This window comes from Salvia splendens, chromosome 7 (genome assembly GCF_004379255.2).
Source record: "Salvia splendens isolate huo1 chromosome 7, SspV2, whole genome shotgun sequence".
Taxonomy (NCBI): domain Eukaryota; kingdom Viridiplantae; phylum Streptophyta; class Magnoliopsida; order Lamiales; family Lamiaceae; genus Salvia; species Salvia splendens.
In genome coordinates, this window is record NC_056038.1 from 32482311 (window position 1) to 32553279 (window position 70969).

Consider the following 70969-nt stretch of genomic DNA (forward strand, 5'->3'; position numbering starts at 1 on the left):
ATCTTCACCAAGTCGATGTGAGACAGAATTTAGAGGATTTAACACGCCCCCTCACGTGTGGGCCGGAAAGGACATCGGTCTTCCATCACGTGGATAGGCAATGCAAGAGAAACCATCATCGATGTGGGCCGGAAAGGACATCGGTCTTCCACTCGTGAGGTAGATAAGAGATAAAGAGAAAACCATCATCGACTTGGACCCGCTCTGATACCATATTAGAAATGAGTCATTCACTCCTTAAAAGACCTCATAAGGGGGAGGGTTATCCACACTTATATATATTAGAAGGGATCTTCACCAAGTCGATGTGGGACAGAATTTAGAGGATTTAACAAACATGGTATTTATTTGTATTCTAAAATATGGAGGTCTTTATAAATAAGTCCACAATTTAATGAAAATTGAGGGACAAGAAAATTCTTATACTTTAAAATTCAATCTCTATTTTTTCACTCTTTATTATTCTTCTTTAAGAAGAGATAATATTATAATCAGAGTGAAAACTATAATTTAGAAAGGGGAATTCTAAAATTTGGTGTGCACACATGGACGGAGCCACATAGGGACCTAGAGAATCTACGAACCCGAGCTGATCAATTATTCAGTATATATTGTATAATAAGGAGTATATTGATTTATTGAGCATACTAGGGCATACTATTTGTTTTCTTTACTGTTTAACACAGATAAACTATTGTTTTTCCAATTACACACACGTCTAATGATGTTAGGCCTTATTAAGTTGAATCGTTATTAGATTAACCCGATAACGATCTAATCTGCGTGATTTGTCACCCCTAGCTCTAAAACTAGATTTACATTGTTATCAGTCAATACATTATATCTTTGCATCGAATAACATGCCAAATTCGTGTGATCCAATCCCTTCTTCCATAATAAATTGCGATGATTTTTGTCTTAGATTTATGGTAAAGCAAAAATAGGTATTTTTCTCACTTTTCGTACAAGAACATTTATAATTTAAAAGCTTGATTAAAGCCAGTTAGAGATATCCTATAATACTAATGATAAATTATTCAATAGTTTGAGATGATCTTCTTGATTCATATCACTTAAAGAAGTAAAATTAGATAAATTATAGCATTCAAGATATACTATTTACGTCCCTTGAAAATAGCAATTATTTCCAATTTGGTATGCCTCTTAACAATAAAATTTTCTAAATATTTTATTAGGAAGTGAATCTCACAATCCCCAATACTTTTTTTACTACTTTTCTCTTCTCTCTTAAATTACTCATTTTGTTAGCCGACACCATGTTCAGTTTCTTTCAATTTAAGGGTGTTCAATTGATGTTACAGCATGTGGTAAATTTGATATAGTGGATTCAAAGTAACTACTTGTAATCTCTAGCTCAACGCAATCAAACTCAGATCTCGAGCACAGCCAAGATCAAACTCGGAACGAACAAGAATACAATACACAATTGATTGAAATGATTAGTCAAGAACACTAAGAACTCAAGAAGAAATGATGGAGAACCTTTTATTCAAATGTGTGGAAGAATTCTCACTAACACAAGATGAACAACTCTTATTTCTCTCGGTTAGCTACAGCTGGATTTCAGAAGTGAAAAATTCTAACTAACTCCCTCTCTTTTCATACTCAATATTTGGGAGGGAAATTCAAACAGAAAATTACAAGAATTTGCATATTAGTCCCTGAGCTATTGCATATCAGTCCCTCAACTTCATTAGTTGTTCAGTTGTGCCCAACTCCATAACAAATCTCCACCTTGGGACATAACTGGACAATCATCAGAGGACTTTCATTCACTTCAGCTGGATTAGATTCACCAAATCCATACAATATTTCAGTTTTGAACTGGGCAGCACTTTTGTGAGCATATCAGATGCATTGTGCTCAGTTGCCACCTTTTCAATGTTCACCGAGCCTTTATCAACCTCATCTCTCACAAAATGTAATTTGACATCCACATGCTTGCTCCTCTCATGGAAAGTTTGATGTTTTGATAGACATATGGCACTATTTGAATCACATAACACTGCCACAGCTTTCTGATTAACTCCAAATTCAGAGCAGATCCCTCTCAGCCACATGCTCTCTTTTACAGCTTCAGCCATGGAAATGTACTCAGCTTCAGTCGTTGAGAGAGCCACCACAGATTGCAAACTTGACCTCCAACTGACTGCAGCACCATATAGACAGAATACATAACCAGATTGGGACTTCCTTGTATCTATATTGGTTGCAAAATCAAAATCACAATATCCTATCAGAGGCTGCTCTACAGTTTCCTTACTCCCATCAAATAATATTCCATATTCCTGAGTTCCATTGAGGTATCTTAGTATCCATTTCAGAGTATGCCAATGCTCCAGACCTGGATCAACCATGTATCTGCTCACAACACTTATTGCTTGGCTGATATCTGGCCTTGTACACACCATGGTGTACATGATACTTCCCACTATGCTTGCATATGGTATCTTATCCATTTCTCTTCTCTCTTCATCATTCTTAGGGCTCTGGTTCACACTTAGCTTGAATTGTTGACTCAAAGGCATAGCCACTGGTCTGCTATGACTCATTTGAAATCTCTGAATGACATCCTTGATGTAATCTTTCTGAGTCAGCCATATCCTTTTCTTATTTCTATCCCTTATGATTTCCATCCCAAGGATTTTCTTTGCTTCCCCAAGATCTTTCATGTCAAACTCAGCTTTCAATTCTGCTTTCACCAGCTCCACCTCTTCCTTATGCTCGGCTGAGACTAGCATATCATCCACATACAATAACAGATATGCCACAGCAAACTCCATCCCTTCTCCTAATGTAAACACAATGATCATATAGGGATTTCTCAAAGCCAATTTTCTGCATAAAAGCATTGAATCTCAGATACCATTGTCTAGAGCTTTGCTTAAGACCATACAAGCTTCTCTTCAACAAACACACCATTCCTTCATTTCCTGGTTGAATAAAACCAGGAGGTTGTTCCATGAAAATCTTCTCTTCAAGCTCTCCATGAAGAAATGTTGTTTTAACATCGAGTTGCTCTAACTCCTAATTTCTCTGGGCAACAATGGCAAGAAGGAGTCTGATGGAGCTATGTTTTACCACGGGGGAAAATATCTCATTATAATCCACTCCCTCCTTTTGTGTGAAGCCTTTGGCCACTAATCTAGCCTTAAATCTGACTTGATTGTTGTTGAAGGCCTCGATTTTCTTCTTGAAAATCCATTTACATCCAACCGTTTGCTGATCAGTTGGCCTTAACACCAAAATCCATGTGTGGTTCTTGTATAAGCTATCAATCTCCTCTTGCATAGCTAATAGCCACTGATCCTTTTCTGGGCTTCTTATTGCTTCCTTGTAAGTTGAAGGCTCATGATAGTCTATCTCCTCAGCTATAGCCAATGCATAGTGCATCATATCAAAATCGTGAAATCTGGAGGGAAGCTTGATTCTTCTTCTGGTTCTGTCTTTTGCAATCAGTCTCTGTGGAGTCTTGTTGTTACTCTCATGTTCAAAAGGTCCACTAACATTGGTTTCTGGTGAACTTCTCATAGCATCTGATGAACTTCTTACAGCATCTGATGGAGACTCCTTCTGACCCTCCACCTCAAACTCAACTGTCTGAACTTGCTTATTGAGGAAGGGCATCTCAGATTCCCTGAAGATAACATCTCTACTTATCACCACTTTCTTATTTCCTTCCTCACAGCACCATAATCTGTAACCTTTAACTCCAACCTGATAGCCTATCATCACACATCTGAGAGCCCTTGGCTCCAACTTTCCTTGTTTGATATGAGCATATGCTCTACACCCAAATGACCTCAATCTGGAGTAGTCTCCACAAGATCCATAGTATCTACTGTCTGGAGTCTGATTTTCAATAGCAGCAGAGGGACATTTGTTGATTAAAGCAACAGCAGTGGAGGCTGCTTCAGCCCAGAAAGGCTTTGACATTCCAGAGGCTATCAACATGCATCTGACTCTTTCAAGAATGGTCCTATTGATCCTCTCTGCAACCCCATTTTGTTGGGGGTTGTGTGGGACTGTCCTGCGCCTCTTAATCCCTTTCTCTTACAAAATTCATCAAACTCATGGGACAAGAATTCCAGCCCATTGTCAGTTCTAAGGCACCTCAAAGGCTTTCCCTTTTCTAACTCAACTGCAGTGCACCATTCTTGAAATCTCTGGAATGTCTCTGACTTTTCTTTCATGATCATTATCCAAACCTTTCTTGAGAAATCATCAACAAAAGATAAGAAATACCTGCCTCCTCCAATGCTATTTACTGGTGCAGGGCCCCATATGTCACTGTGAACATATTGGAGAGGCTCTGTTGAGTTGTGTTTGCCTACTCCATATGGTAGCTTTTTGCTTTTTCCAAGAATGCACTCTTCACATGATGCAATGGCTCTCTGTGTCTCTGATTCAGCCATCTGAATAATGCCTTGCTTTACCAGCTGCATCAGCCCAGTGTCTCCCACATGGCCCAGCCTAGCATGCCAATTGATGGTCTGTTGAGTGGAGTTAGCCGATCCAGCAACTGCCTCAGCCTGTAGATAATAGAGCACATTGTTTCTTACAGCCTTCATGATCACCTGGCCATCCTTTGTGACAAGCATCTCTCCACCAAAGAGAGTCAATTTATAGCCATTCTTCTCAAGAAGGCCCAAGGATATCGGATTCCTTTTGATGGATGGAATGTATCTCACATCAGTGAGAGTTCTCAAAGATCCATCATACATCCTCAAACATATCTTCCCCACACCCTTCACATCACAAACGTGATCATCTCCTAGCAATACTGAGCCATCTGACTTTTTCATGTCCATAAACCACTCAAGATTTGAGGACATGTGGAAGCTGCAGCCCGAATCCATGATCCACAACTTGGACATTGGACTGCTTTGGACCACATTCAATGCTCTTGCTTCTTCTATTTCTTCAGTGAGAGCTGTTGTGCCTTCTTCTTTATGACTTTCAGCTTGCTTTTTCTTCCAAGCAAAGCAGTTTTGTTTGATGTGTCCTGGCTTTTTACACCAGAAGCAGCTCCTTGATTCTTTCTGATCTCCATCCTTTGATGATCTTGGTTTCCACTTATCATGCGATGGTTTCTTGAACTTGAAGGGTTTCTTTGATGCTGCTGTCACATTCAAGCTCTCAGCGGCTTGATCAATTGGCTTGCTGACTGATTTCTGCATTCTCTTCAATTTTAGTGCAGAATACACCTCCTCCAAGGTCACCTTGGAATCTCTCCCCAGAAGTATGGAATCCTTGAATTGTTCAAAATTCTGAGGCAGGGCATTCAACAGCATCAAAGCTTTATCTTCATCCTTCATAGGATCATCCACACCTTCAAGATCATCTATACACTTTCGAAAATCTTCCAGCTGATCCGCCAGATTCTTGGAATTAGAAAATCTAAAGTTGAACAATCTTTGCTTGAGATGCAACCTATTTGAAATCTACTTCTCCATATAGATCTTTTCTAATTTCTCCCACATTCCTGCGGCATTATCTTCTTTTTGGACTTCCCTCAAAACCCTATCACTGAGGCATAAGATGATCGAGCTATACGCCTTATATTCCATCTCTTGCGATTTCGCCGCATCCACCCCTTGAAGTTCCGTCTTATCCGTCTTGGATTTCACATAATCCCAGACACCTTGCTGCATTAGAACAACTCTCATTTTCAATCTCCACAGGCCGAAATCATTTTCGCCGGTGAACCGCTCAACGTCAAATTTCGCGGTAGACATTGTCGTATGCGTCGTCTTCTCTCGTTCCCACAGACGGCGCCAATTTGTAATCTCTAGCTCAACGCAATCAAACTCAGATCTCGAGCACATCCAAGATCAACACTCGGAACGAATAATAAGAATAGCAACAACACAATTGATCGAAAAATGAATAGTCAAGAACACTAAGAACTCAAGAAGAAATGATGGAGAACCTTTTATTCAAATGTGTGGAAGAATTCTCACTAACACAAGATGAACAACTCTTATTTCTCTCGGTTAGCTACAGCTGGATTTCAGAAGTGAAAAATTCTAACTAACTCCCTCTCTTTTCATACTCAATATTTGGGAGGGAAATTCAAACAGAAAATTACAAGAATTTGCATATTAGTCCCTGAGCTATTGCATATCAGTCCCTCAACTTCATTAGTTGTTCAGTTGTGCCCAACTCCATAACACTACTTATTATAACTAGCTACTACCTCGAACCTCCCGTTAATAAAAAGTAATTTAGTTATTGAGGGTATGAGTTTTAATGCAAATTTGATAAGTAAAAACTAAGAAATACATAAAAAAAATAGTTGAAGTGTTGAAAAATATAGAGAGAAAAGGTTAACTATAATTAGATAGATATTAATTTTTTTGAATAGTCAATATTTTTTAAAGAAAAAAGCATGATTATTTTTTATGGACGAAAGTATTGAATATGTTAAGGTGAGCATTCAATGTTTTGCGTCTCACAATGAATTACCTATAAGAATATTACTAAATTATATGCATAGCTATTGTTAACTATGAATAGCCTACGAAATACTGTATATTTAAAAAATTTAATTGTAATGTATCGTGATCGGTAGAAGTAATTTAGAAGGCCAGAAGCCCACAATGATGAAACGAAGGTGTCGGTCAGTCGTTATATGATCCATCCTCACTTTAATATGCTTACACATTTTGATTACCAAAGCATTTAACATTCTATCAATAATTTGACATGGAAAACACATTTTGATTTTTTTTTAATGTCTGGTATCAACAATGCTGCGGTGCTGATTGATCTCAGAATTCAGTCACTATTAGATTGACTTAGTGGAATTTATAGCAAGATTCCGTTGTAGTCTAGTTGGTTAGGATACTCGGCTCTCACCCGAGAGACCCGGGTTCAAGTCCCGGCAACGGAACTTACTTTTTGGCACTCCTTTTATTGTTTGATTCTTCATAATTTGAAAGTAATGCTGAAATAGGATAAAACTATGGAATTTTATAAGTATATATTGAAGAGAATGAATTAAATAGACAAAACTTGATTTCTGAAAGCAGAGGCTAGTATATGGTAAAAACTTATTGTCACAGTGGCAGAGCCAAAAATTTTGCAGTGAGGGCCCAAGAAGAAAAAATATTTTAGCTCTGCCATTGTTAATAGTTGGAGGTATCTCTCAATGTTTTTGTCATCGAAATTAGTCGTAGGAAGACCTTTTTATGTTTTGCCTTTTTTCATCATTTAAAATTAGAAGATCTTAATAATAAAGAAATGTTTTCAGATAATTTAGTACTCAAGAAATAAATGCATATCAAGCAAATTTAATATAATCGAGAATAATTGATATATTCATTGTGTAACGACCTTAAAAAGAATTTCACCTACTAATAATATTAATAATAGGAGTATTAAGTTTTTCACAAGTAAAACAAATTGTTTAATTGTTCATATTAGAATATTTTGACAAAACTATTAATTAAGTATATTACAATACTAGTAAGAAAAAGTAGTACAATATTATATGATGTACTATATTACAGTACAAATAACATCTTTCAAACTTTAACCTTTAAAAGTCATGAATTAGAATATAGCATTGGGTAAAATTTTAAAATAATCTTAAAAGTCATTGGTAAATATAGCACGTCTAGAAAATATGGCCGATGCTTAACTTCTCTGCTTGATTTTGGGAGACTTCTATTGTTCCAATCGTAGCTACAATTTTACCTTCTTTAGATTTGTTCGTCGATCAAATCTAAGTGATTATAAATTTAATTAGTCGAAATTAACAACTAGTAGATTTCGCATATCCTAATTAATCATCAATTTATAAACATAATCATTTTACTATCAATTCATAAATTATTTGGCTAATATATTGAATACCGAACTTGTGTACGCAATTTTTTATACTACCATATATTTGCAATAAGGACATTTTTATCATTTCATGCCCTATCTATAATATAATCTCGATAACTATTATTACTATTTTATTAATAATACTTAAAAGTCCTATCTTACACGTTGATTACTGATCGTAAATCCTAGCTTAAGCTATGCTGCTATATTCATTCCAAAAAATCAATTGTCCCCCCAACTACCTTATTTATTTATCTATCAGGAATACGTAAGAGTATATCGAATGATTGATTCAAGCCTAAATAAGAGTGTGTATTATTATTGGCAGAATTTATTTAGGCAGGGCTATATATATATATATATATATGCATTTCCTGAATTCGGTAAAAGCTGTTCAGTTTCCTTTTCCAAGCATGTCTCCCTCCGGTTTGTTCCAAACAGTTTCCATGCTGTTCCTTGCTCATTTTGTGGTCCTACTCGTTTTCACACTGCAAACTGCAGAGACGCGGAGGTTGGCTGCAATTAACTCTTCAATCTCTGCATTTTTTGTGTTCGGTGACTCTACAGCTGATTCTGGCAACAACAACTATATTCCCACTATTAGTCGGAGCAACTTCCCGCCCTATGGCAAGGATCTTCCTGACCACATCTCCACCGGAAGGTTTACTAACGGCAAGCTCGTCCCTGACTATTTGTGTAAGTGTTTTCCTATTTTTCATTCATAATTTTGCAAGCAAATATAACTTACATGACAACAAAGTTCTAACTTAGTTGGTAAGATTCTGCGACCAGTATGTCCAGAATTGAGATGTACTGACTGTATCTTGTGATGTAAAACATTCTAACAAGATTACTTAATTTGTATATGGATAACAAAAAAGTATACTAAATCAAGAAAGTCTTGAGTTATCCATCAACTAGTTTGTAAAGTACATGAAGAAGTCCCTTTAATGTTATATTTGTGAAAGTGCAGCTTCTTATGCCGGGATCAAAGACATGATACCGCCATACTTAGACCCCACGCTCACCGTTGATGACCTCAAGACCGGAGTTTGTTTTGCTTCTGCCGGCACTGGCTTCGACCCCCTTACCGCCCAAATCAATGTCTCTCTTTCACCCTCTATCTCTCTCACACACAACACAAATGTGACACGTATTTTGACTATGGTGGATTTGTGGAAATGCAGGGGGTGATTCCTATACAAAAGCAACTGAAATATTTCAAAGAGTACAAATCAAGAATGGAAGTGGAGATTGGAAAGAAGAACACGAGAAGGCTGATAAGTAGTGCTTTTTTTCTAATAAGCGCGGGGACTAACGATTTTATGGTTAATTATTATGGGCCCACCAAAATTCGAAGCAAAACCTACAATATTTCTGCATATCAAGATTTCATACTGCAGCAAGGCCATCAACTCATTCAGGTACTACTATAATCTCTCCTTCACTATTGCATAAACAAATTACTGATTCATTCCAATTTCTTATACAACTATATTATTCTACGTGAGTTAGTTACTACCTCCATAAATGTTTGTCTCATTTCACTTTTTACCATTTTTGGTAGTGGATCTCATATTCCACTAACTCATTCGTACTCACATTTTATTATAAAACGAATATGTAAAAGTAAGAACCACAATCCACTAACTTTTTCAACTCGTTTTCCATTACATTTTTTAAAATCTGTGTCGGGTCAAAGTGGGACAATACTTGAGGGACGGAGGTAGTATATTATTCTAGGTGCTGCCGACAGCTTTACTCGAGTAAAGAGTGTGTACTATCTGTTCTGTTGGACTGTTCAACCATCAGTAGTAATAATATTAATATTTATGAGGTGGGCCACATTAAGTAGAGTCTGGTAGAACTTAAATTAGTTGGTTTTTTTTAAGGGAATTGTTAGTTATGAAAAACTATAAAGTAGGGAGTAGTACTAAATTTAAAGACCATAATGATGGTATGTTCTAAATCAGATATAAGGAAAATTAAAGAATGAACAGAAAAGAAATACTCCCCAACTATGTGGAATGTGGAAATAGAAACAAATTCAATAAGAGGTTACAACCACTTCATAAATTCATATGAGGTTTTAAATATAATAGGAGTAATATATTTATGTGGCATTATACATACGGCACCATACATTTTAATTAACTCTTTAGGAGATATACGACAGTCCATACATTGTGGATAAAGGAAAGAGATCGTTCATAGCCACTCAAATAAAAAATAGGGTTATCATTTTTTTCCAGATTTTCGGTGGTACTAGATTTATAAATTTATTCCAATTTTTTTAAATATCAATTTTATACGTGTTGTTTAAAATCATATCCAATAATTCAAAATCCATCACTAGATTAATCATTTGGCGCCTTGTTATTAATTTGACATGTGAGAGATTTATGTGTAAAGTTTCTTTCGAAACGTGTCAAATATGATCAAAGCATAAAATTTGTTGCAATAGAAAATACATATGTCAAGTCAACAGTTTGGCGCTGAAAATTAATCTAGCAATAGTATGTGATTATGATTCAAAACGTTAGTAAAATTAATATTTAGCTGAAAATTCTAGCGATAATATTTGATTATGTTTCAAAACTTTGATTAGGTACAAAATTAATATTTTAGCAATGAACCATAGATTTCAAATAATTCTAAAAAAATAGATAGAAACTATAATTGGCTCTAGAAACACATTTTTCTTTGACTATTATCTCACCCATTTTTAGAGGTGTACGAGTTATTGTAAGATAGATTGATGAATCGCTGCTATGAAGAAAGGTTTTAAGTTCGGGAAACGTCAAGGAGCTGAAACTCTTCAGCTACCGTTGGATCGCGCGCCTCACTCAACTTTAAATCTCACCCGTTCGATTAGCTTTTCGACCGTTAGAAACTTAGAGGTTAAATAGTTAGTTAGAGCTGTTGTAACAGTAGTTAGCTCATTGTGTAATCTTCATCCGATTTCAATGATAATCCTCTCTCAAGATTCTCCATACAATCTCTAAATCAAAACGCGCATTCGCACGCACACTCAATCGAAGATCAAACTTAACAATTGGCGCCATCCGGTGGGAAGGAGATTCTTGCGTTGATCTTGCGAAAAGGAATCGAATCTACGAAGCGAAATGGCTGCACGTTTTGAGGCGGAGAAATTCACAGGTAAAAATGATTTTGCTCTTTGGAAGATGAAGATGCGGGCGATGCTTACACAGCAAGGCCTTGCATCCGCATTGGAAGTGAAACCGAAGGGGGCGGAGCCTGAAAATCTGGAAGAGAAGGTGATTCAACAACGTGCGGAAAATGAAGCGAAGGCCTACAACACGATTGTACTATGCCTTGGAGATAAGGTGTTGCGGGAAATCGCGAGAGAGAAGACGGCAGCAGGTATAATGGCTAAACTTGAGGATTTATGCCTTACTAAATCGCTAGCGAATAGGTTGATTATGAAGCAGCGGTTGTATTCATATAAATTCTTGGAAGGAAAGGGGGTGTTGGAGCAGTTGGAGGATTTTAATAAAACTATCGATGATCTGGAGAATATAGATGTATCGATAGGTGATGAGGATAAGGCAATTCTGCTATTGAATGCGTTACCATCACAGTATGATCAACTGCGCGATGCTATTTTGTATGGGCGTGAGAGGACGGTGACGTTCTTCGAGGTGCAGACAGCCTTGAGATCGAAGGAGCTGCAAAATCTTGAGATGAAAGGAGGAAATTCATTCTCTGAAAGCTTGAACGTGAAGAAGTTCAAAGGGAAAAACCCATACAAGAAGCAGACTGATACACCAAAGTTTGTGCCGAATGAAGGACAAAAGGAAACCCGTTCTTGTCATTGGTGCAAGAAACCCGGTCACCTCAAGAAAGACTGTTTTGGTTGGAAAAGAAAGCAGCAAGAAGGTGGTGGAACAAAGGCTGTAAACTCAATTGAGGAGGTTGAAGATGATGAGCCTCCAGTGGCTTTGAATGTAGCAGACAAAAAGGATTGTGGTTCCTGGATCATGGACTCGAGTTGTAGTTTCCACATGAGCCACAATCTTTCTTGGTTTGAGAGCATAAAAGAAACATCAGGGTCTGTAATTCTGGGGAATAATCAGACTTGTTCCATCAAGGGGATTGGGGTGATCAGACTTCGGGTTGAACATGGTAGCAACATTTTGTTGAGTAAAGTCAGGTATATACCAGATATAAAGAGAAACCTGATATCATTAGGCACCCTTGAGAAGAAGGGATATAAATTTGTCTCTGAGGCTGGTGTCATGACCATAAGCAAGTCAGGAAAATTGTTGATGAAGGCTGAGAGAAAAGGGAGTTTATATTACATGACTGCTACTGTACAGAAGAGTGAATCAGAAGAATCATATGCTTTGGTTGCTGAAAATCTCAGAACTTGGCATGGCAGGCTGGGACATCCAGCCTTAGGCACTATAAAGGAGCTGGTAAAAAGAGGGCTCCTACATTGTGATGAAACAGAAGAAGATAGTACATTTCAATGTGAAGAATGTATGCTGGGAAAGGCAAAGAAGCTTAGCAATCCAAAGGCCAATCACACCTCCACAAAGCCACTTGATTATGCTCATAGTGACTTGTGGGGGCCTGCTCAAGTGAATTCCATTGGAGGGGGAAGATACTACATGAGCATCATAGATGACTACACAAGAAAGGTATGGATCTACATCTTAAAGGAAAAATCAGAAGCATTCTCTAAATTCAGGCACTGGTGCATAGAGATGGAGGCAGAAAAGCATACAAGTCTGGGCTGCCTGAGAACCGACAATGGATTGGAGTACTTGTCAAGGGAATTTGATGAGTTTTGCAAGGAAATAGGCATCAGGAGGCATAGAACGGTTCCCCTCAATCCACAGCAAAATGGAGTGGCAGAGAGGGCAAACCGCACAATTCTTGAGAGAACTAGATGTTTACTGATTGCTGCTGGTCTTGAAAAGAGGTTCTGGGCAGAGGCTGCTGCCACGGCTGTGATCTTGATGAACAAATGCCCTTCATCTTCTATAAATGGAGACATACCAGACAATAGATGGTTTGGGAGGCAGTGCACTTATGAGAATTTGAGGACCTTTGGTTGTAAAGCTTTTGCACACATCAAGCAGGGAAAACTTGAAGCAAGGGTGGTTAAATGTATCATGTTGGGGTATCAACCCGGTGTAAAAGGCTATAGGCTCTGGTGTGTTGAGCCTGGAAAAGGAAGAATAATAATCAGCAGGGATGTTGCTTTCTGGGGAAATGATTTGCCTTTTAAGAAAAGGTCAGATGCTACTACTTCTGATAATGCAGAGAGGATAGTTGCTCCTACACTTACTGAGTTTGAGGTGGAGCATGGGGAAGAGAATATGGGTGGAAATACTGCTGAAACTGGTGAGAGCAATGTACCAGATCCACCTCCACAATCCAACACTGATGATAAGGCTGACTGGAAACTGACTCGAGATAGAGTAAGAAGAGTTGTGAAGCCCTCAACAAGGTATTCAGATGCAGAATACCTGTACTTTTGTCTGATAGCTGCAGAAGAGGTTGAATATTCTGAGCCAAATACATATGAGGAAGCTGTTAGTGCAACAGATTTTGATAAATGGAAGCATGCAATGATTGATGAAATTGACTCATTACTGAAAAATGGTACATGGGTGTTGGTTGAAAGGCCGAATGGAAGGAGAATAGTCAGTTGTAAATGGATTTTCAAAAGAAAGTTAGAAGGTGGTGATGGTGATAAAGTCAGACACAAAGCTAGATTGGTTGCAAGGGGTTTCACACAAGAATATGGCATTGATTATGAAGAGGTGTTTTCTCCCGTGGTCAAACATACTTCTAATCAGAATTCTGTTGGCTATAGTGGTAAGAAAGGATTGGGAGCTAGAACAACTAGATGTTAAAACAGCCTTTTTGCTTGGTGAGCTCAAAGAGACTATTTATATGGTTCAACCCAGGGGATTTGTGAAGGCTGGACATGAGAGCAAGGTTTGCTTATTAAAGAAGAGCATTTATGGGTTGAAGCAAGCCAGCCGTCAGTGGCATATGAAGTTCAATGAGCACATGGTGAAGTCTGGTTTTCTGAGGTCTTCTTATGATGGATGTGTCTATATTAAGAGTGTAGATGGAGCTGCTGTGGCTTATCTACTCTTGTATGTAGATGATATGTTGCTAGCCGGAGCTGATATGAATGAAGTACAGAAGGTGAAGCATGATCTCAGTAATGCATTTGAGATGAAAGACCTAGGGCCCGCCAGAAGAATTCTGGGCATGGCCATAATCAGGAGCAGGGAAAAGAAGCAAATCTATCTTACCCAATCTGAATATGTCTCTAGGCTGTTGAGAAGGTTCAAGATGGAAGAAACAAAGAAAGTGGCAGTGCCTATGGCTCAACATTACAAGCTGATAGCAAGCCAACAGCCAAGAACTGAAGCTGAGATGAGGGAAATGCAGAATATACCTTATGCTAACATTATTGGAAGCATAATGTATGCTATGATTTGCACAAGGCCCGACATTGCACAAGCCATATCAGTAACCAGTAGGTACATGACAAACTATGGCAGAGAGCATTGGTCAGCATTGAAATGGCTGATGAGGTATCTGAGGGGAGCTACTGAGTGTGGAATCATGTTTGATGGTGGGAGTGAATGTGTGGGAGATGCTCTGATAGGATGGAGTGATTCAGACTTTGCTGGAAATCTAGATACGAGAAGATCTCAATCAGGGTATCTATTCACATTATATGGATCAGTTATCAGCTGGAAGAGCAGCTTGCAATCTGTGGTTGCTTTATCCACAACTGAGGCTGAGTTCATGGCATTGACATCTGCTGTGAATGAGAGTTCATGGCTGAAGGGTATGCTGAAAGATTTTGGTGTGGAGCAAGAATCACTAAGCATAGGTTGTGACAACAATAGTGCTTTGAGTTTAGCCAAGCACCAAGTATATCATGAGAGAAGTAAGCACATAGATGTGCGCTTGCACTTCATCCGGGAGAAGATAGAGGATGGTGAAATCAGAGTGTTCAAGGTCCACAAAGCTGACAATCCAGCTGATATGCTGACAAAACCAATGCCAAAGTTGAAGTTGGAGTTGTGCATGGACTTGATAAATCTCAGGAAGATTTAATGAAGGTGGAGCTAGTAGGCGAATCATCACGGTGGAGTTTGTAAGATAGATTGATGAATCGCTGCTATGAAGAAAGGTTTTAAGTTCGGGAAACGTCAAGGAGCTGAAACTCTTCAGCTACCGTTGGATCGCGCGCCTCACTCAACTTTAAATCTCACCCGTTCGATTAGCTTTTCGACCGTTAGAAACTTAGAGGTTAAATAGTTAGTTAGAGCTGTTGTAACAGTTGTTAGCTCATTGTGTAATCTTCATCTGATTTCAATGATAATCCTCTCTCAAGATTCTCCATACAATCTCTAAATCAAAACACGCATTCGCACACACACTCAATCGAAAATCAAACTTAACAGTTATGAACAAGGATTTTTTTTCTCAATACGAGTTGTCTTTCTTAAATCAATAGGGCGGGCGACTATATATTCTTAAACATTTTAAGTTATAGCATAGTATTTAGAAATAATCCATCTAGAGTGAGACGGAGAGAATAATTAATAATCCAAGACTAGTATTTAAAAATAATAATAATAATAATAATAATAATAATAATAATAATAATATATGCAATATGAAGTGCTAGAAACATACTCCTTATGATGTGAGAACAATTAATGATGGAATAGATAATTACTCTCCTTATAATAAAGTAAGCATCTCCAATGGCGGAAGTTCGGTCGGACTTCCGTGACGGGCGACCGGGACGTCCGCCATTGTAACACATACAGTCGGATACGAACGTCCCGTATGGACGTCGGATGTCCTCTGATATCCGCGCGACGGGCGGGTGGACGTCCGCCATTGTGTCGTGGGTCGGACGTCCGAGTTATAATTTTTTTTATAAAAAAACTCTATATATACGGCTCGTTGAAATTTTATTTCCGTAAACGTAAATTGCTTTATTTGTGAATTTGTGATTTTTTTTTATTGCGGGAAGTCCTAGTGGGAAGGGCGATGAGAAGGGCTGATTGTGCAGGGGAAGTCCTAGTGACGTGTCAGTGGGATGAGAAGTCCTAGTGACGTGTCAGTAGGATGGGAAGTCCTAGTGACGTGGCAGAAGGTGTTTTTGGGAAGTCCTAGTGGATGTCCGAGTGGGACATCCGTGCATTGGAGATGCTCTTAAAATATTAATGTTATTGACGTAATATTATGCTACGATTATTGAGCAACAAAAATTAAAATTGATTGAATTAAATGGTTGTAGTAATAATAATTTGGTGGATGCAGGGGCTATTGGAGCTGGGGGCAAGGAAGATTGCATTTGTGGGATTGCCACCAATAGGGTGCGTGCCAGCTGTCATCACTCTTTTTTCAGACAACGCTCTTACTCAGCGCGGCTGCATCCAGCGCCTCTCCGCCGTCGGCCCGCCGTTATAACACTCTACTCCAACGCAAGTTGGCGGCTCTGCAAAAGCAGACTCCCTCCGCCACTATCGTTTATCTCGATATATTTAATCCCATAGATCGCATGGTCAGAAATCCCAAACAATTCGGTAACTATATATATCTACGTACCTAATAAGAATTATTAGTGGTGTGATCAATTTTCCAAGATAATGAATTTGAAAAATGACAGGTTTTGAGAATGTGAACCGGGGTTGCTGCGGGAGCGGAATAATAGAACTTTCGGTGTTATGTAATCCATTATCTCCAATTTGTTTGGACGATGCAAAGTATCTCTTCTGGGACTCTGTACACCCAACTCAAGCCGCCTACTATTCTGTTTTTCTGGGCCTTCGTCCGCTTGTGGATCGATTCATGCACATTTAGCTATTTTTATTTTGTTTCAACTTTACATATTCATATTTATTTTGGGTGTGTAAAGATTCTCATTGAATGCTATCTCATGTGAGGAATAGTAGTTATCTAATTCACGTAAAGTCAAGCTTTGTCTCCATCTCGTTTCTCACTCATACTCCTCTGCTCTAGTCTACAACCATTGTCTGCGTGGGCTGAGGGATGCGCGGCGGATTTGCAGCGGTGGGAATAGACGGCAAATGGCATCGATTCAGATTTCAGAGTGAGAGCTGGGTTTGGGTGTGTTCTGTTCTACTCATTTTGCTCACTTCATTGCGAGAGAAGAAAGAAGGAACATAGGTTGGTGGAGAGAGAAACATTGATGATTAATTAATTACTAACTAATTAACATCTGATATATAGACGAATTAATTGATTGATTAATTAAAATGTGGTGGGCAATGATAAAACTGATTCAAAATGATGAATTAGTGCCATTATATATAAAAGGATTATTCCAAATTAAATATGAATTTTTATTTATTTTTTGTTGAGAAGCAGATTTTTTGTCTTCGTGTGATATATTTGCAATTCACAAAAATAGTTATGGTTAAAACGAAATTGTGTTGAATCCCAGTCTTTGATTAGATAAAAGTGTAGTTGAGTATGGTGTTAAGAGTAGTATGACAACTATGAAAAGCAACATTATGATGGGCTTATAACCACTGTGACAACTACGAAAAGCATCAATGATACACAAGATTCTTATAAGGATAGAGTGGTGTTGAAATTTTGGCAAAATATTTGCCATCTCACATCGGTGGGGAGTAGATAGTTTAGGGGTGTGGCTTCCTATAAAAGGAGCTCACCCCCCATTTTGTAATTCATCCTAAATTTGTAATCTCTTCTCCGTCTATATATAAGCGGGCTCTGCAGAGGGTGCTCGGAGACGTAGGTAATTTGGCCGAACTCCGTTATCAAAGTTTCGGGTGTGTTCTTTCTTTATTATTTATTTTGTTCCGCATTTATTTCTGGGTTTATTTTCTGTTGTGGTATTGTATTCAATATTATTTGCTGGTTTGGTAGTAGTGTTTTGTACACCGACTGATAAATTCTGTTGGGAGTCTGGTATTTAAGAGAGGACAGTGTCCCCACCAGTCTTTCCGGAGAATTTATTTGGGGAAGTAATTTTATCGAGTAGACCCCGTTGGGTTAACTCTAAAATTACTGAATCGGTTTATTTCACTATTTGAGAGAAAATTACCCGGTTTTCTCAACAAGTGGTATCAGAGCCAAAGGTTCGTCCTTGGTTCTGTTTGTTTGTAATATTGAATACTTTATTTTGAGTCTGTAATGGCGGGTAATGATCAAGAAAACAAGGCTAGTTCTTCGTCATCGTGGTCGAGGTTTCCACTGTCAAATATGAAATTGACGGTGGAGATATTTGACGGTACTGGTCATTTTGGTATGTGGCAGGGGGAGGTTCTAGACTCTCTTTTCCAGCAGGGTCTTGACATTGCCATTGAAGAAAAGAAACCAGAAGATATAGATGATAAAGATTGGAGTACCATAAATCGGTTAGCTTGTGGAACAATTCGGTCGTGTCTGTCCAGGGAGCAGAAGTATGCTGTCAAGAATGAGACTTCTGCACATAGATTGTGGAAGACACTGGAGGACAAATTTCTGAAGAAGAGTGGTCAGAATAAGCTCCTTATGAAGAAAAGGTTGTTCCGATTTGAATACCGATCAGGTACCACTATGAATGAACGCATTACTTTGTTTAACCAATTAGTAGCAGACCTGCTAAATTTAGATGTGAAATTTGAGGATGAGGATCTGGCATTGATGTTGTTGTCGTCTCTACCTGATGAATTTGAACATCTGGAGGCCACATTACTCCACGGTAAAGAGAATGTGTCTTTAGATACTGTATGTTCTGCTTTGTATAGTCATGAATTGCGAAAGACAGATAAAATGAAAGGCAAAGCAGTTACAGATGAAGCATTAGTGGCAAGAGGTCGTCAACAAGGCCGATCAAAGGAGAGAAGAGGAAGGTCCAAATCGAAAAACGAGCTGCCAAAGATGAGTGTGCTTTCTGTTATGAGAAAGGACATTGGAAGAAAGACTGCCCAAAGTTGAAGAAGAAAGAAAAGGCTTCGCAAGATGCAAATGTTGCCGAATGCAAAAATGATGCGGAGTCAGATTGTTCTTTGACGGTTTCACCTTCAACATCGCATCCAGACGAGTGGATATTGGATTCAGGTTGCACCTATCATATGTGTCCCATCAGGGAGTGGTTCTTTGATTTCGAAGAACTCAATGACGGACTTGTTTACATGGGGAATGACAGTCCATGTAAGACAGCCGGGATAGGCTCAATCAAGCTACGGAATCAGGATGGATCCACTAGAATTTTGAAGGATGTGCGGTACGTGCCCTAGTTGAAGAAGAATCTCATCTCATTGGGGGCCTTAGAATCTAAAGGCCTAGTTGTGATGATGCGAGATGGAATTCTTAAAGCAACTTCAGGAGCATTGGTGATGCTGAAAGGTGTGAGGAAGAACAATTTGTATTACTACCAAGGTAGTACAGTCGTGGGGACAGTAGCAACTGCAACTTCGAGTAATAAGAAGGATGCAGAGGCGACGAAGCTTTGGCATTTGCGATTGGGACATGCTGGTGAGAGATCATTGCAAATTCTCGCCAAGCAAGGATTATTGAAAGGTACGGAGTCTTGCAAATTAGAGTTTTGCGAGCATTGTGTTCTGGGAAAACAGCGAAGAGTGAAATTTGGCACTGCAATCCATAATACGAAGGGAATTCTGGATTACGTGCACTCAGATGTGTGGGGACCTGCCAAGACTCCGTCACTTGGAGGTAGACACTATTTTGTCACTTTTGTAGATGATTTTTCCAGGAGAGTTTGGGTGTACACTATGAAGAGCAAAAATGAAGTCCTTGGGATTTTTCTGAAATGGAAAGCTCAAGTTGAAAATCAGATGGGGAGGAAGATCAAGGTTCTCCGATCTGACAATGGTGGAGAATACAAGAGTGATCCTTTCCAAGATGTATGCCATGAGTGTGGCATAGTTCGGCACTTCACAGTGAGAAATACACCACAACAGAATGGAGTGTCAGAGCGTATGAATCGAACACTAGTGGAGAAAGTTCGTTGTATGCTGTCTAATGCTGGGCTAGACAGGAAATTTTGGGCTGAGGCCATCACATACGCTCAACACATTGTCAATCGTTTGCCATGTTCTGCCATTGATGGCAAGACTCCTTTAGAGATATGGTCCGGTAAACCTGCAACTGATTATGATTCTTTGCGTATTTTTGGTTCTATTGCATATTATCATGTGACTGAATCAAAGTTGGATCCACGTGCAAAGAAGGTTTTGTTTATGGGTTTCAGTGCTGGTGTTAAAGGATATCGGTTATGGTGTTTGGAGTCTAAGAAGACGATTCAGGTGGAGTATACACCGAAGCAGGTGGAGTTCGAAGAAGCAGTTGTAATCCGAACTACGAACACCACAAATGACTCTCCTATGGAAGAAGAAGAGTCAGATGATGAAGAGGTTCCACCCCAAGAACCTTCGCAGCAATCAGAGCCAATTGCAGTCAGGCGAACGAGGCGGGAAAATAAGAAACCTGCTCGATTTGCGGATATGGTAGCATATGCACTTCCAGTTGTTGATGATGTTCCATGTATCTTTTCGAAAGCTATTGAAAGTTCAGAAAGCGATGGTTGGAAAGGTGCTTTGGAAGAAGAGATGCAATCTCTTCAGAAGAACAAGACGTGGAAGCTGATGCCATTGCCGAAAGGCAAGAAGACAATTGGATGTAAATGGGTTTTTGCAAAGAAAGAGGGATTTCCTGACAAAGATGATGTTCGCTACAAAGCAAGATTGATAGCTAAAGGCTACGCCCAGAAGGAGGGAATTGATTACAATGAGGTATTTTCTCCTGTTGTTAAACATTCCTCAATTAGAATTTTGTTGGCTTTGGTAGCGCAGTTGAATTTGGAGCTAGCTCAACTTGATGTGAAGACCGCGTTTTTACACGGTGATCTGAAGGAGGAAATCTATATGACCCAACCGGAGGGATTCAAGGTTGCTGGTAAAGAAAATTGGATTTGCAAGTTGAACAAATCGTTGTACGGATTGAAGCAGTCTTCAAGACAGTGGTACAAACGGTTTGACAAGTTTATGAAGGATCAGATGTATACAAGAAGCAAATACGACCACTGTGTGTATTTGCGCAGACTTCAAGATGGTTCCTACATCTACCTACTCTTATACGTTGATGATATGCTGATAGCATCAAAGAGACAAGTTGAAATTGACAGATTGAAGGCTCAGTTGAGTAAAGAGTTCGAGATGAAGGATTTGGGGGAAGCCAAGAAGATTCTCGGCATGGAGATAACAAGAGATAGAGAAGGAGGCAAGCTTTGGCTGACACAGAAGCAGTATTTGACCAAAGTACTACAGCGTATTGGTATAAATGATGATTCCAAACCTGTAAGTACCCCACTTGCTCCTCATTTGAAACTTAGTTCTCAGTTATCTCCAAATACGGAAGATGAGCGAGAATATATGGCGAAGGTTCCCTATGCTAACGCAGTTGGAAGCTTGATGTATGCAATGGTGTGTACAAGACCAGACATTTCACAGGCCGTTGGTACTGTGAGCAGATACATGCATGATCCAGGAAAGGGTCATTGGCAAGTTGTGAAATGGATTCTGCGGTATATCAAAGGTACTGTAGAAATTGGTTTGTTGTTTGAGCAGGATAAATCACTTGGTCATTTTGCAGTTGGATATTGTGATTCCGACTATGCTGGTGATTTGGATAAGCGAAGATCTACTACGGGCTATTTGTTCACTTTAGCGAGTGCGACAGTTAGTTGGAAGTCTACCTTGCAGTCAACGGTAGCTTTGTCTACGACAGAGGCAGAGTACATGGCCATTACTGAAGCTGTGAAGGAGGCAATTTGGCTTCATGGGTTGCTGAAAGAATTAGGTGTTGGTCAGAAACAACTTTAAGTATATTCTGACAGCCAGAGTGCTATTCATTTAGCAAAGAATCAGGTCTTTCATGCAAGGACGAAGCACATTGATGTTCGCTATCATTTTGTGCGGGAAATTCTCGAAGAAGAGGAAATTGTCATCAGAAAGGTTCCAACTTTGGAGAATCCTGCAGATATGTTGACCAAGGTAATGACGAGAGCCAAGTTTGAACATTGTTTGAACTTGGTTAATATTCTGCGATTTGGAGCTGGCGCTTGACTGCGCCAATATGAAAGCACCGCGAGTCGTTTGTTTGGATGGAGAAGATTTGTATTCAGTGGAATTTGATATTTTGTCAAGGTGGAGATTTGTTGAAATTTTGGCAAAATATTTGCCATCCCACATCGGTGGGGGAGTAGATAGTTTAGGGGTGTGGCTTCCTATAAAAGGAGCTCACCCCCCATTTTGTAATTCATCCTAAATTTGTAATCTCTTCTCCGTCTATATATAAGCGGGCTCTGCAGAGGGTGCTCGGAGACGTAGGTAATTTGGCCGAACTCCGTTATCAAAGTTTCGGGTGTGTTCTTTCTTTATTATTTATTTTGTTCCGCATTTATTTCTGGGTTTATTTTCTGTTGTGGTATTGTATTCAATATTATTTGCGGGTTTGGTAGTAGTGTTTTGTACACCGACTGATAAATTCTGTTGGGAGTCTGGTATTTAAGAGAGGACAGTGTCCCCACCAGTCTTTCCGGAGAATTTATTTGGGGAAGTAATTTTATCGAGTAGACCCCGTTGGGTTAACTCTGAAATTACTGAATCGGTTTATTTCACTATTTGAGAGAAAATTACCCGGTTTTCTCAACAAGTGGTTGTCCTAGTGAGTGGCTGCTTGACTGAATTAAATTAAATTTTAGCAATATCGTAATTTTAGCAATACAAAGATAGATATACATGTTAATCTAAGGGCATCCGCAATGGGCGGACGATGGCACGCCCGATGGCGCGCATCGTCCGCATCCATTGTGGAGGTCGCGGACGATCAACCACGGACGATGGCACGCAGTTTCGTTTTTTTATAAATACCGTTCATTTGTAACATTTCATTTCACTCTATTTCATTTTCGAAACTTACAATTACATAATTACTACGAAATGGATTCAAGCCCCAATAGTCCTACGTTTAGCGCAGGGGCGCATTGGCCGGGTACAGAACCCGACGATTATCGTTCGTTCGACACCAACGCCCATTACGATCCCGATTTCAGTACGGAATCGTATGGGTTGTCTGACATGGAGCCGTCTCCGCACCGCCCAACCGCAGCGGCCGATCCCGACCCCGCCGCGACCGCTTCCGCCCCAGCGAGAAAGAAGCGGAACCGGTAGCGGGCGCAGAAGTTGCCGCCTCCCGGTAATTGCGATGAGTACGCCCCCGGCCGTACGAACTACAACGACGACGAAACTCTCACCTTGGCCCGGTGTTGGGTAGATATATAGGAAGATCCGATATTCGCGAACAACCAGCGACAAATCGCGTACTGGGAACGCATCGCGGACCTCTACAATTCGGTGAAGCCGCCGACCGCGTACAAGCGCAAGCGTGAGCAACTCCGCAAGCACTGGGATCAAGTCAAGAAGCAAGTGAACTTGTACGCGGCGGAGTTCGAGAAGTTCACGCCGGCACAGGGGAGTGGCGAGAGCGCGAGCGACGTGCGCGCTAAAGCGCTGTTGTCGTACCGGTTGATGTACGGCGACTTCAAGCACGAGGCCATCTGGGCGCTATTGAGCGACAAGCAGAAGTTCCAAGGTGGAATTCTGCACACTGGTGCGCCGAAGAGGACGAAGACCACTGAAGCTGGTGATTACACGAGCAGCGGCAGCGGCAACCACCCGGTTGACCTCAACCGGACGTACGTGGATGAAGGGAGTTCCGGCACACCGGTGTCCTTCCGGCGTCCTCCCGGCGTCAAGGCTGCGAAGGCCAAGGGGAAGGTGACCGCGACCTCATCGTCGACCGCTGCAACCCAAGCTCCGGTCCCGGTAGAGCTCACGACCCAGACGGCCACCGCGTTTGAGTCGTTAGCAACAGCGTCGATGGCAAGGACGATGTTGCAGACGCACAGGGCCCTCAAGAAGTGTACCGACCCCGACGAAGCCGAATATCTGCGGGCGTTACTCGATGAGCTGCGTCGGAAGTTGGGAATTGATCCGACTTAGTTTTTTTTTATTAGTTCAATGATGTAACTTTTTTTTATTAAAACTTCGCCGTTTGTTATTTAGACCGTTTTTTATTTACTCGTTACTTGTTATTTGAAAACAGTTAAATTAATTAAATAAACCAATAAAATGATGATGTGGCGCGCCATAGTGCGCACCTTAGGGCGCCCCACTGCAGGTGGGGAGGTAGGAGGATAAAACTGCTGACGTGGCGCGCCATAGGGCGCCCCATTGCTAATGCTCTAATGAAAATTTAATTTTTATTTTATAGAGAATTAGATTATTTCTTCGTGCACTACAGATGCGATGATAGGGTGAAGATAATTTCTCTCAACAATAAAAGTTAGATATGATGGGATGTAATAACAATATAATCACTCAATTTAAATAAAATTTTGTTAATCAAATTTCTGCCGTTATGGCCATAACCATCATTAATTTCTGTCAACAATAAAATTTAAATTGTTAATCAAATTTCTTCCCGTATGGCCATAACCATTCTTCAATTTCATTGGATGTTAGTTATGGTCTTTATCAGCCATTAAATCTATGAACATATATATTAACAAACTGCGAAGTTAAATATAGAGGCAATTAACTTGATAGATTATTAATAACTTCCATATTAAAACGTAATCCAATTGTGCTTTTTTACATTCCAAAATAGTTTAAACTCTATATAGCCAAAAATGCAAAGGCACTAAAAAACCAACCTCTTTTTTTCATATATTTATAAGAAATAGAAAGGAAAAAAAATAGACAGAAGCCTATTTTCCTGAAAGTATAGGGTGGAATATGCTCACATCCACTAAATGAAATTACTACTACAAGTATAGGAAGGAATATGCTACAGTGCTTAAGGATTACTAAGTACCACTACTAGTATCTTAGAATTCATTAACATTGAATCAAATTATAATACTAAATATTTACGGTAAAATGTTAATCAGGATTCCGTTGTAGTCTAGTTGGTCAGGATACTCGGCTCTCACCCGAGAGACCCGGGTTCAAGTCCCGGCAACGGAACTTTGTTTTTTATTTTATTTTTGTTTTATAGGAGTATTTGATTCTGAATAAGCTGAAAGTATATAATAGAATAGGATAACACTGGAATTTTATACTACATTGGAGTATGTTATTTATTGGTTTTATTCTTTTAGCAAAAATTAGAATATTCATGGGTAAAGGTTCAGTTATGATTAACTTTACATGTTTGTGTTTTGCACAGCACCAGCATTAATTATTTAATTTTGAATTAAGTAATTAACTGAAATATCTGTAAAAAAATATAGTCCAAATCTCAGCGTGAAACAAAGCAGTAGGGGTCCAAGTTTAGAATCATTTGTAAATTGTAAACATAGTTTTAATTTTTTTTTAATCATGATCTTTCATGAAAATGGTAAAGATGCCAAAAAAAAAACCCATTTGTCTTTCATATGATGTCTTTTTGTTTCTCTAGTGTAACCTATGTATGTAGAAGAATAGGGGTGCTTAAACGGTACTCCGGTTCTCGGTTAACCGGAACCGGTCGGTTAATTGAGGAACCGGAATAGGAAAAATCGGTTCCGGTACCGGTTTTAATTTTTTAAATCCGACCGGTTCCTAACCTGGAACCGGATTATAATTCAATTTTATTTTTTTATAATTTAATATACTGATAAATCTAATTTAATTGAGTTAATTTTGAATAAAGTAAAATAATTGAAACATTGAGTGATTTTTAGATTGAAACAGTGTTAGATTTGCGAGCTTTGTTTTCTGAAGTATTTAAAATATTTAAACCGTGATACTTTGAATCTATAATTATTTCTCCAATCCATTTTTTATGAACTAACTACAATGAGCAGTACATCATAAGTTTGCTTTTAATTTCTAAAAAATCTTATGCAAATACAATATCATTTCATATGATAGAAATTTAACTTTATATAACAAATTTACTATTTTAACATGTTTGTGAATAATTTATCAACTGCTCCGTTATAAACCAAAAAGTCACAACAAGATCAATTAATATTGGAAATTCCATTGAATATTTGTTTAGCCAAAACTCATTTTTTAAAAAAATTGATAAAGTTTAGAACTCCTATTTTTTTTATAAAAAATTGCTAACATAAACTAGTCCGACCTATTACACTTGCATCACTCTTATTCATATATGAATATTATTGTATTGTTGGTTTGTATTCTGTGTATTTATTTGAATTTTTAGGTATTATTTGTTATATTTCTAAATGTTAGATTATTATTTTTTAGTATTAAACTATTTAAAATTATAAATAAATTCGGATTAAAATTACACATCGGTTCTGGTTCGAAACCGGAATCGACCGGTTCATAACCGGCCGGTTTCAAACCGGAACCGATCGGTTCCGGTTCCGGTTCTAGAATTTATGAAAATTTAAAACCGGTTACCCGGTCAACCGGTCCGGTTAGAACCAGAACAGACCGAATAAGCAGGCCTATTAGAAGAATCATCATCATATTCTTACCTTTATCCTCGACATTTTCAATTTGCGGCTGTTCTATTAAGATGATTGAATCAAATCAGTTGTGACCAGTGCTAGCCAAATCAAGAAGTATTACTACCATTCCTAAGCTTGAATGGAACTGTCAATAAACGCAGAGTATCTACTAATGGGGTACTTATTTGCAGGATTATCAGACCCACAAAAGGCTTGTTATAAGAAAATTGAAGAAGGCTATTTGAGCTTTTTATTTGGGGGAGCCTATCAAACTATTTATTGCTATAACGGATTCGTTCCATGCATAAATATTAAATTTGATATGTAGATAATAAAAATGTTTCTTCTACCTTAGACCTCTATATTCTCAATTCTATCAGTTTATCTGAATAAAGCTTGATACCAAAAGGTCCAATTATATGCGAGGTGAACTTAGAGCATGGTCTCAGAAATGAAAATTAACTAATTGTACCATGATTAAAGGAATTTCAACACTCCAAATTCAGTATTCAATAAAACAATAGCAACTTGTTAGTTTGCTCTGACCATATAGATGTGCAAGAATGAGTAGATTTTGTAATATATGATCTCAGGTATCTCTCTGTCTAATCACCATTTGTACTCCTGAAAATATTAACGATGCATTAGACTAAGCACAAATTTCAAGCATATTCAGATTACAATTGCGTATTCCGCCAAACAAGACTTACTTAGATGATTCGAGCTGCATCGTCACCGGACCATCATTCACCAACTTAACCTTCAGATAGAAAACAAGAGTATTAGTGTTTTGAGCACACCCACACACTAGGCCAGAGTTATAAGTGATGACACAAAGCTATGGATCTTACTTCCATCATTGCTCCAAATACACCATCTGCATTGAATGAACAATCAGTGGTTAGTATACACCTTGTTGAATTATTTATGTGGAAGCAACACACAACAGTGTGGACAACATCTCATGGCTGACAATAACAAGCCAACAACATGCAGCCTAATTGGGCGGCGAAAGATAATCATTTTGAGACTTATTGTCCAAGTTCAGAGAATACTAAAAAGTGGAGTATTGAAAAGGCTGTTGTTATTCTCTTCAGTAAATCAGTACCATAGGAGGACAAGGAGCCTATTGTTTTGGTAATAGGCATACATTATAGCCGCTCCTTAAAACTATTGCAGGACTATGTATTTGCTTATCAATGGAGTGTGTGAAGTTTAGCTAAGCTTAAAGAGTAGTACTCATTAACTAAAGAAAGCATTACAAGGCCTTATTTGACAATTCTTTTGTATGCTATTCATCACTATTAACAAACCAAGTTCATAAAACATGTATCACCTTTAACTGCATCAGCACGGTACGCTTTCTGAAATCTTTCAACTAGAGAAGCATAGAATAATTTAGCTGCAGCGGGGGGCATCGCCACATGAAAATCAGGTTTGTTGCCTTTTAATACCCCATATAACGTAAACTGACTAACTGCACAAAATCAAACCACAACGCCATCAGCACCCAACTCAATAGTCATCAAACCAAACTGGAATCGACACAAAAGGAGTCATACCTAATAGAACTTCAAAATTCTTTTGCATAACCTGTCAATGAGCATCAAAGCCATGAGCCATCAAATCACCCTTCAAGCAAATGCATAATAATCTAATGTTCTTCAACAGCTATGGCCTTCTTTTTCTTTGTAAAATAGTATTGCCTATTGTAAAACAGAATGGTAAAACTGCCACTGTGCCCACACCTTCCCACCTATTGTAGTTTGGAAAACTCTTCCAAAATCATCAACTTAGACATTATTTTTCAAGTCATGTAAAATTGCTACTCTCAGTTTCAGCTTTTTTGTTCTGTTAAAAAATTACAAGTGCACTAACAGTGATTCAAAATTTGATTTTGCTCAGCAGAGTGAATGTTAAACTTTCAAAGTAAAACTCAAAGCGAAGGGAGTGAAAATGAGTGGAATTCAACAGGAAATATAAGATTGATGAAATTACATTTTGGTCCCAAGCTGTCCCAGTTTTCTCGTTTGGAAACAATCTCATCTTCAGCACTTTGCGACATCTGCACCACAGAATCAAAACGATAGCTTCAAAAGTAACACTGACGATAAATTAAAAAAAAAATCTTTTCGATTTATACGTACATGTATTCAGCGTCAGATTCAACATCAGCCTCATGAAGCCCGACGAGGACAAGCAGGCCCTGGCCAATCGACGATATCAAGCGGCCTTCCACCTGCAATCTAACTGAGGTGAGCAATCGTAATCCAAGTACATACGACACCGTTTTGAGTGGGTGATAGAGAGGGAGAATGCAATTGTAGGTAGACCTCAACGCTAGCAGAAGCTACGCGCTGAACCACGGCCCTCATTGATTTGATTTTTTGGTTTCTTCTTCCGGAGCAAAGATCGGTGGTGCGCTTAGGGCGTAGGATAGCAGAGCGGCGTAGGGCAGTAAGGTGGTGTTTGGTTTGTGCGGTTGGAATTGGGAGTTGGATTTGCATACACCCGCCATAATTTGGGAACATACTCCTAAATTTCTTTCGTCCTAGACTCGAATTTCGTGACTTCAAATGAAAATTTAAACGGCCCATCTATAAAGGCCCATTTAGCCTATTATATCGAACTATTTTAGGGGTGCCAATCGGAAATATATTTTGGGCCCTGAAATTTCGATGATATTCATTCATTAACTGCCTATGAAAACTCTTTTACCCATCACCGCTTATACTATGTTATTTACAGATTCTTCGATTGTCACGATTTATGTGCCAAGTGAAGAGAATAAAGTAAGAGAGAGTAAAATATAGTTAATGTGGAGTATATGATAATTCATCTTGAATTAAATTATGAAATTATTTTAATAAAAGAGGATGACTATGACTTAATATTAATATAATTATCCCTCTATGATTAAATTGTTATATTCAATTTCTTAAACCAAACATAATACATGTTCAATCACAAAATATAATATTTCAAAGCCTAAAGAGTATGAAGAGTTTAGCAAACCTTATTCCGAATTGATACAAAAGAATGATCACGTGATTTCGAACGAGCTTATTCTAAATAATTATAAAATGTATTTAATAAACAAAACAACTTTTTATTAATTCTATAGATATTTTTTTTATATTTTCCTAAATTATTGCAAAAGTATGTAATTAATTTTCAAAAGTTTCAATAGTGGAGTCTGGTACTTAATTATAAAATAATAGTGATAAAATAATGTCGAATCAATTCAATTTTAGATAATTTGGTTACAATTTAATCTTGCTAACCTTGGTGGTCATCAATAGGTTTGCAATCGAAATTATTTTCCGGCGGTGTTACTTTTACTTGTATATAACCAAATTATTTCAAAAAAATACCGAAGAGTAAAGAATGTCAAAATTCTGGAAGCCGGGAACAGAGAAACCTCGATTCGTCGAGGATGAAGAAGGCGGCGTTTTGTTCTACGCCTTCGCTTCGTCTTCTTCCTCAGGGTGAGTATCTTTTCTTCTGCTTTATTTTCCCCTCTTGACTATTTGTCGTCAGCTGGTTTAATTGTGTGTGAAATTAGGCATGGGTACGCGAGTGTGGAGAGACAGAGGCAGAGGCTCCCTGTGTACAAGAACAGGACTGCCATTTTGTATTTAGTGGAGACGCACGCCACCACAATCGTCGTCGGAGAAACTGGCAGTGGAAAAACTACTCAAATCCCTCAGGTTTTACTGTTTGAATGAGCACTTCTGCTTCAGTTTGAGCTTAATTGAGCAGATTATTGATCTTTCCTATTATTGGTTAATGGTTACTACATTTGGAGTGTTTTGTGTTGTGTTAGCAATAGCATATTTCTTCCTCTTGGGCATTGAATATGGAATTGCACCTCTTGATGCTAATGGTTGAAAATACAATGAAACCGGGCAGTTCTTGAAAGAAGCTGGATGGGCGGACAGTGGACGGATGATAGCCTGCACGCAACCAAGGCGATTGGCAGTTCAGGTATGATGCAGACTCCAGATTGTTTTTTGGATGCAAGAAACTCGCGTTTACTCGTTCACTTACATTATAACAATCGAGGTCTATATGGTGTTCAGTCAGTCGCTTCAAGGGTTGCGGAAGAGATGGGCGTTAAACTTGGGGAAGAAGTTGGTTACACAATTCGCTTTGAAGATATTACAGATGCTGTGAGCATTTATCCTTCTTGTTGTCTTATTTCTGTTGGTTTGTAGTATCATATGTTGTTTTTTCATCACGCCTTTTGCTGATAAGGGAGTAGACACAAAAGCTACACCTCATTATGCGGCAGTTCCTCCAACTTGGATTACAATCTACATATTAATCGACACTAACAATGACTTACACTTTCTGGGGCCAGGAACTAACACGGATAAAATTTCTCACTGATGGAGTCTTGCTAAGGGAAATGATGGATGATCCTCTATTAAGCAAGTATAGGTAAGTCTATGCCTTTTAAAGATTGTATGCGAGCTTCACTAACTTGGCTAGGCAAAACACTGTATGACATGCTATGTTGATGCGTGATTAGAATTGAGTGACACTTGCTTGTATTTACATTACTGGAGCTCATCCATTGCTTCTGGATACGCAGTGTTATCATGGTAGATGAAGCTCATGAACGGTCTCTTTCAACGGACATTTTGTTAGGTCTCCTGAAAAAGGTGCCTTTATTATCCTGCTGGTTCTTGATGTTCTCCGCCTTTTGTCATGAGATACATTTTTCTGTTTGGCCTTATATCTTGTATTGAAGTTGAAAGTAACTGTTTGAAAACAGATTCAACGGCGTCGGCCTGAGCTTCGCCTCATCATCTCATCTGCTACAATTGAAGCTAAATCAATGGCTGCCTTCTTTAATAGCAGGTTTTTCATTGCATCTGAATAATAATATAGAGTTAGTTAGTATTTGTTTGGCTTCAAAAACATTGGTAATCCTATATTTGTTTCCCCTTATTATAGTCATGATATCCCCTGCTCCCTACAGTATACAGGTGAACTTGTACTATTAATTAGCTTAGTTTTCTTGTTATAGAATTATAACTCTTATCCTTATCAAGCAGAGGTTGCGTCACTTGATATAGCCTTATTGTTTAATTAATTATGCTAGTAAAGCTTTTTGGGGTGATAAATGAGTTTTGCATTAGTTGTTTTCTTCTGTTAAAAGGCATGTGCTCTTTCAGAACCTAGTCAGAGTGATGATATATACTTTGTTTTGGCTGGAGTAACACAATATTCTCTGACCCTATTTCTCTTTGAAAAATGGCTCTAATCAGTTCTGACGGTATTTAGAAATATTAGAACATGTGTTAGTGCACTGTTGTAGTATTGTTGAGTAAAGCCTAATCATAAATTCATGAGAATACATAGATAAAAGGTGCTCTTGCTTGGTTTTATTGTGTAAATTAGTCTGAATATGTAGTTGTTTTAAACTCCACAATTCCACTCTACCTGCTTGATGAGATCAGTTAATGCTTTTATGTCAGAACAACTTCCAAGTTCAATTCTTTAAGGGCTATCGTACTTAACTGCTTATTGAAAGTTGTAAATTGGTGGGTTCAAGACTTGTAGATCTGAGAATAAGATCATGGAATTGGTGTATGACTGCAATGATGCTAGCTTGAAGTTGCATAACTACGTTTATTCGATCATGGAATCTGTTCAATATTATATTTATATTAGCAATTCCCTAAACTTATCTTCTTGAAAGTCTGAGCTTTATGCTTTTTAAAATTTGAGCAAAACTAGCCGAAGGCTTCAAGGACGAGATGTTGAAGGACATGGACCAAAGAAAGAGTCCGCTATTCTCTCTGTTGAGGTATATGTTCTTGTAATCATGCTTTTGGACACACAAGAGCAGCGCTACCGTTTGCTACGCAGACACAAACTCAGATAAACTAAAACATACACACATGCATACATACCATCTTATTTTTGGTGATTTTTGATATTTATAACCGGATGTCTCAAATTGGCACAAACTCAGATAAACAAAAACATACACACATGCATACATACCATCTTATTTTTGGTGATTTTTGATATTTATAACCGGATGTCTCAAATTGGATTTGAATATGTAGGGTAGAGGATTCAATGTGCAAACCTCTTATGTTGAGGAGCCGGTTTCAGATTATATTCGAGCTGCAGTTTCGACCATACTTTCTATTCATGACAAGGTACGCCGAGGACTACCGCCAGATAATGTCTTAGTTGATTTGCATGAACATAGATGCACATGCAGAAAAGTAAAGAGTGGCCCAGAATAGAAAATGGTCTAGTTAGAATTGCCTTTTTACTATATATATGAATCTATATATCTGTTGTGAGTTATATTGGATAAAGACTAAGCTGGATTTTCTACCAAGGAAGATTTGGAGACTGTAAGGCAGGTTCCATCAACTTGAATTTATGCCTCACAAGATGCCATCAGTTCCTCTTTACAGTGATCACTAATAATTTATTGCATTAATGAATTTTAATTTGCATAAGAGAGATCTTAATCGTGTGTCTTTCTAGGAGCCAATGGGAGACATTCTTGTATTTCTTACTGGTAAAGATGATATTGATGCTGCAATGCAGTTGCTTTCGGAAGATTCTCACCACAGAAACCAAGGTAGTTCATGTAGACAGAATGAATTGATAGGGTTCACTTGTTTCTTTAGGCACTTGAGGCCATAAATTGTTTAGTCTAGAAAACATTGCTTAAGCATTTGAAGAAGTGTGGCTTCTATGGAATTTTCTGAAGCAAGAGACAGACATGGTTTATTTTAATCATTCGCTCATTTTCTATCATCTGATTTGCCTTTAAGTAATAACTTTCTTAGTGTATAATTTTTGAAGATAGCTTCCACTGGAATCATAATTTCCCTACTCCCGATCTTATTATCTGCTTGAAATTTGTACCCATCTTCATTGCTTAGATTGGTAAGTGGTTAATTTATCCTATTCATTTTCTTCATTCTGTTTTATTAATCTCGCTTCTGTTTGCTTGTAGGACTGATTGTTTTACCTCTGTATTCTGGACTGCCGCGTGCTGATCAGGTTATTGATTCTTCCTTTTCTGTTGAAAAGAGGGGAACATATTGGAGTCTCAGCCTCATCTATATAACTGAATCTCGTAACTGTTTATCTTTTCTAATCTTCTTTCTAGGATCTTGTGTTTTCTCCAACTCCTCGCGGAAAGAGAAAAGTGATAATATCGACAAATATAGCAGAGACATCCTTAACATTGGAGGTAAAATATTCATGCTGAAGGGAATTCCTGACATTCCCCTGATTCTAAGTAGCTATTGATCCTTGTTTCTACTCTTCTCAATCTCATTTCAGGGAGTTGTCTATGTCGTTGACTGTGGGTTCTCAAAACAACGGTTCTATAATCCTGTATGTGTTTCCAGTACTCTCTTGATTTAACAAACTCTTTTGACTTTCTTCATCATCATCATCGTCATCATCTTCATTGTGTTCCTTGTTTTTGGTAACTTTAGTGAGACTTGGTTCTTCTCATGTCATGACTAATTTCTGACTGATGCTTAATATTTTCTTGTAAAAGCATTGGGCAAATCTAGGCTACTGACTCATGCTAAGTTGTGCATGTGCTGAAAAAAGCTGGAGCATATTAGTTAGTTAGCCATAATGGTCGTCACATGAGAAGGTGACCACAACAGTTTTGAGGAAAATCAACTATGCACTTGAAGAGTCAGAAATCTGACATGGAATATATTCTGACAAATCATGTGGTTCTATATGAATGCAGTAGATTTAAAGGGCTAAGAAGCAACCCATATGGTCCACTCATTGTCAAATGCATAATTAAATAGGGAATAGGGATAGGAAGCAATGAAAGTTAATAGTAGCGAAGTATGCATATAATGAGTACCTGAGTGCATCTTTTGTCGAGCACAACAAAATAGAAGTTTATTATTTTTCAGCTCGAGTTAAAACTACATTGGGTTTTTCAACAGATAACTGATATTGAAAATCTGGTCGTGGCTCCAATATCAAGGGCTTCAGCCCGACAACGGGCTGGAAGGGCTGGAAGAGTTAGACCAGGAAAGTGTTACAGGTGCTGACCTAAACCCTTGTCTTCTGAGTTAATACAACTATTGTCTGATTTAACTTGGCAAGAATCTACTTACAGAAGAAAAAAGAATAACTGAATGGTTTGAGTGTTTTCCTTTTCTTCACCTTAAACAGGCTCTACACTGAAGAATATCATGTAAATGAGATGTCTTCTGATGGTGTTCCGGAGATACAGAGGTCAAACCTTGTTTCGTGTGTTATTCAGGTATGTGTTCATTATAAATCAGTTTGAAGGTAAATGTTGTTTGAATCATGAAAATTGGGCTGTACATCTCACTATCGAGCAAAGTATCCTCATTTTAGATAGATAATAACATGAGTTACTGCACTCGATTTTATTACTCCAAATTGTTAAATGTCCATCATCATCTACTAGTCATTACGTAAATGTTTCCTTTTCTTTTTCTTTTTTTTGGAGAGGGCAGGGGGTTCAAAGATCTAGTTGGGTAAAATTCTTTTGTGTTCCTTTTGTACTATTCAGTCACCTGCCAACCCTGCCAGTGATTTGAAGAACTTCTGATGATCCCGTCATGCGTTGAATGATTTGAATCTTTTATCAATTTAAGGGCTTCGTAGTGACAGTTTTATTTATAATTTTCCTTGATAGTTAAAAGCTTTAGGGATAGACAATATTTTGGGGTTTGACTGGCCATCATCACCATCGCCTGAAGCACTGATCAGAGCACTTGAAGTGTTGTATTCTCTTGGAGTTATTGATGACGATGCAAAACTTACATCTCCTGCTGGATTCCAAATTGCTGAAATTCCACTAGTAAGTTTCTGAAGCCCAATCTCCTTATATTGCATCAATGATGATTTTGTATGCTACACAATTTTGGTTTCCCCCTTTTTCAAATTAAGTTTGTGATGGAAGAAAATAATTATTCTGATGCACAAGATGATCATTGTTTTTTTTATGTGAAGTGTACTGGAGTAGGAGGGTCATGTAATGAGTGTTGTGATTTCAGTAAATTACTCCCTCCGTCCACTCTAAGTGGAGCATTTTTAATCCGGCATGGTTTTTTATGCAGTTTTGTTTTGTGAATTGAGTAGAGAGAGAAAAAAGTAGAGATAGTGACGTTTCTATTTTAGGAAATGTGTCAATTAGAGTGGGACATTGAATAAAGGAAAACATGTCACTTAGAGTGTGACAAAGAGAGTATTAAATATTGAGGGGAATTCGTGTTGTAGAAAACTTTTTAGAAACTTGAGTTTCATTTCAAAAAGCAAGATTCTGGATGAAAAAGGACAGGAATTATTAATTTTTTTTTGAAAGAGAAAACAAGAGTTCTGATGCATGAGATGCTGAGATAATCATTGCTATTTATGTAAAGTGAAGGAAAAGCATGGGGACCGTGATAGTTTTTACTAAATTAGTGAATATCAAGGGTATATATTTTTGTCAGGTTACTGCGATCACTACATGAAGAAGATTGTTCTAAAATTGTGCGGGATTCTTTCTGGTGCTTTAATTTACCCTTCCGGTATCTAAGCTCATGAAAAATAATTTTAATTTCACATTTTATTGTAATTTGTGTACACTGTAACTTTACTTGTGAGGCTGTCACCTCTGGCAGAGTATGTATATATAAAGTAGTGTCTCAATGGTTTCATCTGGAGAGTTAACATTTTGTTTAATAATTTATCGTAATCTTCCCATTGCTAAGCAAATGTATATGCAGGATCCGATGGTTTCAAAAATGATTTTAGCTTCAAATGATCTTGGCTGTTCTGAAGAAGCCATCACTATTGCTGCTGTGTTGTCCTTACAGGTTTGTTTTCTTCTTTCTGCAACTTCTATTAAGTTGATATCTCTGCATTCTGCTATTATTTGATCGCATAATTCAGATTGCAAAAGACTCCATTTCTCACATTTCTTCCTTTTTTACTTCCCATCTTTCTTCCTCCCCATGAAGTCTATCTGGTATTCAACCAGGGGATCAGAAAAGGGATTGGATGAGGCCAAGTTGAGATTTGCTGCTGCTGAGGTGCTTTCTTGTTCTGCTCATCCATCATATGCTCTGCACAATATTTGACTTGCAGGTTTTAATATTTTGTACCCCAACGAGAAGTTCTGAGCTTTTGAAATATCCATATAGTGCCTTCTGGATTAGGTAAAACATGTTACTTATAGATAGATGGTTGTTATGGAAGATGAATGTACCATTAATTTGAACCGAAGTATCAGACTTTGTGTGAGAGTTGCTTATTTATATTGGTTATCCTATACGTATCTTGTATCATGCGTATTGGATTGTGCTGTTCTGGATACTGACTACTTAACTTTTAGCTTCAGGATAAATCGGATATGGGCATGCTGGACTAACTTATTATCAACAAGTACTCATTAAGTTATTACATATAGAATTGTCCACTACGTTATCTGATTGGCTAGTGTAACAGAAATATTAGTTAGTCATGGATATGTTATACTTCTTTGAGTTTTTAACTATAATGTCTTACCTTAAAAAGAGGTCAACTGTAATTGGTTTTACCATTCAGCTTTTACTGATTGGGTGAATTTATTATTTTCGTGTTTTTAAATTGACAATTAACAACATACTATATTTTTTTGCCTATCCTCTCATAACATTCTTACTCTTTTAATACAATTTCTGGTTCTGCTCATAATTTTGCAGGGTGACCATGTTACCTTCTTAAATGTGTATAGAGGATATGTTGAGTCTAATAAATCTTCGAGTTGGTGTCACAGGAACCACATAAACTACCATGCAATGGTGAGTATTGTAAATTGTATACATTAAAATTTTTCAAAATTTCAACTTGCTCGTCTTAGATTTTGGTTTGCTTTGCCTACAGAAAAAAGTTGACGATGTTCGAAAACAGTTGAGAAGAATAGCACAGCGTTTGGGCATATCCCTTAAATCTTGTGACCACGATATGCAGGTTAGTACAGGGGGAACATCTGATGATTACTTTGTCGTGGTCACATCTGATAATTTTCCTGGACCTAATTTTCTTAAGCATTGTTAATTCATCCACTCATACATGTGCTTGCATGATTAAAATAATAAATGATTGCTATGTCACTGGTAATAATAATATTAATTTAAACATCCTATTACTGCTTGTAAGTGCAAAGATTGAAGACAAACTTGGATTAATTTGGTCGCTCAATGTTCTGTTAAAAAAATGCAATACTTTCCTAATTTCTTTAATGGGTTATTGGATTCGGCAGGCAGTGAGGAAGGCAGTTACTGCTGGATTTTTCTCTAACGCTTGTCGCATAGAAGTAAGCGATGTTTTAAGTGTTACTTTTCTAGTTAATGGATCTTAATATCAAACTCACATTATTGGGGAAAACTTATTGACTAAAAGCATAATTTGATTAATGTCCCTTTTCTGATGCTTGTATTTAGGCCTTCAGCCATAACGGCGCATACAAAACTATACGAGGTTCACAAGAAGTCTATATTCACCCTTCGTCTGTATTATTCAGGTTAGATGGTGTTATTTATTTTCTTATCATCTCATTGCTTATTTTTTCAAAATTGATTTGAGATAATATCTTATTAGAAATTAGAAGGATAGAAGTATCACGTGTGTTCCATATTGAAGGGTTTTGGTATGTATTGTGCAGAGTGAATCCAAAGTGGGTGATCTACCATTCTATTGTCTCGACTGAGCGTCAGTACATGCGCAATGTCATCACTATAGAACCCTCGTGGCTGCCAGAGGCTGCTCCGCACTTCTACCACCGCCAACAGCTCGATCCTAGATTGCATTCCCTTTGACAATAAACCTTATGCCGGATCCGTGCTCCTTTCAGTTGCTCACTCCCGCCATTTGCTATTGTTTGCCTGAAGATGTATGCACCAGTGAAAGAGCTTAGATAAACCTCATGCAAACTTGTTTCGTCGCAGACCTCTGTGAGATTGCTAAATTTGAAGCTAGAGGTGAAAGAGGCAGAGGTACTGATTCCTTGAGGTGGTGGTGCTGCTACTTAGTCAGTCGGATTAACTTTCAATTCATCAAAATCAGGAGTCTCATCATTGTCACAGTGAAATCAAATGTATTAGGTGGTTGGAATATCAAATGTGAGTTGGTATCGGTCAATTCCTCTAAAATGATTAAAAAGTTGTATTCGAGTTTCTATGTAAAAATGGGCATGCGCGTCACTACTTACCCATTATTCATATTTTTACTCTATGGATCCACAAAAAGTAGGTCATTTTATTTCGACTATCAAAACTAGACTATTTTCTTTAATAATAATATATTCTCTCAATCCACTAAAAAATAGTGTCATTTTGTTCCGATCAATCTATCAAAACTAGTCTAATTTCTATTTATAAAAATATTTTCACTAACTATGTTTCATGAATATGAGAAATATTAATTTTTAATTATGTGAGAAAGGATAACTACTCCTATAACTTAAAATTAAGCTCATTTTTCATCTATAATACTTCAACCACTTTTATTAAAACTAGAGGTCTGCCCACTTGGATCTTTGTCGTCCAGAATAAGCTCAAAGAATGATAGTTGGGGGCTGCAACAAAGTTATGCTTCCGAAGCAATAGGTAAATATTGGGGGTTAGGTAAATATCGCTTTCGGAGTGGCTGAGTTAGTTAAATAATGCAACATCTCACACTATAATATATATACTCCTGCAGTATTCCCGCCTTACGTAGTCTTTGGTAGATTTTTCTGACCCGGCGGCTAAGACCGAACGTTGCATGCGCCAACTTGTTGCGCATAAAATAATGATAAAACCCAGTTTAATTGGTAAGACATTTTTCCTAAATCCATATTTAAGTAAAAAAAAGAGAGACATAACTCAATTGATAAGACGCTTCATCTCGACCAATAAATAAGAAATTCAAGTCATATAAACAAGTGTTTTAATGACGTGGATTCCAGCGAAGCTGCTCATTGATCAAGTCCAGCAGCCCATATATATAGTGGTTGATATGAGTGGAGATTAAATTGAAGTGGCAAGGATGGGGAAAATGAGAATAATCAGTGTGGTGGCTCTGGTTGTACTTGTGAGCATGCAGGTGGGTGATAGCCGTTGATAAGGGAGGTGGGTTTGGGTGCGACGGAGACGTGTGAGCCGACGTATGGTTTCTTGCCATGCTCGAGCAATGCGTGGGGGCTGCTCTTCCTGGTCATCATCTTCGAAATCCTGATAACCTTGGGCAGCCAATATGTTGGCGATGGATCGGACCTCTTCTTCCAAACCATCGGACCGGGCATACTTGGCGCCAGTGTGTTTCAGTTTCTTGGCACAATCCCTCAGATTGTCATGGTTCTTGGTCAGTTCTCCTTCTCTTATTTCCTTTGCCTCCATAACTCATTTAGTTCACATTTTATTATAAATTTTATTTAATACTAATAATATAACAGTATGACTCACATTTTTCTAACTTTTCTTTATATGTTTTCAAATTCATGCTGAATTAAAGTGAGACATTTAATCTCGGATGAAGGGAATAATTAATAGTAGTTTTCAAATGACAAAATTTGTTGAAATTTTAATCATCTCAGAAGATTTAAAAAAGAAATAAATCACAAAAATCAATTTTATTTGATAGTCTCATCAGTGTATAAAGCAATATATTTTTACAATTCTTAAAATGATATAATTTCATTAAAACAAGTATAAAATTTTTCTCTCATTTTTATATTTAATGAACTAACGTCGTTTTGATTTTTGAATTCTATCAAAAGAAGTAATATTGTATATAGATTATATAGTTGAAAATTTGAAATTTGATAATTTAATATTTTTTTATACTTCAGAGTCTATTCATAATTTGCATAATAATTTACATAAAATATAAATAAATATAAAGAATTTGAAAATAAAATTGAAAAAGTAAGTTTAATAATCACTGAAGACACTATATGTTTGGTTTTGGATCAGCAACGGTGCTTTCGGGAACCAAAGAGGCTGCTCAAGAAAGGGCCACTCTTGGGATGGGATTGGTTGCTGGATCAACCGTTTTGATTCTGACTTTCATATGGGGCATTTCCATTATCCTTGCTAGCTATGATCTCTCAGAAGCTCCCACTCTCGACAAATCTGGAAGCCAGAAAACCACACCACAAGGTGCCATTTTGTCATCTTTGATCTAACCTTCTTCATGTCGATCTATTTGCTAAACTGCTCTCTTTGTCTCTGGAGCAGGTTATGGCGCTGTAACAGATGTCGAAACGAGCTACACTGCACGGATAATGCTGATACCCTTGCTTCCTTTTCTCATCCTTTTGCTAGCACAGGCTTTCAGTTCATCATCAGTGAAGAGAGTGTTTCTTCTTATTGCACTCATTGTCTCAGTTTTGTTGCTTTTCGGCTTCATTTTGTATCAGGCATTCCAGCCTTGGATTCAGTCTCGTAGATTCGAGTACTTGATGAGCAAATATGCAAAGGACAAGCTGCTCAGACTCTTGTCCAGAAACGGCAGGCCTGATACTCGAAAAATACAAGAGTACGTAGATCAGTATAACTTGTATTAAGCCAACATTTCCAATGCCTCATCAGGTGTCATTTGCAGCCTGTTTAACCAAATTGACAAGGACAGAAGCACGTCTGTATCAGCAGCAGAACTCAGAGTGCTTCTCTTGGGTGTGAGGCTGGATGAAGATGACTTGAGCACAGACAGAGATGTTGAGAATGTGTTGGAGTCTTTTGATACCACCGGAGATGGACGTATCAACCAAGAAGAGTTCATCGCAGGCATGACCAAATTACTCGATGATCTGGCTGAGGAGAGGCAAAACCGCATCAAAGGAAGTAGAGCCACCAATTCTCAGGTAAGCCTAAAACTTACACTTCAATCATATTTCTGTCAAAAATTTGGCTGAAAATGCAGCTGCTGATCCTATATTATATAATGCCAAACTTCAGGTAAGTGATCCATCACAACAGGGCTTGTTAGGTAACAGCAACAGCTCGAACGTAAGCAAAAGCCAAAGTTCTCAAACCACTTGGCTGAACTATCTGCAAGCTCTTTCCTTGGTGATTCTTGGGATAGCATTGATGTCTGCTTTCGCAGAGCCACTGATCACCAGTGTCGTGGGTTTCGCCACAGCAGCAAGTCTGCCTAATTTCTCTGTCTCATACTTGGCCATACCCTTAGCTACGAACTACCGAGTTGCAGTTCAAGCATTTGCTTCATCCGGAAACAAGTCACAGAACTCCATTTCTTTGACACTCTCTACGGTAAGTTCTTCACTTGTTCAGTCAAAATAAATGCATACGTACATGAAGATATCACTTTTCCATATTCTGAAAATCTCTGATTTTAATTTGTTGTGCAGCTTTACAGTAGCGTGTACATGAACAACGTGGTGAGCTTGATTGTGTTCCTTGCACCAGTTTATGCTCTGAATCTGTCCGTAGATGTCTTTGCAGAAGTTCTGGTAGTTATCACGATGAACACTGTGATGACGGCTCTGACAGGCTTCCGCACCTCATTCCCTAGCTGGTTGGGTTATGTAGTTGTGATGTTATACCCGGTTTCTCTGGCATTAACCTATGTTCTTACTTATGTTCTAGGATGGCCTTAGAAAGACTGCGGTTATAATTATTTGTGTAAGATATACTCCATGTGTTTACTTTTAGTTTTGATGTGAGTAAATTTCTTCACTGTAATAATAATTAATATGTTATTAGTGTAATTAAGTAGAAAACATTCTACATTTGATATGCACTGGCTGCCATCAGTTATATGCTAATTGTCTCCCATCATATTTTATGCAAAGTAATCAAGGAATTGATTCTCTAAATTATAAAAAGAGTTAGAAGAAAAAGCTGTTATATTTCAAGGAATTAGTACCTCACACACCTTGGAATATAAAAAAAGTGAGGAAATTCCAATCTTTTTCTGCAAGCTCTCATAAGGCTAACCTCGTGTTCTTCGCGAATGCATGCTTCACTTCTTAATAGTTAATCAGATAAGAATTGTTATTCTGCCATGATTTTGTGTCCATATAAACGAATAAAATCTATATCTTAATAAATTAGCATATAAATCAGCTATTTGTTTTTTGCTAAGCATATGCAAGCTGCTTTCACTAGCCTTTTAATGGCTATCCTCGTAGCATGTCTAGTCTATTACATAATTTTGTCTGTAACTAATACTGTCACCGGTCGTATTCTGAGGCTTAATACTTTGGATGACTTAATCTCTGATGGGGTTGATGCTGATGTGATTCAAGCTCCCTCTTTGAACCCCGGGAGCTCTCTTACTAGTCGATGTGTGCACAGTTATGGCTTCTTCCCATGTGCAGACAACATAGGGGGCTATGTTTTTTAGATAGTTGTTTATCAATACTTGATTATTATTGGCGGAAAGCTAATCGGCCGAGGGAGCAAGAGACTCTTCAACATCTTAGGCACTGGTGTCTACGGTGCTACTGTTTTCCGTATACTCACATTGTTGCCAAAGATAGCTATGGTAATTGGTAAGTAATTTTGATTATTTTCTTTCTTTCTTTTATTTAATAGGATGAAAACATGGTTTTTGTTGTTATTTTTAGTATCTGGAATTCTCAAGAGCAAAGACGGTGCTCAAGATTCTGTTTCATTCGGGGTAGGTGTGTATGCCGGATCTACTGTCTTCAATCTCACCTTAGTGTGGGGAATGTGTGTGATATTTGGAAGAAGAGAGTTTGTTGTGAAGTCTGGTGCTGCTCATCATCATTCCTCATTCAAGGAAAAACTATCACAATTAAAAGGCCTTTTTTAGCTTTTCTTGAACATCAGAAGAAAATTTGGAACCAAGAACTAAAACATGATTCCTTGGTGCAGATACAGGGACAACAATCGACAAAAAGACATGTTACACCGCTGGAATCATGCTTCTGTCTTTGATCCCTTACTTCATAGTGCAAGTGGCCAATATCTTCGACTCATCATTTGGAACGCGAATGGTGATCTTGATCATCCTCGTGGTCTCAACACTGATGCTACTGTCATACTTCTTGTACCAGATTTTCGATCCATGGATTCAGGAAAGGAGTTTGGAGTATTCCAAGTATGAGAATCTGCTTGTCGGATTTCTGCAGCACGTGCAGAGGCGCGCCAAGGAGAAGCTCGTTGATGATAGTGGCCAACCTAACATTACAGTTATCAAAGGGTGATTTTCATACACAACTCATTTACTGATTTCCGTATTAGTACAGATGAATAGATAGACTTATGCTTGCAGGCTGTTCAATGAGACTGACAAAGATGCTGATAAAAGCATAACGTTTCATGAATTGGAAAAACTGATTCACGAGATTCAGTCCGGGAAAGTAGAGGTGGAGAAAGGCTATGCTATTTCAGAAATGTTGAAAACATTTGATCTCAACAGAGATGGAAGGATTGAAGAAGATGAGTTCGTAGAGGGATGCTCGAAATGGATCAATGAAGCTGCGGAGCTAGCTGGAAAGGGTGACTCTGATGCAGCAGAATTCTTGCGAGAGGCAAGCGTGTCTGCTAATACAACAATAGTCCTCTCATGGTCTTGAATTTGTAAGAGTGTAATGTGCACATTTTGATCAGGTTGTTGAACCAGTTTGCAAGAAGAAAAGATTTGAAAAGGCTGATATTGAGCATCTAATGGCAAGAAATATTGAAGCATGCACACAGTGAAGAGCTTGAAGCAGAACAGCTTGTAACAGATGACGGAAAGCCTAATATTGAACGAATCAAAGCGTATACATACATTTCATATCTCCTTTATCATCTTTGCTCATTCTTATCCATTGCAGCATATTTAACTAATCATTTTTCCTTTTCTTTCTGCAAAGTCTGTTCAAGCAATTTGATACAGACAGAAGCAGCTCGCTGTCACGGCCAGAGCTGGAGCAGTTGATCCACACTACAGTCACCAAAACTGGAGATTCTCAATTGCATCATGAAGAAATGGTGAAGAAGTTTGTGGAAGATTTCGATATGGATGGTGATGACATTGTTGACGAGCAAGAATTTGTTCATGGCATGACTAAATGGCTTAACAAAGCCATGGACGTCACTAAATGCAAGGATGCAAAGAGATCAATTGATGAATTTGACAAGGTATAATAAATCTTGCATCAAATTAATCTAGGCTACTACTCCTATTTATATATTAACATTAACACATGGAAAAAGTGCAGATTATGTGGGGAGAAGTTGACAATCTAGTGTATAAAGTTGGTTGGAACGAGGGCAGCCGTTTGAAGCTATTGACATGGAGTTCCACAAAATCCATATTTCAAGTGATGTTAGGCATTGCTATACTGACCTTCCTCTCTGGACCTCTGAAGACCAGCATCCAACACTTCTCACATGCCATCGGCGTGCCTGCCTTCTTCGTCTCCTTCGTTGTTGTCCCCATATGCTTGAATGCACTGTCAGCAATATTCCCAGCAAGCCAGAAGAGCTCAAGAACCTCTTCTCTGACATTCTCAGAGGTACAGATTCAGTGCGGTTTCGTTATGTTTTAGTAATCGTATTTTATTTCATCAGTGCATGCACGATTTTATTGTGGCAGATATATGGCGGAGTGGTGATGAACAACATCATGGGATTGTCAACACTTATAGCAATTGTGTACATAAATGGATTGGAATGGGATTACTCAGCTGAGGTGCTGACAGTTTTGTTGGTGTGTGCAGTAATTGAAGTGCTTGCATGTTCACAAACTACATATCCATTGTGGACATGCCTCTTGGCCTTTTTCCTCTACCCATTCTCCTTGCTAATGTATTATGTTTTCCAGTATGTGTTGGGCTGGAATTAAAGTATGTAGTTTTCCTATTTATGTAATTTTACTATATGAAACATGGTTAACAATAAAACAAGTACTATCAATGATGATTATAAAGATTAAAAATCAAAACTTGTGAACATTTAATTTGCGCTAATTGGGTAATGTTTATCATTTAGAAATGAACTTAATCTTTCATTAGTTAGAATTACAAACAACAATCAACAATAATGGTAGTATTTCAATGACGACTTCTGCCCCAGAAGGTGGGCTTATGCTCTTCAAAGGCAGGGGGGGCGTTGATAGATAATTGATGCAGCTTTGATTAAAATGGAGGCAGTCAGAGCCCATATTGTGTAACATCTCTTTTCCGTTTCGTAATCAAAGTAATGCACCAAAAATCTTTCGCCCATCAGCTCTATCTTCTCCTCTCTTCGTTTTTCATTCTGGACATTATTCAAGGACCAAAATCATTTCAAATTAAGGCCAAAACTGGTCCTAAACATATTCTCATTTTATAATTTGGTCCTATACTTTATTTTTTGAATTTTTGCATCTTGAACATTTCAACTCGGATCACAAATTGGTCCTACACTGACAATTCAATCACTTTTTAAAAGGTTTTAACCCGATTTTGACCGATTTTTAAACGGTTTTAACTCGAAATCACAACTCGGATCACAATGCGACTGTTAAAACCATAAAAATCGGGTTAAACGTTTAAAGATTGACGAAATAGTTAGTATAGGATCAATTGTGATCCGAATTAAAATGTTCAGGATGAAAAAATTCAAAAGATAAAGTATAGAACCATGAGCATATGTTGAGGACTAGTTTTGACATTTACGCTAACTTAAAATAGTAAAAAAAAAAAATAGGCAACCTTGAGAAACATCTCTAATGGAACATCGAATACTGATTCCACCTCGGAGGGATTAAGGACAGGGGAGAAGCTGCTGATATCCCAAACTATTCCTATCACTGGAAATACAGTAATATGGCGCTGCAAATTGCAAATTTGAATCGATTTCAAATTTGAATCTAAGAAATAGAGAGATTGATTAAATAAAGGCGGTACCTTGGTGTAGAAGGGGTGGAGAATGGAGACAATTTCGACAGTGGAAGGGTCTAATCCGATTTCTTCGTTGGCCTCTCTGAGAGCGGTGGCGGCGTGGGTGTCGTCGCCTTCTTCCCACTTGCCTCCGGGCAAAGCAACTTCACCAGAGTGAGAGGAGATGGTTGAAGATCTCTGAGTGAGTATGACGCGAAGATGCCCTTCTTTTCCTTGGAACAAGCAGATCAGAACCGCAGCTCGATTAGTCCCCAATTCGCCGGCAATTCGTGAATAATTGGTGTTGTCGTGACGGCGTAGTCTTTCGGCGATTGAGCGGAGGTCGGAAGTATTGCTGGAGCTCATCATATCTTTGCTTCTTTCACTATTGAGTCGGTGCAATAATATTGTGATCCAATTGTTGTAAGGTTGGGGAGAGGATCCCCTGCTGTGCACAAATCACAGCAGGGCCCTGCTGCCCCATACACCACAATTTTATATTATTATTATTTTTTATAAAAAAAAAAAATTTAATATTTTAAAATTTTTGTGAGGGGCAGCAGGTCCCTACTGTGATTTGTGCATAGCAGGGGATCCTCTCTCGGTTGTTGTAACACATTTATAACTTAATGCTCATTTATGACACATTAGTTATGCTCACTTTAGTGACAAACATTTTTTTTTGGCATTAAATTTTATCCAGACTCAATAACTGATGGTGCATTAGCATGTCCGAATTGATTGCTTATTAAGACTTATGGGAAGTTATCTAATCTATTGATAATCAAAAGTTTTTTTTTGGTTTTGACCATAGGTGTGCCGAACCTGCCTATGGCGGAATCTTAGCTCCACGTTGCCAACTACACTACAACTCGTTGGTGTAATCAAAAGTTTATTAATTCAACATATATATGTTGGATTAATTCATGCGTCTAAATCAATCTTACATGAGTATTTTTGCATTAACATTTCGTAGTATCTGACTAAGAAAACATTCTAATGTATCACTATTAAATAGGTTGGTTATATTTTGTGTCACTTTTCTTGTTATTTTTGTCTATGTTTCATTGAATTCAAGAATTATTCTACTTTGTCCGAGTAAGTTTTCTTCGTCTTAAATTCGCAAGACAAAGATCAAACAATATGCGAATTAATTATTGCTTCAGGAAATAGTTATATGGTCTACGGTTAGGGGATTTGAATCGGGACTTTTCAATTCGTAAGTGACTTTTTAATTGATAAATGAACATAAATTTAAAGGTTGCGTCATCGTGAACTTAAACCCTAAGAGCATCCACAATGGGACGGATGTCCCGGCGGACTTCCCGACAGACATTGCAAAAACACCTTCTGCCACGTCATAAGGATCTCCCGTCGCACTGACACGTCATAAGGACATCCCACTGCACAATGGCGGACATCCCCAAGGATATCCCCAAGGACATCCACAATAATAAAAGTCACAAATTCACAAATATGCAATTTATGGAATTAAAATTTCGACACGAATAGGGGAAAATGCAACGATTTTATTTAAAAAAAAACATACATATTTAAATTAAAAAAAAGTACATAGTTCACCAAAAAAAACATCTCAAACCAAAAAATGATTCTAACAAAGTACATGTTATGCCTTGAATCTCTATAGTTTGCCGCTAGCCAAACGAGGGACAGTAATATATGTTTTAGGCCTTCATTTTCGACGATAATACATGCGTTAAAGTTTTTTAAAAAAATCGTATATATAGAGTTTGCAACGAGCCGTATATATAAAGTTTGCAACGAGCCGTATATATAGAGTTTTTTTTTTTTTTAAGTTAAAAATTAAAAATCGGGACGTCCGTCGTGGCACCGCAATGGCGGACGTCGTCGGAAAGCAGCGTTAGAGTTTTTAAAAAAATCGTATATATAAAGTTTGCAACGAGTAGTATATATATAGTTTTTTTTTAAAAGAAATTAAAAATCGGGACGTCCGTCGTGGCACCGTAATGGCGGACGTTGTCGGAAAGCTGCGGAACTCCGGTGTCCGCAAGCTACGTCCGCCGGTCGCACGCCTAATGACGGACATCCCGATCGGACGTCCGACACGCTGGTCCGGCGTCTGCCAGGAAACCCTTGGCATCATACATTCACCAATTGATAGTTGTGGTTCTACTTTATCCGTGTAAGTTTTCTTCGTCTTAAATTCGCAAGACAAAGATCAAACAAAACGCGAATGAATTATTGTTTAAGGAAATAATTATATGATCTGCCTTTAGGGGATTTGAATCGGGACTTTCAATTTATTAGTAATCTTTTATTGATAAATGAACAAGAATTTAAAGACGGTGTCATCGCAAACTTGAACCCTAGACCCTTTGAATCATACATACACCAGTTAATAGTTGTGGTTCAGTTGAGAAATATGTTCTGTTTATTATCTAAATCCTTTTACAGTGCAACTTCACAACTGATCATTATTAACCACAACCTACCTTCTATCTCACAAAAAAATATCTACCAATAGTTAGAACTAATACTTTGGAGGATGCAGAGAGCAATTCATAAACAAAAAACACTAGTAAGTTACAATTTACAAACGAAACCATCTCACCACAGAATCCTTTCATCGGTTTCCAAGTACAAGACCAACATAAATATATACGCTTCCAAATATAAACACTGAATTAACGATTAATTACATATATTAATATATGACAATAACTTTAAAAAATCACAGCGTATTAGCAAGACAGAAAAGAGAGTATTTCCTGCAGGCCGAGCTCAGATCAAATCCTCTTTCTGCTTCAGTTTTTCCCCTTTGACAAACTCTGTTGCAAATGCACAGCCCACACTTAGCTAGTCAAACCGTAAACAAAACTCGATTTCCCGTTGATCTGATATCATATGCATTTGCTAACTTCTCCTGCAACACTTCAGAATGAAGCAACTGGAGTTAAGAGCTTTCCTTTTCATTCTTCTTTTCCTTCTCTTCACTCTTCACGCTCACTTTTTTAACAGCAGCTGCGTCGTAAGACAGTTTGCGTGCATTTCTGGCAGCCTTCCCATTAGGAGAGATCAATTTGGCCTTTCCTGGCGCCTTCCTCGTAGGGGAAATGATTTTTTTAACTGCCTTTCCGTTAGGAGAGATCAGTTTTGGGGGCCGGGAGGTCAGCTGTGTTTTTTGGGGGCTGTTAAGCGCTTCAACTCGGCTTTCCCAAGGCCGAGCAGCTATCCAACGATCCATCCAGCTCCAGCCGCAGCTTTCTTTACTGAGTTCTTTATTGCCTGGTCCGAAACTTGGGATTGTGTTGGCCCTCCACTGCACGCGTTTTTTTAATCGTTATATCTTGGTTTGAGAAATGAAAAAGAAGCCCATAGATACTAGAACTCGACAAACCTGATGAGTAAAGGCATATGCCAGAGCTCGCTCCCTTTTCACTGCTGCCTCTTCTCTATGATGTATTTTTGCAAGAGCTTCACTCACTGTTTCAGAACCACCATTCCACTCCACCTGTCACACATTTCAATTACGGATAACATCATGTGGTGTGCATGTAGTTTCAAGCGACAAAATACTGAGGCACATCATTCTATATCTAAAAGAACCACTTTAAAATCAGAAATCAAGATATATCAGGGGAGATACAAGGCTTCCTATGCACGAATCCTACTATTGATGCATGTAACGAAACGACATTGATGCATCCTTCGTTTTCTCCTCTTCCCTAGTAATAACACTCTATCCTGGGTCCCTAACTTAGTTACGTTTTTCCCCACAAGGAAATGGAATGAAACAAAGAGCGAATATTTCATTTAGTGCATCATTTTTTAGCCGTAATGTAGAGACATAAGGAGAAATCTTGGCATATTTCCATATTTCTTATTATCTTAATTGGTGGTCTAACTCACATTCGGTTTAAAGCCTTTGACCAAATAACTACGTAAAATCCTCATCAAATATTCCATAGAGAAAGACTGTCGTATTACCTCAAAGTCATGAAGCTTTGCTTCTAGCTTCAACTGATTCTCCAGCTTCTTCTGCTTAAGCCGGCCTTCCATAACCATATTAGCACGACGTGCTCTAATCTGGGCCTGCGTCTTGGTCCACGAGTGCAGGTGACTCAATGTAGCCGAGGCTTGATTCTTAATGGAATCACACTGCACCAGCTTCTGTAACCTTACAGTTCCTCTCATTCGACGAAGACTTTTCCGTGCCTGAAGCAGGAGAGGAAAATACAGTCAATGATAGAGCTTGAAAATAAATTCCCAAGACTGACAAATGGCATTAGTCAGGGAATCCATGCGGCTATTATAAGCAGACACTCGTATATCATTTTACTGCGTAAAATTATTGTGCACGTAAAATGGCGAATATTATCACAACTATCCTTCGTACTATGTATTAGCACAAGCACAGTTACTAGGTAAGACAAAATAAAATATGAACCATGTACTAAAACGAGAGCAATTGGGAGCAGGGATAACATACAGCATGTGCACGATATGCAGTCTGAATCTTTCTAGCGGCAACATATTCTCTGGAGAGACCAACACTGCCCTGATTGTCAAGACAAGCACCATTGGCTACTGCGATGCACCCTTTGAGAGAGCAGAGATCCTCTTTGCAGCCATCTATGTGTTCAAGGGATGAATAACTCTGCTCAACAATATGGAAAAAGATAACAATATCAGAAATCGCATCCTATCTTGAGTAAAAAAACCTTGTTTAAACGTATTCAATCAGGCAACTGAAAAAAAACTGCATGTATAAACTTTCACCAAGAAGAATGGACCAAATAATCTTCAGATATCTTGAACTTGAATATTCAGATAACATGTCATGATGTTGCCACTCCCTGATAACCAAAGATAACCAAAGATTTGGATTAGAGCTTCAAACCTTGACTTTCCCTGATTCCCCACCCTTCACCTTCTTTTTGCTGATTATATTCTTAAACCAAACTCCTGAACCCATGCTTAATGCTCAAAGCCTCCGACTGGTACTGCAATACCCTATACAAATCATAGATTACATCAATTACACAACAGTATACGAAACGGCTCCAGTGCACTTGCTCACTAGTCCAATTTTTATGCTTCAACATAAAACAAAATGTTGGTATCATATGACATAGATTGCTTCATTTCTCAGGAATTCACAAAATTTCCTCTAGTCAACTCAAAAACCATCAACCGGAAAGGATGAACGAGAAACTTAAATAAAGAAGAAAGCTCGTGTTCCATCTCATAGATGGAATTACAGTGTGTACTTCCATATATGAACAAAACTGATACTATTAATTTGTTGTGTCTCAGTTAAGAACCAAGGAGCGTTATCAAATAAAGGCTAATCATCAAAGGGGCATTAAACCTCCCATAAAAGCAAATCATGGGAAATAAAAGAAGCTGATATTTAGTGGATCAGAGAGGGACATCAAGTTCTCAAAATGAAAATGGGATTTCAAAGATCCAGAATAAGACCAAGGAAATCAGATTCAATCTAGTATGAATGACTTGTTTGTTTCAATCTAACAGTCCACAGAAAGCAAAAGCAAAAGCAAAAGCAAATGCAACAGAACTTAAACTGATTTGGATCCAATCAAAAATCACAAAAAAACACATGTTTCTATCAGTAATAGTTGAAAAAAGATATTTAAATTAAAAGAGAGGCACATTTTGCTTGCAGACACAACAAAAAAATATTCTTGAAAAGAACAAAAAAACGTGGGCAATTGAAGAAGCAAACATACCAAGGAAGTGTGGCCGCCTCCTTTTGGGCAAAAGGGTTTCTCTCAGAGCTTACAAAATAACCAGGCAAAATACTACTACAAGGTAAAAGCAGTGATGGAAATTGGAGTGGGAGAGACAAGTATGAGTGAAACTGAAGAAATACAAAGGCTTAAATGCACAGTGCAGACTTGAAGTAGAAGGTTGAGAGGGAAAGAGAAAGCACATAAAGTGGGTAGCTTTGCCATGGCCCAGCGGCTGCTGACCTCAAAAACAGACAGACTTGAAACAATCAATCTAAAACGTAGCAACAATTAGAAAATTACATGTATTTCCCCAGTCAAAGGGGTTTAAGGTCATCCAAAACGCTGTCTCTTATTCATCCCTTAACCGTCTGGTTTAAGGTCATCCAAAACGCTGTCTCTTATTCATCCCTTAACCGTCTCATCCTTTAACTATTCATGGGTCTCACTGTACTTTTCAGCACATCTCTTAACTAAGAGACAACGCATGCATCCATCTATCTCTTAACCATCTCATCTCTTAACTATTCATTCAATTTCATTTTTTATTTTTATTTCCAACAAATTCAATTAATAAAAACACACTTCATTAAATAAAATAAAATTACAATTTAAAAAGCTAAAAAAATAAAAAAATACATAATTTAAAATCCTAAATAATAAAAAAAAATAAAAAGACATAATTTAAATACTCTAAATTAAATTATAAAACTACTCCGCCGGCGAATCATCCCCCGAAGTCGGTGGCGGTGCACCCAAGTTAGATCGAGGCCGAATACCAAGTTGAGCTCTCATATGCGCAATGTCGTCCATATGGGCTTCAAATTGGAGAGGTCCCATTTTTGAAGTGTCAGCCATCGTGGCGAGCAGGTACATGGACATTAGGGTGTTCGAGCCCGTGCCGGAGCCCGAGCCCGACTCGCTTGATTCGCCGCGGCCCCTCCCCCTCCCTCCCCCCCTCGCTCTAGCCGCCTTCGCCGCCTTGGTCCCTTGCGGCCGACGTCGTGAACCGGAAGACCCACCTGCATCATCGGTTGGCGTGCCCTCTTGTGAGGTGTTGCCTGAGCCGCCCTCACTAGACGAGTATTGGCCACTCGCCGTGTGCTTCGTGCGTTTCGAGCTCGAGCCCGAGCCCGACTGGACACTGCCAGCCACCTTTCAAGGTGATGGACTTGCGACCAAACATCGACATGCTTGAAATCTTTTCCGATGTCGCCTCTAAAGACCCGCAACGCCGCTCTCAGAATGTCGGCTCCACTGGCTCCGCTTTGGTAGTTCGCCTCTTCTGCCCTGTATATCGAGCAAAATTTTTTGACTGCTTTGTCGCATCGGTCCCAATGACCGCGGAGCATCTTCACGTTGCGGGGAAAGGTCTTCTTCGGCCGTCGTGCGTTGTAAAGTTCGGTGACTTTTGCCCAGTAATACCTGCGGGTTTGTTGATTCCCGACGACAGAATCGTACGAGACGATGATCCAAGCGTCGTACAGAGCCAACGTCTCCTTTTAGCTGTAAGGATGACGGCCGGCGTCCACCACAACCTCGTCGTCGTCCTCTTCCTCCTCGGCCACCTCGGCATTGACGCCGATCCTGGCGGAGCTTCCACATATCGGCCGGTATCCCAAAGTGCGTTAATCAGGAAAATTCTCCGGAATTTGGGATAATCCCGGCGACGAACCGTACCTCTGGGGGGAGGGACGATAGTATGCATCCACATCAAAATGTGGTGTTTGGTACGCCGCCGGAGTCGTCGAGCCTTGGGTACCCCGCGACGAACCGGTATCGGTAGTACCCAAAACGTTGTACATGCCCGCCCAATCGCCAAACGCGTTCAAGTCGAACCCGCCGCTGAAGTTTCCATCGCCGGACATTTTTACAAAAATTGGAGAGAAGATATTTGAGAGAAGAGTAGATGAGTGTAGTGTTTGTGTGTAGAATGGAGAATGGAAGAGGAATGGAGTATTTATAGAATAATAATAGGAAAATAAAAAAATTAAAAAAAAAATTGTTACCGTTTGTTTCAAACGGTCATACGACCGTTTATTAAAATTAATTTAACTTAAAATTTTTTTTATTTTTTTTAAAAAAATTGGATTTTTTTTTTTAAAAAAATTATGACGTCATCGTGACGACGCCCACTCGCGGCCCGGCGAGTGGGCGTCACGCCTAGCGCCAGCGCGCGCCACGTGGCGCTGGCGCGTGGCGAGACAGCTTGTAGCCGGCCCCTTCCGCGCGATGAGATAGCTCGTCTCGCCGGGACGAGATCGGGCCACCGGCGAGCCATGTTGCTGATGCTCTAACCGACACCCCAAAATCCGAATCTGCATAATATTCCATGTAAATATATGGTTATAGAGACAGCCCACTAACCAATTTTTTTTAAGTATTTAAGCTTTTGCTAAAAGTTGTACATACATATCCAGAAACTAAAATAAATTATTAATGACTTAATTAATTGTTTATAAAATTATGAAAATAGGTATCTTTTTATTTACCTCACACCTTTAACTTAGGTAATTACAAAATTTCATGATTTGTTATTCTAATTTTGATAAGTACTTACAACAAAAGAAACTTGAATTTAACTAATTTTTGTAATTTTACATGCAATTAATCCATCATTAGTAATAGTATAGTTGCTAGGCTTCTCAAAAGAACATGAAATTTCAACTCCTCAGCCATAGTATATAGAAATAAATGTTATGTAACATACTTATATGAGTTTTATTCTTGAGAAAAATAAACCGAGAAACCCAATTGCGACTTGCGAAAATTATTGAGAGTTACTTATTTATAAATGTCTGAAAATGATATCGAAATAACAAATCCTTACTTGTGTTTGGCACTACTGATTAACAACAGGCAATTTAATATGTGAGTTGGTATTAAAAAAATAAAAGGATATTTTCTATAAACAATAAAAATACCTTCAAAAAGCGCGTTGGGAAAAAGTTTAATAGAGATTTTAGGCATCTCTGTTTGGTGAAAGCAATGATTTAGAGGTGAGCATTACTTATATTTGCCGTAAACTGGCAACTGGCAACTGACATTATCATGGTATTAAATTAAATGTCATACTATTGAATAATCAACTCATTTTTCAGAGGAATAATCAACGCCTAAGTACTTAGGTTTTCTTTTAAAAACTCATAAGAGGTTTGAGTTATTATAGGTTGATCCGAATTGCATGTCACGTTGTTTTGAATAGCAACTTACTAGTTTTGGAACAGCTGGAACACCAATCTTGTTGATTACTTCTTTCCTGTACTTAAACACTGGATCATTTCAATATTTTAAAATAAATTAGATGAATGCATAGTATTGATTGAAATGCAGTTTGACTTCTTCAATAAAATACTCTTGATTTACTATGCAATCAACACTTGCTATTACTCCCTCCGTTCCTTGTTAATAGATGCATTTCTTTTCAGCATGGAGTTTAAAAATAATGTGTTAAATGGATGGTGGATAAAGTGAGAGATGAAGAAATAACAAAGTAAAAGAGAGAATTACTTTTTGTCAAAAATAAAAATGACTCAACTAACTTGGAATTTTCCAAAATAGAAAAATGACTCTATTAACATAGAACGGAGGGAGTATTATTTAAAAACTAAAGTCTGAAATTAGTCTTGCATATAGGAGTAGTTGTTCGACGATTTTAGTCTAGAACATTATGTTTGATTCCTTTGTGTGCCTAATCAACAAAATAAAGAACGTGTCTTTCTTCTTTCTCATTCGAACACTCCACGAACTATAGTTCTCCGATTCCTCTTTCATTTTTCTCATTCGAACACTCCATAAAATAATTGACCGGTGATTTGGGAATCGTATTCTCCATGAGCTGGGAATCGCCGCCCCTCTTTTACTTTACCGTTCCCCAGCTGCACACACGACATCCATCTCTTCTATGGAGGAGAACAAAGTTCAAACACAACAGAAGACATCCCTCGATTAAAAATAGAAAAAGTTAGTTGTTCTCATTTTCTTTTATATTCTTAAAGCCGAGGATGCAATGAATTATGCAGGTATAAAAATGATAAAGTTCAACTAAAATATAGCACCTTGAGGAGAAAACAAGAGTAAAAAATCACCAACTAAGCTGAAAAAATAAAAATAAAAATTGTTTAAATTAAACAATTTTTATTTGGTTATGACTTATGTCAAACAGCAAATAAAGGTGGGTGATTCAGTACAAATTGTGGAAATTATGATAATATAAATTATGAAAGAAGGTTGTAGGTTTTGATGTGGAATATTTAGGTACACCGTGCATGTTCGTCTTTATCTGAAATAATATAGTATCACAAATATAATTGGCCGATTTACCTTCAAACAATGATTCCATAAGTCCAGATATATCTCCGCTGTTCAATTCTTTATTTAATTTTATCTATTTTATTGTTTGCTTGTCTTTAAAACAACTCACTAATATTTATCGAGATTTAAGATTTTAGCCACAAGAATACTTGCTTTGTTATTTATAGCTGCTACACAGGAAAATATAGATAGGAAACTGAATCAAGGCCCATGCTACCTGTAAATAGTATTGTGTCTTTTATTTTCTATCAATAGATAGAATAACATCAGCAGATTATATGTATTAGTATCATATGATCATATCACTCTAAAAATTGCAAATTAAGATAAAGATTTGAACAGATTCTAACCTATTAACTTCATTCTAACAAATATATTCTTGGATTATAGCATCTTTACTTCTTGTCTATCAACATCAACTCAAAGTTTCACCAATACAATACAAAATGCATAGAGCTTTATCTATTTGTTTTGCAGCTCCAAAATTGAATAGCCAAGTACACAAATTTAACCTCATACCAAAGATAAACCTCGCTTCAACATCACCAAAGTTACAGACACATACATATCATTTAGGGGGTGGAGTAAAGGAATCGCTTTCGTGAATAAGATCAACATTGGGCATTTTCGGCCGGTAAAAAAAATTGTGCATTTGTTGTGGGAATTAAATCAATCACACAATTTTGGATTTCATCTTTGTTTTGAAAGCCAATGCTAATGGCATTTTCTACCAAAACTTGTGTTTCGCAGAGTGTTGGACCACAATGCAATCTTATGTTCCAGCTCCAATTCTTTGGCAAGGAGAAAACATCGCGGTAGGTACATAGTTGATGATTAGAATCAAGATTGAAATTTCTTTTACAAACTTGTATTTTTGATTTGCAAACTTGTTGGGGTTTGTGTGTGATAAGGTTGTCTTGGAGCTGGAGTCGCCAAAGCTTCATCTCTCCGTGAGCTTGTCGACTAACCAGATTTCACTTGTGGTTCAAAACCGAGAGGAAATCGCGTACTTGCCTCGTGAGAGATAGGTAGAATTGAGATCTCCCGTGTTTTTCTATATATACTCTGTTTGACATATTGAAGAGAGATTTTCTCTTAATCGAAGCTACTGAAAGATAATGTAATCAAATCAAATGTTATCAACTACTTTTCAATGTTCTTATAACTTTTAGGAGTGAAGTAATAAGTATGCTTTAGTTCTTGATCTAAAAGGTTGATAAGATTGAAATCCCAATTATGTGATCATCTGATTTGTCAATCGGTTACAATAGACAAATATTCTGTTTAATTTTTTTTGTCAACGTTGTCAAAAATAGTTTTGGGAGAGATGGATAGTGGAAAAAACTAGAAGACGGAAATTAGAAACTATAAATATATACGAAGACAAAGTGAATGTAAATTAATTTTTATCCTTAGAATGTAATATTGATTAATTAATAATTTAAATTAAAAATATCCAAAAACAATAAATATATAGTACATATCTAAAAATTTTACATATATTAGTAGTTGTGAGAAATCAACAAAACCTTTAAAAATAAATAGTACTACTATAGTAACTTATTAAAGAATAATTTTTTTTCTTCGATATGTATGAATTAAATTTAAACTGAAAGAAAATAAACATAAAACAGATTTAATATAAGAAGGAATAAAGAGAAAGAAAAGGACACGGATTTATTTAACATAAAAAGTAATGACATGAAAGAAAAGTACACTGCCAAAAATGCTATTGGGTTCGAAGTCTGGCGGTTAAAGCCCACAAGAAATTCCAGCTGCACTAGGTCAATTTTTAGGAAGGTTTGTATACATACATATGTTAAAAATAGGGAAAGTGCAAATTGTTGAGGGACCAAAGGCCCTCCTGTAGCTCAGCTAGTGCTAGTACTAGTACTGCACATAATATTTTGTCTATTGTAGTCGAAGACTATTATATGATGACCAACTCTTTTTTTTTTTTGTCTCTGCCAGTGGCCAATGATGAAGCTATAATAAAAATAACAAACGACAGTTTTATTTCAACAAGAGAAACCACGATGAAGCACAAGAACATAAACTAAACTACAAAAGACAAAAAGTAGTTCAATATAGTACTACTAGTAATCTAGTTTAATAGAAAAAATATTCTTTAACTGCTATAGTGTTATATTTTTATTTAAGATGAATTTTAATGAACCTAAGACAGACATAGGTTATAAAATATCGTACTCATTTCAAAATTATCGTTAACAATTAAAAATATAGAAATTAAAACACTAGTTTCGATCTTAAGCACATTCAAACACTCCTATCATTTAATTAAACACTAATGTCACTAAGATTTCTCTAATAAAAAATAAAACGTTGAATGAGAATAAATCACTAATTAAAATTTTGCAATATTAGTTATCAAGCACATAAAAAAATGAAATATCTTCAGATTTCTCTATTAAATGAAAGATTAGATGGAAATAAACCACTAATTCATTTATCTATTTTGTAACATTAGAACTCAATCAAGACCATTGACATTATTATTTCTCTTACAAACCAAATAGTTCAATGCGAATAATTCACTTTGATTTAACTATTTTTTGTGATATTAGATCTCAAGTATATTAAAAAAAAATTAATCAAATACTAATAATGTTATCAGGATCAATGTCTCTAATAATCAAAAGGTTGGATGAAAATAAATCACTAGTCGAATTTTGTAATATTAGGTCCCAAGCACTTTAAAATAAATGAAAACGGTATTCACCATTTGTCCAACAAAATAAATGATTGTAAGAGTTTGCCTGAAAATGGAAGTTTTGTTTATTTTTGCATGCAACATTAAAAAAATAAAATACTCCGTATGACTTTTTTCTGTACTCTTGTAAAGGTTGGATTATTTTACAATTATACTCCATGAAAGACAAATGGTTTTTTTTTCATCACTATTACCATTTTCATGAAAGATCATAATTTTTTTTAAGAACTATGAATTTTAAGAATTATTTTGAATTCAAATTAATTTATATCATAATTGTTCAATGGAACGTAAGATCAAATAAAATTACTTTTAAATCTTCAGTTATTTTGAATTCAAATTAATGTAGATCTCAACTATTCAATTGTCTTAAGATTAAATAAATTTTCCAATTGATCCATGATCAACCGAATTTAGAACAATTGAAATTTCCAATTCAAACATTAAATTATTCAACTACATATGGATTTAAAAGCTATTTAATTAAATCTAAAATTTATTTAAATTCTGACTACTCAATGAATATACAAGGCCAGCTGATTTCATTTAATGCGTATTAACTATACCATTTTTATTAATATATTTTAAAATCATGTTGATTTGGAATAATGGAGATTTATTAGACTTTGATTTGGGAAATCGAAAGGACTCTTTTATTTGGAGAATGAAAACGTCTTTATGGTAATATCGTGCGAATAGGGTTAATGGAGATTTATTAGTTGTTGATTTGAGAAATCAAGGAGACCCTCATTAATTTATTAATTTAATTGCGTAGATTTGGGAAAATGGTTGTAACCCTATTTTTTTTTCTATATAAACAAATCCCTCCCCTCCTAACCATATTCACTTTCCTCTGCCTCCTCTTTTGCATGTCTTACTTGTTTATTTCTTCAATTCCTTCAATTCGTATATTATTGATTTTTTTTGCACCCATAGAATTTCGAAGCTTTGAATTCTTTCCGAATTCTTCTGTTGCTATATTTGAATCTTTACTCTTTTGAAAATTCGTATTCTATTGATTTTTTTTGAAGAAGTGAGACTCAAAATGGGCTGTTGATTTTGATATCGAATACTCCAATTTAATTGTATTATTATTATTATTATTAGTTGATTCAACGGAGGTTTCATGAGTTCTGGATTCAACGGAGGTTTCATGAGTTCTGGATTCAACGGAGGTTTCATGAGTTCTGGATACTACTACCAATCAGCTGCTAGCTTCTGTACCTTACCCATCAATACTGGATATTCACACACCCTTGTATCAACCTTCTTCACTTCTGGTTTGTGGTTTTATATATTATGCCTTACTGTTTATTGTTTATTTTCCAGTTCAGGTGAATTTATTGTTATTATACCATCCACAGGGGTCATGTTCAGCAATTCAACTCATGTTAATACTGTGCCATTGTATTTGAACTCTGTACCATCTAATGCTCCACCATCTTATGTCTATGCTCAACCATCTGTTGTTAATCAAGGTATGGTTTTCTTCTGTTTTTGTATTATTTTATCTTATGCCTTTTTTTTGAATTTGATATCATTTTGTTAATGCAGTTGGACCCCCTGAACTTTCACCTGCTGCGCGTCTGCTCGCTAGAACTTACGAAAACCAGGCTCTTGTATTTCGTGATGAACAAGGACAGGAGAGGGTTTATTGTTCTATCTGCTGTGAGTATGGATCTGGCTCTTCATCTAGAGGGTACGGTTACCACTCTCCTGATGGGAGTAGAAATATCACCGTACCTGCGTTTGAAGCTCATCGTGGTACTAAGTACCATGCTAAAGCTGTGATTGCTAAAGAGAAGGGGAAGTAGCCCCTTGAACCTGCTGTGACTGCTCCTGAACCTGTTTTTGGTGCTACATCAGAGCAAGGGTCTGTGACGGCTGTCACTGTTGAAGTCTCTTTGCTTCAACAGCTGGTTACCCTCATGGAGAAGGTGGACACCTGCATGGAGAAGGTGGTCACCTCAGTTGAGGAAATAAAAGCAATGCTAAATGAAAAACAGTAAAGCTGCATCATTACAACTATTTTGTGTTCTATGATATGTCTCAAATTCCTTTTGTGTTCTGTGATATGAATATTTCAACAAGATGTAAGTATCATATGACATAGATTGCTTCATTTCTCAGGAATTATCAATATTTCCTTTAGTCAACTCATTAACCATTGAATTACAGTGTGTACTTCTTTATGTGAATAAAACTGATAGTATTAACTTGTTCTGTCTCATTGAAGAACCAGAGAGTATTCTCAAGTAAAGGCTAATCATCACATTAAACCTCACATAAAAGCAAATCATGGGAGAGAAAAGAAGCTGATATTTGGTGGATCAGAGAGGCACATCAAGTTCTCAAAATGAAATTGGGAGTTCAAAGATCCAGAATAAGAGACCAAGGAAATCAGATTCAATCTAACTTTCCACAGAAAGCAAAAGCAAATGCAATATATAACTTAAACTGATTCGGATCCTATCAAGAATCACAAAAAAAACACATGTTTCTATCAGTAAAGTTTGAAAAAGAAATTTAAATTAAAAGAGAGGCACATTTTGCTTGCAGACGCATCAAAAAAACATTCTTGAAGGGAACAAAACAACGTGGGCAATTGAAGAAGCAGACATACCAAAGAAGTGGCCTCCTCCTTTTGGGCAAAAGGGTTTCTCTCAGAGCTGACAAAATAACCAAGCAAAATACTACAAGGTAAAAGCAGTGATGGAGATTGGAGTGGGAAAGACAAGTATGAGTAAAACTGAAGAAATACAAAGCCTTATATGTACAGTACAGACTTGAAGTAGAAGGTTGAGTTTCATGACTAGTTAACCTTTTTGACTGATTTAATAGATGAAGAGATGGGAACATTGGGAGGCAGAAACTAGGACCTTGGAATATCAATTTTCAAATGGTATGTTTATTTTTTCCTTCTTTGACATTTGCTTTATTTGACATATAGAATTTACAAGAAGTCTTTATTTTGTAATGATATAGATCCAAGGAGGTTCCAATTCATTCACCAAACCTCATTTGGAAGGAGACATCTTAGATATTGGAGTCAATACAGATTGTTGCGACTGCCGGTACAATATATTCCTCTTAAAACTTTTAAGACTATGGTTGCATCAATTAGCGTTCGATATTTTGAAATTTTTTTGGCAGGTTAATTTTCTTCAACAGTTCTTTCAATCAGTCTACCAAGTAGACTATCTCACTCTTCGACATGGCTTCATCACAGTACGTACTTTCTCGGTTTCACTTGCACAATATTTCAGAATGTTACTATTGAATTATCTTGTCACCTTCTTTTGCTATCATTGTTTTATTCAGGCTCATTTCTCTGAAGGAAATAGCTTCGATTTCCAGAAGTATATCGAGAGAGCACTTGAGAAAGATTTTGAGGTGGCGGTTGGTATGCGGTAATTCTTCTCCATCCAACAGTCATTGCTAATCGAACGACTAGATACGAATTTCATGACTGATAATGCCAGCTTCTGTTTTTCAGCCTCTGGATTTGGGTGTTCTCTGTGCTCTTCATATTCTTCAATGCATACGGTAAGGCTTTTAAACAAAAAACAATTGTACACTGCAAATTCCAATAGATAAAGCTAACATAATTCCCTTCTCTAAATGCAGTATTCCATAACTATGTTTGGCTTCCCTTCATCCCATTAGTGGTAAGATATGAACATAGATCATACTTTGATGCTATAGTAATCCGATATACGGCCTATTAAAAAATGTTCTGTCGCAGATGCTGCTCATTGTTGGCACTAAGCTGCAAGGCATCATTACAAAAATGTGCTTAGACACTAGTGACAAGTCCCATGTAATCCAAGGAACATTGCTTGTTAGACCAGGCGATCACTTCTTCTGGTTCGATCGTCCCAGATTCCTCCTCCACCTCATGCACCTCCTCTTGTTTCAGGTACTACTCGTCTTCTTTTTCTTGATCATGATCATCCAGCTACTCTACTTTTGTTCACATCAGATAATGAATGGTTCATCTTCGTTTGCAGAACTCGTTTCAACTGGCATTCTTCGCATGGTCTTGGGTGAGTACCAAACCAGTGATCCTCTCTCTGTGTTTAGAGTTTAGAGAACTCATTCTTGTGACTGACCTACATGTATGTTGGTTGATGGATAGTACAAATTTGGACTGAGGTCGTGCTTCCACCGCAATAATAATAAAACTAAAATAAATATAAATATTTAGAAAATAACGGTTATTCGGTTCTAACCTTTCGGTTCTCTGTTAGAACCGGAACCGAGATTAGCTTAAACTTAATAACCGGAACCGAACCTCAACCTTATTTTTTCGGTTTTCGGTTAACCGAGAACCGAAAAAATAAGGTTCGGTTTTTGGTTAACCAAGAACCGAGAACCGAGAACCGTTTCCCCAAGCCTAGTATTATTGAACATAGTACGAGAATTTGGTTTAAAAATAAAAACGGGATTAATAATGTGAAAATTGAAGAGTGGTATAAGTGATTTGATTTAATAATGGAAGAGAACGTGCAGTTAATAATGCGATGGCGGAAGGGAAGGGCACAACTCACTCACGTAATACAAGTACAACCCATCTTTCTCGTCGACTACGCGGCCTGTCCCCAGACATTCCTTGCCTGTTCGCAGCGGTTGAGGTGGGACCGAACGGTCATGGCCGCATCATCGGCCTTTCTAAGAACCATTCTTCCGTGTGTCAAAACCAACACGTTGACCATAGTTCTCATAAAACTCATTAGTATTGTCCAATGTTGGAAACCTACTATCAACAAATTAAATGGTTTGAGTTCGATAGGGCAGTCTGGTGTATTTAAATCTAGACTGTTAAAAACAAAGCAAGTAAGTATGATGAGGCAAAATAATAGTACTACGTAAAATACAATAAGTTGAGATTCGTAGCATGACAAATACAACATCAGGTCATATAAGATTACTACGCATAAACCAGTCATAATAGTTACAAAACGATGATCGTAAAAGAATCATACAAGTGCTATGAAATCATGCCTACAACTGATATGATCATAGGTCATACTAAAGGTAAAATCGAAGCATACCAAATAACATATTATAACAAGACTATAAATGAGTCATATAAGTTAAATGACAAAATGCCTAAAACTGACAATGATCATTGGTCATACAAAAGAAGGAATAGAGCATAACAAATGAACGAATCCTTCAAGATCAAATTGCCTAATCCTATGATTCAAAATCGGAGCCATCGATCTTCTAATCATAATATCAAATCACCTAATCTTATGGTTCAAAATTAGCCTGTATTTCTGGATTTAAATTCATTCTTGTTTAAATCAAAATCATATTGATACATGTTGATAACTTTATCTCTATGCGATCATAAAATATGAGTGGACATATAATAAATATTATCGCTATATTAGTGTATTTGTTTATCTTTCTGTTTGCTTAACTTATTATGGTTAAGTAAAATAGAACAGATTCCGAAAGATAATGATTTTGCATATGATTTTAGTTATTATTGTGACAATTATCATAGCAATTAGAAATACAAAGCAACGAAAGTTGCTTCATACATAAATCAAAGCGTAAACAGAAATCAGATTTTTTTGTTTTATCCAAAAATATTGGAATCAAACTTTTTTCTGTAGAGGTTGACTAAATATTTACTCAATCATTATTAAAAAAAAAAAAGAAAAACAAAGAGAAAAGGAAAAGGAAAACAGAAAACTAAAATAAAGTGAAATAAAAGAAAGAATCATCTGCCCTTCCCTCTACCTCACTATTGTGGTTCAATTCCTGCACGAAAAATCAATCGAAATCAAACCATGGCTTCTCGCGACAAGAAACCCTCAAAACCCTCCACCAGCCGGACCGGCGGTATTCGGACTCTCTCCGACCTGAATAGGACTTCGGCTCATGACTCCGACAGTGATTCCGATGGACCTCAGGAATACTATACCGGCGGGGAGAAAAGGTCCCTTCTTGTGATTTCCTATTTTTCCAATGTTTGCCCTAATTTAAAATTCTTCCTACTTGAGGGTAATTAGCTGTGGCTTCGAATTTACGCTTGCTTTCTCATTACCAATTATTGGATTTTAGATTTTAGGGCGCTGTAATGTTTGTGAATTTTGTTCAGACGTCTGTACTTACACCTCAACAACTTATTTTGGGGATTTTTCTCTCTCCATCTTGCGTGTGATGATTGGTACCTCTGGTGGTGGTGGGATCTGTTATTGTGGTTTAGAGTTTTATGCTGCATTTGATGGTGTGATTGGTGTCAATTCATTGTATCTTGAGTGCTTAATCATTCTTCTTTCCTGTAATGCTATGGTTGGTAGATTAGTATTAAGGATAATAAGTGATCCCTTGTTGGATTCCTGAGAGAAGCCAGTCACATCACATGTATGTGTATGTGATGTCGACTGATAATTCTACGAGTTTCCAGGTTGCATGATCTGATCTTGTAGCTTGTGATCAAGTTCAAGTTTGTACTACTTGTTCCCCCTCTATTCAATAACATATTCATAGTTTGCTTTGTTCTATTTGGAGAAAAAAGATTTCATCTTTCACTTAGGTATAGTTGGAGACTCTTCATCTTGCTAATTATTTTATTTTCAGCGGTATGCTTGTCCAAGACCCGTCCAAGGGTAATGACGTTGATGCAATTTTTGACCAAGCTCGACAACTGGGGGCTACACAAGGGCCAATGGAGAATCTTCAGCCATCTTCGAGCTCAAGAAGCTTTGCTGGGACAGGAAGGCTGCTTTCAGGTGAAACTGTGCCAACTGCTCCACAGTAGCCTGAGTCGGTTGTACACAACATCGTTTTCTGGAGAAATGGTTTCACTGTTAATGATGGCCCTTTGAGGAGCTTGGATGATCCTGAGAATGCTTCATTTATTGAGGTAAGAGGGTAAATGTTATTAACATTTTAAAGGGTTAACAGTAAGGGTTCAACTGGGAATTGGGTGGTCGATATGCTGATACTTCTCTGGGAGCTATTTCTTGGGATGCCCTTATGATTGTGCGTTACTCCTTTTGTTATTGCCAGTTTCTCGTAATCACTGAGAATGGTGGTATTATACATTTATACTTGTATCAGATTGCACACCATGAAACCATTCCATTCCACATTTTCAAAGTAGAATTGTAAGATTGAATTATAGGATTTCATGATGTGTGAATGACTATGCCATATGTGCTTTGTTGTGATGATTCTTATTTGCAGAGCATCAGAAAGTCTGAGTGCCCGAAAGAGCTGGAGCCTGCAGACAGGAGATCCTCTGTTCACGTCAATCTTATAAGAAAGGATGAAAACCGCCCTGTAAGTGCATTCTCAGTCCATCTTATAATCTCCATGCTCTCCTTCAAGCACATCAATCTCAAACTTGAATTCGTTAAACAGAGGCCTATTCATCTCTCCCCCACACTTTTCATGATTCTTGATCTGCTAGCATCCTAAGTGCTGAAACATTTATGTGCATGTGAAAGTGAACGTATGCATCAAGGAAGATGTTCTAACTTGTATGTTGTGGCAGGAACCAGAAGTACGCAGTGTTCCGTTTCAGGGAGTAGGCAGGACTCTGGGAAGTAGCTCGGCAACCGTATCTGACCCTGATACAACTATTGCTGCTCCCCTCCTGAGTGCCCCTGCCCCTTCAGAAGGCCTTGTGGTAGATAAATCACTGCCATCCACTTCGATTCAACTTAGGCTTGCTGATGGAACTCGAATGGTTGCACACTTCAATCACCACCATACAATAGCTGATATCCGGTCTTTCATTGATTCATCTCGGCCTGGGGGCACACGGTCTTATCAGTTGCAGACAGTCGGATTTCCTCCCAAGGTCCTCACCGATCTCACCCAGACAATTGAGCAAGCAGGGTTGTTGAGCTCGGTCATTGTTCAGAGACTCTGAGAACCCCATGGTATCATCGTCAAGCTTATAGAATGGTGTTTCTGAAAAGAACAAAATATTCGGTTGAATCTAAACGCCTCTAAAGCCTGTTTCCTTGTTTCGAGTAAGGATGGCCACGACTATCTCTGCATACTGTGTTACAGTTGAAGGATGATGATGTTCTATAATCGAATTTGACTACTGCATTCGTCTTTCATGGTTTTCATTATATGTAGTACGTCTTATTCCCCATTATGATGATGTCATTCTTGTTCATAACTAAGCATTCAGTTTATATTTTATGGTGTTCCTTGTATACATTTAGAATAAAATTAAGCCCGAGTTCTTACTATTGAATAGAGATCATAGGGTAGGGTCTAATTTTTTAGAGAATGAAAATTCATGATTTGGCTCCACTAAAAGATGTCTTGGGCTACCTACAGGTCGTAGCGCAGTTGACAGCGCAGGGTTGGGTGACCTTGAGGTCACGAGTTCAAATCCCGCCAACCGTTGGGAGACTTTTGGTCTAAATCCCTAAACTCGGTCGTACAGGATTAGTTGGATTCCTCCAAATGCAGATTTGGTACGAGAATGCAGATTCAGTACGAGTTCAAATCCTGTTAACTATTGGGAGACTTTCGGTCTTAATCCGCAAACATGGCCGAACAGTCGGATTCCGCCAAAGGTAGATTCTGTACACCTGTGGTCGTAAAAAAATGTCTTAGGCTCAAAATAAAAAAAAATGTCTTAGGCTCAAAATAAATTGCTAGAATACTTTGTTAATCATAGGATTCACCTTATTCTAATTTACAGTTGACGCGGTAATGATAGTAAAGCTAGATAAAACATGCAATTTATTGAAGTTAAAATATAGTACTACTCCGTAATTCATAAATTATGAAAACATGACGCCTTTTGAATTTATTATTTGCATTGTTGGTTTTATTTTATATATTTAGTTTATTTTTAATTTATTAAAAAATATTATTGAAAATTGTAATACATAACTATAGATCTATATCCCTATACTCGACTGTTATGTGTTATTCTAATATGGATTAATTAATTGTAAAATATTGGCTTAGTTTTAATCCACCAGCATGAATTTTGAAGTCAAATTATAGGTATAACTCAATTTATTTAACAATTATTTGAATATGTTAAATATTATTATTAAACTTAATTCGTAAGCAAATTTGAAAGTTCTATTTGTCTAATATACTAATTCAATTTATAATTTTCATTCGGTTTATATGAACAGGTAAAGTTTCACATGGAACCAGTGACTAAGCCAGAAATTCAATTTAGCATGAGCAAAAATAAATACTCCCTCCGTCCCATAGAAATTGGCCCTTTAGGGTTGCACGAGTTTTAATGCGTAATTTGGTAAAGTAAGAGAGAAGGAGAAAAAATAGTTGAAATTGTGTAGTGGATGGTGGACCCATAAATGAAAAAGTAAAAAAGGAGAAAAATGTTACCATAATGGATATGTGACTATTTGTATGAGACAGACGAAAAAAGAAATATGGTAAATTTCTATGGGACGGAGGGAGTACATGAAGAAATTTTAGAAGTTTGAGGTGGAACATTTACTAAGGAAATTACACAATTTTAAAAGTTCATTAACTCCGTCCGCGAATAGGAGTCCCGGTTCACTTTTTCTATAAATGGTATTAGGGTCTCACCTTCCACTAACTCATTCCACTCACGTTTCATTTAAAACTAATATATATAAGTGGGACCCCTAGTCCACTAACTTTTTTCTACCCACTTTTCTTAACATTTCTTAAAATTCGTGCTGCCAAGAAATAGGACTCCTAATGACGGACGAAAAGAGTATAAATTAATTATATTGAGGTCGAGAATTGCCCCTTATTCCCTCTAAGTGGATCTGCCCCTGCATGGAACCGACATATTATGTAATCCAGGGAGATAATTTGCGATAAAAGAACCCTATAATAACTAATATGACTTTTATACCAATGATTTACGATTACTACTTTTAATTTTTATTTATTTATTTATTTTTGTGTTTAAAACCAATCGTGCCATATTCAGTGGGAGAGATTTCAGGAAGAAAAAAAAACCATTAAATTAGCTAACATTTCAGAATTTGAGATTAAATTTGCTGATCTTTCAGAATATGAGATCGAGATATGTGTTTTTCAGAATAAGGAATATTCAAGTTTTTTTTTCCTCTTCTTTTTGAAGTGTTGGCGGATATATTGTAAACTATATCGCCAACGCTTCAAAAAACATTCGTATTGTTGGTGTCGTAACTAAAATTAGAGGACTTAAATGGAAGCGTCCTATAAAGGTAAAAGATTAAGTTAATTTTTATAATTTAGGAATGATTTCTTTTGCGTCCTAAATTATCATTATTTTTTAAATTTTTTCAGCGCAAGTAATTGCATCTCGAATTTTATGTCCTTAAAAAACAAGTTTTTGTAGTGAAGGATAATGTTGTTGTTATTGTGCTTGAATCTACTAATTAATAAATTAAGAAGTTGCAATTGCATGGATCTATCACATCTCACAACTCACAACTCACAAGCTCCCCTAACTAAAAAAAATGCGTATATATACAGCACACATGCATATAATAATTGTAAAGAAATTTAGTGTTAGTAAAAAAAATTGTTGATTGAAAATATCCCTAACTAAAAAAAAAGCGTATATATACAGCACACATGCATATAATAATTGTAAAGAAATTTAGTGTTAGTAAAAAAAATTGTTGATTGAAAATATTGTAGTGTATAAATAGATGCAATAGCAGCATGAGGGTAATATCTTGTCCAAATCTGGAACAGCAGAATCAAAATACTTAGAATTTAAAGAAATGGGTAGATTTATGGAGTATAGTTAATGAAAATGAAGTGTAACAGCAGCGTTAGCGTTGTTGGAAGATGCAGGTTTCCAATGCCGTCTGTTGTTTCAGAGCACCTCCTCTCGTTTTTGCCGGCGGCGATATTGGCTCTGACCGCCGCTCTATCTCCGGCCGAGAGGGAAGTCCTCGCCTACCTCATTTCCCAACGCAAGTCTACGCCGGCGGCGGGGGGATGACCACGCGGCCTGCTTCAACTGCAACTGCTTCCGCTGCTACATGAGCTATTGGGCCAAGTGGGATTCGTCGCCGAACCGCCAGCTCATACAAGAGGCCATCGACGCCTTCGAGGAGAGCCTCAGCCGGAAAGAAAAGACCAAAAAGGAGAGGAGGAAGGGCAAAAGCGTCAAACTCCCTATTTTGAATGAGCCCCAGCATTCGGAACCGAGTTTGACCGATGTTGATTTCTGTTTCGTTGACTCACACACGGCGGCGGAAAGCGGTGGTGGAGGCGAGCAGGAGGAAGAGGAGGAGGAGATTGTAAATAATATTTACAATTATAAGTTATAAAAATAACTGCATGTGTATAATACCTAATTTCTAAACATTATCATCCAATTGGAACAATAATAGTCATTCACATATAACTAATTTATTATTATTAAATAATTTTTAAAATTTTAAGTGATGAAAATAACGTAATTAATTTCTTGATGCTATGAAACCAAGCTAATTCCTATATTCATGTTCAGTCCATAATCATCATTTTATTTGATGCTGCCGGCCCGGAATTGTCACCGGCGGTTCGGAACCGTGAACCGGAACCGCGGAGACGGTTTGGAACCGGGACAAGGTTCGGCGATGCCGGTTCAGGGTGTCAAGAAATGAAGAACCGTAACCGGCGGTTCGAAACCGCCGGTTTGCCGAAAACCGGCGATTCGAAACCGCCGGTTCCGATAGCTTTTCAGGCGGCAGGCGGTGGTAGTGCGGTGGCAGGCGTAGGGGTGCAGAAACCGGCGGTTTGGTCGGAAACCGCCGGTTCCGGCAGCTTTTTCCGACGGTTCCGGCACCTTTTTCAGGCGGCAGGCGGTGGCAGGCGTAGGGGTGCAGAACGGTCGGAAAACCGGCGGTTCCGAAACCGGTGGTTCCGGCAGTAAACCGGCCGATTTCAAAATTCAATTTTATTTTTATTTTTATTAAATCTGATTTTTTCTCCTATAAATACCCCCTCTCCCATTCACTTCTACTCACCCC

At 37.6% G+C, this 70969-nt stretch overlaps 5 protein-coding genes, 2 non-coding genes and 4 pseudogenes across 9 annotated transcripts; 8 read left to right on the forward strand and 3 right to left on the reverse strand.

The window, feature by feature from the left end:
- The first annotated feature begins 6843 nt into the window (after positions 1 to 6843).
- Positions 6844 to 6916, forward strand: TRNAE-CUC. The gene has a single exon. It is a non-coding gene; the product is annotated as a tRNA-Glu (tRNA).
- A 1313-nt stretch (positions 6917 to 8229) lies between these two features.
- On the forward strand, positions 8230 to 16864 carry LOC121811688 (annotated as a pseudogene).
- Positions 16865 to 24883: 8019 nt separating this feature from the next.
- TRNAE-CUC lies at positions 24884 to 24956 on the forward strand. Its single transcript has one exon. It is a non-coding gene; the product is annotated as a tRNA-Glu (tRNA).
- Positions 24957 to 26847: 1891 nt separating this feature from the next.
- On the reverse strand, positions 26848 to 28982 carry LOC121811199 (D-aminoacyl-tRNA deacylase-like). Its single transcript, XM_042212005.1, has 8 exons — positions 28729 to 28982; positions 28543 to 28634; positions 28394 to 28460; positions 27958 to 27988; positions 27732 to 27872; positions 27247 to 27272; positions 27106 to 27155; positions 26848 to 27019 (listed from the first exon to the last, which is right to left on the reverse strand). Exons 1-8 carry the CDS (start codon positions 28924 to 28926, stop codon positions 27001 to 27003), a joined length of 624 nt encoding a protein of 207 aa, XP_042067939.1. The 5' UTR covers positions 28927 to 28982; the 3' UTR covers positions 26848 to 27000.
- Positions 28983 to 29688: 706 nt separating this feature from the next.
- Positions 29689 to 38629, forward strand: LOC121740750 (probable pre-mRNA-splicing factor ATP-dependent RNA helicase DEAH9). 2 transcript variants are annotated; one of them, XM_042133371.1, is made up of 23 exons: positions 29689 to 29883; positions 29961 to 30105; positions 30308 to 30382; positions 30478 to 30567; positions 30759 to 30838; positions 30993 to 31062; positions 31176 to 31261; positions 32144 to 32213; positions 32479 to 32574; positions 32915 to 33011; positions 33393 to 33439; positions 33549 to 33632; positions 33725 to 33778; positions 34360 to 34460; positions 34592 to 34682; positions 35085 to 35249; positions 36160 to 36249; positions 36394 to 36465; positions 37117 to 37215; positions 37298 to 37384; positions 37677 to 37730; positions 37858 to 37937; positions 38079 to 38629. In XM_042133371.1, the coding sequence occupies exons 1-23, from the start codon at positions 29783 to 29785 to the stop codon at positions 38230 to 38232; spliced, it is 2088 nt and encodes a 695-aa protein (XP_041989305.1). In that variant the 5' UTR covers positions 29689 to 29782; the 3' UTR covers positions 38233 to 38629. The 2 variants fall into 2 exon arrangements, with proteins under 2 accessions (XP_041989305.1, XP_041989306.1); XM_042133372.1 differs by lacking the exon at positions 29689 to 29883 and having other exon boundaries at positions 29970 to 30105; positions 30222 to 30382.
- Positions 38630 to 39501: 872 nt separating this feature from the next.
- LOC121740757 (sodium/calcium exchanger NCL2-like) lies at positions 39502 to 42153 on the forward strand. Its single transcript, XM_042133374.1, has 6 exons — positions 39502 to 39757; positions 40369 to 40554; positions 40633 to 40933; positions 41000 to 41258; positions 41353 to 41667; positions 41766 to 42153. Exons 1-6 carry the CDS (start codon positions 39748 to 39750, stop codon positions 42012 to 42014), a joined length of 1320 nt encoding a protein of 439 aa, XP_041989308.1. The 5' UTR covers positions 39502 to 39747; the 3' UTR covers positions 42015 to 42153.
- A 171-nt stretch (positions 42154 to 42324) lies between these two features.
- LOC121740754 lies at positions 42325 to 45326 on the forward strand (annotated as a pseudogene).
- On the reverse strand, positions 45304 to 46701 carry LOC121740771 (annotated as a pseudogene).
- Positions 46702 to 48754: 2053 nt separating this feature from the next.
- On the reverse strand, positions 48755 to 52200 carry LOC121740765 (protein IQ-DOMAIN 5-like). 2 transcript variants are annotated; one of them, XM_042133387.1, is made up of 6 exons: positions 51968 to 52200; positions 51118 to 51230; positions 50707 to 50874; positions 50205 to 50432; positions 49615 to 49728; positions 48755 to 49536 (listed from the first exon to the last, which is right to left on the reverse strand). In XM_042133387.1, exons 2-6 carry the CDS (start codon positions 51190 to 51192, stop codon positions 49171 to 49173), a joined length of 951 nt encoding a protein of 316 aa, XP_041989321.1. In that variant the 5' UTR covers positions 51193 to 51230; positions 51968 to 52200; the 3' UTR covers positions 48755 to 49170. The 2 variants fall into 2 exon arrangements, with proteins under 2 accessions (XP_041989321.1, XP_041989322.1); XM_042133388.1 differs by lacking the exon at positions 51968 to 52200 and having other exon boundaries at positions 51118 to 51781.
- A 7597-nt stretch (positions 52201 to 59797) lies between these two features.
- On the forward strand, positions 59798 to 62426 carry LOC121810751. The gene is made up of 7 exons (XM_042211493.1): positions 59798 to 60490; positions 60567 to 60822; positions 60879 to 60885; positions 60929 to 61017; positions 61860 to 61914; positions 62166 to 62240; positions 62334 to 62426. Exons 1-7 carry the CDS (start codon positions 60139 to 60141, stop codon positions 62424 to 62426), a joined length of 927 nt encoding a protein of 308 aa, XP_042067427.1. The 5' UTR covers positions 59798 to 60138.
- Positions 62427 to 64719: 2293 nt separating this feature from the next.
- On the forward strand, positions 64720 to 67204 carry LOC121740766 (annotated as a pseudogene).
- Positions 67205 to 70969: the final 3765 nt, after the last annotated feature.

Bases quoted from the DNA above. Each gene is read 5' to 3' on its own strand.
- LOC121811199 (XM_042212005.1), bottom strand. From the start codon at position 28,926: ATGTTCCCAAATTATGGCGGGTGTATGCAAATCCAACTCCCAATTCCA. The intron at 27,873-27,957 runs GTATGACTCCTT...GATTTTGTGCAG, and splicing joins GAATTTTGAAGTTCTATTAG to TTAGTCAGTTTACGTTATAT. The intron at 27,273-27,731 runs GTGATACATGTT...CATTCAATGCAG, and splicing joins CCGTGCTGATGCAGTTAAAG to ATGGTGTATTTGGAGCAATG.
- LOC121740750 (XM_042133371.1), top strand. From the start codon at position 29,783: ATGTCAAAATTCTGGAAGCCGGGAACAGAGAAACCTCGATTCGTCGAG. The intron at 30,839-30,992 runs GTAAGTCTATGC...CTGGATACGCAG, and splicing joins CCTCTATTAAGCAAGTATAG to TGTTATCATGGTAGATGAAG. The intron at 35,250-36,159 runs GTAAGTTTCTGA...ATGTATATGCAG, and splicing joins AAATTGCTGAAATTCCACTA to GATCCGATGGTTTCAAAAAT.
- LOC121740757 (XM_042133374.1), top strand. The intron at 40,555-40,632 runs GTGCCATTTTGT...TCTCTGGAGCAG, and splicing joins CCAGAAAACCACACCACAAG to GTTATGGCGCTGTAACAGAT. The intron at 41,668-41,765 runs GTAAGTTCTTCA...TTTGTTGTGCAG, and splicing joins TTTCTTTGACACTCTCTACG to CTTTACAGTAGCGTGTACAT.
- LOC121740765 (XM_042133387.1), bottom strand. From the start codon at position 51,192: ATGGGTTCAGGAGTTTGGTTTAAGAATATAATCAGCAAAAAGAAGGTG. The intron at 50,433-50,706 runs GTATGTTATCCC...CTCCTGCTTCAG, and splicing joins CTGCATATCGTGCACATGCT to GCACGGAAAAGTCTTCGTCG. The intron at 49,729-50,204 runs GTAATACGACAG...AATGTGTGACAG, and splicing joins CAAAGCTTCATGACTTTGAG to GTGGAGTGGAATGGTGGTTC.
- LOC121810751 (XM_042211493.1), top strand. From the start codon at position 60,139: ATGAGTTCTGGATTCAACGGAGGTTTCATGAGTTCTGGATTCAACGGA. The intron at 61,915-62,165 runs GTATGTTTATTT...TTTTTTTGGCAG, and splicing joins GGAATATCAATTTTCAAATG to GTTAATTTTCTTCAACAGTT. The intron at 62,241-62,333 runs GTACGTACTTTC...TGTTTTATTCAG, and splicing joins TTCGACATGGCTTCATCACA to GCTCATTTCTCTGAAGGAAA.